At 44.8% G+C, this 72089-nt stretch overlaps 1 protein-coding gene across 1 annotated transcript; it reads left to right on the forward strand.

The window, feature by feature from the left end:
• Positions 1-5710: 5710 nt before the first annotated feature.
• LOC123989571 (ceramide glucosyltransferase-like) lies at positions 5711-53368 on the forward strand. Its single transcript, XM_046290687.1, has 9 exons — positions 5711-5900; positions 11375-11516; positions 20287-20389; positions 38735-38836; positions 42531-42643; positions 47183-47361; positions 48822-48908; positions 49494-49680; positions 50227-53368. Exons 1-9 carry the CDS (start codon positions 5803-5805, stop codon positions 50395-50397), a joined length of 1182 nt encoding a protein of 393 aa, XP_046146643.1. The 5' UTR covers positions 5711-5802; the 3' UTR covers positions 50398-53368.
• The last annotated feature ends 18721 nt before the right edge of the window (positions 53369-72089 follow it).

A 72089-nucleotide genomic window follows, 5' to 3' on the forward strand; every position in this document is an offset into this window, starting at 1 on the left:
GTACTTAATTGTTACCCAGAAGTGATTTGATTTTGAGATAAAAAATGTCTGCATTGGATCTTTTGAAAAGACCAATCTGGGATCGTTACATAGACTTTTAAATGAATGACATATAGACATTGTTGTGTGAATTTCCCCTTTAATGATTTTATTAGTGGTTTCCCAGTTGTTTGTCATCACCAGATGAAGATAGGGTAATGTCATTTTAAGTCCTCTTTAAGGTCATCTATATGTTTTTGCTAGGTAAAGCTCCGCCTTATCTCAGCTCACTGGTCATGATAACAACACCCACCCGTAGCACACGTTCCAGCAGGTATATCTCACTGATCATCCCTAAAGCCAACACCTCATTTGGCTGCCTTTCCTTCCAGTTCTCTGCTGCCTGTGACTGGAATTAATTGCAAAAATCGCTGAAGTTGGAGACTTTTATCTCCTTCACTAACTTCAAACACAAGCATTTCGCTACACTCGCATTAACATCTGCTTACCATGTGTATGTGACAAATACAATTGGATTTGATTTGATTTGAACATCAGCTATCTGACCAGCTAACCGATCGCTGCAGCTGTACACAGCCCATCTGTAAATAGCCCATCCAATCTACCTCATCCCCATATTGTTTTTATTTACTTTCCTGCTCTTTACCACACCAGTATCACTACTTACACAGCATCTGCTCATCTATCACTCCAGTGTTAATCTGCTAAATTGTAATTACTTTGCTACTATGGCCTATTTATTGCCTTACTTCCTCACGCCATTTGCACACACTGTATACAGATTTTGTTTTCTATTGTGTTATTGACTGTACGATTGTTTATTCCATGTGTAACTCTGTGTCGCACTGCTTTGCTTTATCTTGGCCAGGTCGTAGTTGTAAATGAGAACTTGTTCTCAACTGGCCTACCTGGTTAAATACATATTTTTTTTCTTATTTTTTTTTTTACTCTGCCTGCTTAAACAGTACATATTGGCTACCATCACTCAATGTCTATAGTATTCTCTCTGGTATGCAATCTGGATTCCGCTCAGGTTATGGATGTGTTACTGCAACCTTAAAGGTCCTCAATGATGTCACCATTGCCCTTGATTCTAAGCAGTGTTGTGCTGCTATTTTTATCGACTTGGCCAAAGCTGTTGATACTGTAGACCATTCCATTCTTGTGGGCCGACTAAGCAGTATTGGTGTCTCTGAGGGGTCTTTGGCCTTGTTTGCTAACTACCTCTCTCAAAGAGTGCAGTGTATAAAGTCAGAATTTGCTGTCTCAGCCACTGCCTGTCAACAAGGGAGTACCCCAAGGCTCGATCCTAGGCCCCACGCTCTTCTCAATTTACATCAACAACATATCTCAGGCAGTAGGAAACTCTCTCATCCATTTATATGCAGATCACACCGTCTTATACTCAGCTGGCCTCTCCCTGGATTTTGTGTTAAATGCTCTACAACAAAGCTTTCTTAGTGTCCAACAAGCTTTCTCTGCCCTTAACCTTGTTCTGAACACCTCCAAAACAAAGGTCATGTGGTTTGGTAAGAAGAATGCCCCTCTCCCCACAGGTGTGATTACTACCTCTGAGGGTTTAGAGCTTGAGGTAGTCACCTCATACAAGTACTTGGGAGTATGGCTAGACAGTACACTGTCCTTCTCTCAGCACATATCAAAGCTGCAGGCTGAAGTTAAATCTAGACTTGGTTTCCTCTATCGTAATTGCTCCTCTTTCACCCCAGCTGCCAAACTAACCCTGATTCGACGCCAGGACAGCGGAGTCAATCACCACCTTCCGGAGACACCTGAAACCCCACCTCTTTAAGGAATACCTAGGATAGGATAAAGTAATCCTTCTCACCCCCCCCCCCTTAAAAGATTTAGATGCACTATTGTAAAGTGGCTGTTCCACTGGATGTCATAAGGTAAATGCACCAATTTGTAAGTCGCTCTGGACAAGAGCGTCTGCTAAATGACCAAAATGTAAATGTAAAATGATTCAGATGACCATCCTACCCATGCTGGATTTCGGAGACATTATTGATAGATCAGCAGGTAAGGGTGCTCTCGAGCATTCGGCCATAAGATTTGCCACCAATGCTCCTTATAGGACACATCTCTGTAAACTGATCATCTCTGTATTCCTGTTGCAAGACCCACTGGTTGATGCTTATTTATAAAACCCTCTTAGGCCTCACTCCCCCCTATCTGAGATATCTACTGCAGCACTCATCCTCCACATACAACACCCGTTCTGCCAGTCACATTCTGTTAAAGGTCCTTAAAGCACACACATCTCTGGGTCGCTCGTCTTTTCAGTTCGCTGTAGCTAGCGACTGGAACGAGCTGCAACAAACACTCAAACTGGACAGTTTTATCACAATCTCTTAATTCAAAGACTCAATCATGGACACTCTTACCGACAGTTGTGGCTGCTTAGTGTGGTGTATTGTTGTCTCTACCTTCTTGCCCTTTGTGCTGTCTGTGCCCAATAATGTTTGTACCATGTTTTTGCGCTGCTACCATGTTGTGTTACTACCATGTTGCCATGTTGTGTTACTACCATGTTGCCATGCTGTGTTGTCATGTGCTGCTGCCTTGTTATGTTGTCTTTAGGTCTCTCTTTATGTAGTGTTGAGTCTCTCTTGTCGTGATGTGTGTTTTGTCCTATATTTTATAGTTATTTTTTAATACCAGGCCTCCGTCCCCGCAGGGGGCCTTTTGAAGGCCTACCATTGTAAATAATAATTTGTTCTTAACTGACTTGCCTAGTTAAATGAAGGTTAAATTAAAAAAAAAAAAAAAAGTTTTTCTTACTAGTTGAATAGACACAATAGAAAGGTCTGACTTACCTTTTCTATTTGGGGAGGTCATAGGTCATTCACACTGAGTTACCTTTTCTATTTGGGAGGTCATAGGTTATTCACACTGAGTTACCTTTTCTATTTGGGGAGGTCATAGGTCATTCACACTGAGTTACCTTTTCTATTTGGGGAGGTCATAGGTCATTCACACTGAGTGTTTTTCTCCACTTCTGTTTTTTTAATGCAGGCTACCCTCACTCAAAACTGGAGACTCTTTCCCTGTCCTTGTAAACGCCTCAACTACTGCAACACCTTCAATCCACCACAAGATGGACGGACGCCTTTACTATCACAAACCAGTTACTTCCCCCAAAGGCTAGGTTACTACTTCGCTAAAAACAATAGTACATCCATAAATGGTCTGTTCCATGACAACAGCATTTCATTGGAATAGGGTGAGTCAATCCCCATTGAAAACAATATGCTGTGAAACAGTAAGACACTGTTGAATGAGCCTTAATACATTTAGAATGATTTTATGGAGAAGGGTGAGATTATTGTACAGGACAAAGTCTGAGTGTTACTACAGTAATAAGTATTCTTGCGTCAGAGGTTGTTAAAGAGCACCAGAAAGGTAAAAGTTTATTGTAGTAAACAAACCAACATGCTGTTTGGATGAAGGCTCCTGAGTGGCGCAGAGATCTAAGTCACTGCATCTCAGTACAAGAGGTGTCACTACAGACCCTGGTTCGATTCCAGAATGTATCACAACCGGGCTGTGATTGGAAGTCCTGTAGGGCGGTGCACAATTGGCCCAGTGTTGTTAGGGTTTGCCCCGGGGGTAGGCCATCATTGTAAAAAATAATTAGTTCTTAACTGACTTGCCTAGATAAATAAATGTATGCTCTATGGATTCATTTTGATAGAATATCACCTGTCTGTTATTTGGTAATGTTGAAATATTTTGTACTGTTCAATTTTATGTCTTAACGTGCTTTGTTGGTGCGTGGCCAGTTTGTGTGTTAATTCATTCATGAACGTCTCATGTGGCACAAAGAAAAGTTTTCAATTTGTTGTTTTGGGGAATTAATTTGAAAATGATATATTTATGACCTACTGTGTACTGAATGGGTACACTTGCTAACAACACAATCACATCTCCTGTCTATAACATCACACCCAATCCTTTCTGGGGTGGCAGCGTAGCCTAGTGGTTAGAGTGTTGGTCTAGTAACCGGAAGGTTACCCCTGAGCTCACAAGGTACAAATCTGTCGTTCTGCCCCTGAACAAGGCAGTTGACCCACTGTTCCCAGGCCGTCATTGAAAATAAGAATGTGTTCTTAACTGACTTGCCTGGTAAAATAAAATAAAACAATTCTATAAGAATTAATGATGGTACTCTTGTTCCCATGGATATGTGTCATTATGGTGTCATGTGACTGAAGTTTCTCCTCCGGTTGTATGTTTCCACCGATATTTAATATGCCAACATCTCTTACCTGCTCAGTATTGCCTCACTGACAATGGAAATCTGCTGCTTTTCTTATCATGGTCCTTCATCTTTAAACACAATGTTTCTCCACACAGATATTGTATATGGAATATGGTATAAAAATACCTCTCTGTTTTTAGAATATTGGTTCCGAAATAATATCCTATTGGTGAGCCAACTGGTAAATGCAGAGGGTCTTCTACTTCTAGTTATAAGGAATTCTAATCACTTTACAAGGTCCCTGTAACACCTAAAGATGTTGCCATCGTTTTAGACGCCATTCCCTCAGGTGTTGCTCTGTTATTCAGGAACGTGTCAAGACCTGACCCTCAGAGCCTACCTTCTATTGACCCTCATCAGTAGGAAAGACCTGACCCTCAGAGCCTACCTTCTATTGACCCTGTTGACTCATCAGTAGGAAAGACCTGACCCTCAGAGCCTACCTTCTATTGACCCTGGAAAGACCTGACCCTCAGAGCCTACCTTCTATTGACCCTGTTGACTCATCAGTAGGAAAGACCTGACCCTCAGAGCCTACCTTCTATTGACCTTCTCACCAGTAGGATTGACTCTGTTGTCTCATCAGTAGGAAAGACCTGACCCTCAGAGCCTACCTTCTATTGACCCTGTTGACTCATCAGTAGGAAAGACCTGACCCTCAGAGCCTGACCCTCAGAGCCTACCTTCTATTGACCCTGTTGACTCATCAGTAGGACAGACCTGACCCTCAGAGCCTACCTTCTATTGACCCTGTTGACTCATCAGTAGGAAAGACCTGACCCTCAGAGCCTACCTTCTGTTGACCCTGTTGACTCATCAGTAGGAAAGACCTGACCCTCAGAGCCTACCTTCTATTGACCCTGTTGACTCATCAGTAGGAAAGTCCTGACCCTCAGAGCCTACCTTCTATTGACCCTGTTGACTCATCAGTAGGAAAGACCTGACCCTCAGAGCCTACCTTCTATTGACCCTGTTGACTCATCAGTAGGAAAGACCTGGAGAGGAGAGACGTACTGCTTGGATTCTTTACATACAATAGAAATAAGTGGAAGCATTTGCCATTAATTTCATTATTCTTTTGGCCAAATTTCATATACACAAATGTCAATTTACAAACCGAAAACCACATTTTCGTACCCTACAAAAATAAATTGAACTGTATTTTAATACGGTTAAATGTTCTACTAACAAAAAAGCGGTTAGAATTGTAAGTGTCCCTTAAGGTCCGTGTTGTAATTGTAATGTGATATTGTACCCCCCTTGCTCGATTGTCCGTTGTCTGCAATATAGCGCAATATGATCTGTAGTAGTGGACGAGAGAGACGTGGTTCTCTGTTCTAAGAAGTCGAGGTCTTTTTTTGAGTCAGAAGACTACTGTTGTCATGGGCGGAAGTGCCGTACCCCGCCCAGTTCGTACCGTATGCGACGTTTTGGAGCAGAGTCTGTACCTCCGTGATTCGCTCACCAGTCTGCGTGGGTATTTACACCGGTGGTGTAGCTACAACAACAAGGGCGCAAACATGGACCTTGTGGATCTTGCCATGCAAGGGCTCTCCGTCTTTGGATTCATTCTATTTCTCCTACTCTGGTTTATGCATTTCATGTCCATCATCTATGTGTAAGTACTGCCTGGTTAGTACTTCTGTAGCTCAGTTGGTAGAGCATGGCGCTTGTAACGCCAGGGTAGTGGGTTCGATCCCCGGGACCACCCATACGTAGAATGTATGCACACATGACTGTAAGTCGCTTTGGATAAAAGCGTCTGCTAAATGGCATATATTATTATTATTATTATTACCGGAGCCCGATTTAACCCATCGAGTTGATCCGTAACTAAACACGAGTGTGGGCAGAGATGAGCTCTGAGTCACATCACATTCAGTTTTTAATCAAAAACTAACGATTTCAGCACTCAAAGAATAGCCTGCAATTTTACATAGGATATTTATTATTATTATGCGTAATTACGGCCTATCGTTTGGGTGCTGAAATCGGTAGTAGTTAACCTCCGGTCCGTCCAAACCAGGCGCCGTTCAACCGTAAACCGCTGAGTTCAGTCGGCTGGGGAAGTGGCTCAACACAAGGGAAGCAAGTTGTCAAATAGTAGCAGCTTGCTGTCTATCTAACTAGTTATCTATGCCGATATACTGATTTAGTTTTAGTACTCCTAACCTCGCATATAACTAACTAGTCACCGGGAACCACATGGCGAGAGAAACACTAAAGTCAGCTGACTAGTTACCTAACTAAGGTTAAGTGGGCACTGTAAAGTTGGTTAACTAAAAACGTAACTAGTTAACTATTTTGTAAGATACTACCAAAGATACTGGTAACTAATGCAACTTGTTGTTGTTTAAACCGGTGTTTCTCAGCGCTTCCTTGTGTTTCTGATGTGGTGTGATCTCCAGTAACTAGATGGTTCCTTTACCTAGTGGCTTGGTATCTAGTAGTACCGGCTCTTGGGGATAAGGACACCCGTTACCTCTTGTCATTTTCTTTACGGTGAGAAAGCACCCTAACCCCTGTTTGATGGCGAGTTAGTCGATTCAACTCTACGAGGTGGAGCCATCCTTTTTTTTTTAGGTCAGCCCCGTTTCTGTCTCAGGCACAAACCTCTCTAGACAGAGTTCAGACACTAAATCAGATTTGCCGACAGGAAGGAAATAAACAATCAACGTGCTGCTCATGTGCACATTACACGAACCATAGTAAAATGAAATACTAACTACTAGTTTTGAGTCTAGACAGATGTAGATAGAAATGAAATACTAACTACTAGTTTTGAGTCTAGACAGATGTAGATAGAAATTAAATACTAACTACTAGTTTTGAGTCTAGACAGATGTAGATAGAAATGAAATACTAGCTACTAGTTTTGAGTCTAGACAGATGCAGGCTGTTACTCATATGTACATATGATTTGTAAATTCTTTACTCAGACATGGTGAAGCCCCAAAATTGCCCTCGCAAGAAGCCTGTGTTTCAGACATAAGGAAGTGAATGGCTGCAAACTTTCTACTATTAAACTCAGACAAAACGGAGATGCTTGTTCTAGGTCCCAAGAAACAAAGAGATATTCTGTTGAATCTGACAATTAATCTTAATGGTTGTACAGTCGTCTCAAATAAAACTGTGAAGGACCTCGGCGTTACTCTGGACCCTGATCTCTCTTTTGACGAACACATCAAGATTGTTTCAAGGACAGCTTTTTTCCATCTACGAAACATTGCAAAAATCAGAAACTTTCTGTCCAAAAATGATGCAGAAAAATGTATCCATGCTTTTGTTACTTCTAGGGTAGACTACGGCAATGCTTTACTTTCCGGCTACCCGGATAAAGCACATTTAGCAGTTAGTGCTAAATACGGCTGCTAGAATCCTGACTAGAACCAAACAATTTGATCATATTACTCCAGTGCTAGCCTCTCTACACTGGCTTCCTGTCAAGGCAAGGGCTGATTCCAAGGTTTTACTGCTAACCTACAAAGCATTACATGGGCTTGCTCCTACCTATCTCTCTGATTTGGTCCTGCCGTACATACCTACACGTATGCTACGGTCACAAGACGCAGGCCTCCTAATTGTCCATAGAATTTCTAAGCAAACAGCCGGAGGCAGGGCTTTCTCCTATAGAGCTCCATTTTTATGGAATGGTCTGCCTACCCATGTGAGAGACGCAGACTTGGTCTCAACCTTTAAGTCTTTACTGAAGACTAATCTCTTCAGTGGGTCATATGATCGAGTCTAGTCTGGCCCAGGAGTGTGAAGGTGAATGGAAAGGCTCTGGAGCAACGAACCACCCTTGCTGTCTGGCCGGTTCCCCTCTCTCCACTGGGATTCTCTGCCTGAGTCACTGGCTGACTGGTGCTCTTCCATGCCGTCCCTAGGAGGGGTGTGTCACTTGAGTGGGTTGAGTCGCTGATGTGTTCTTCCTGTCTGGGTTGGAGCCCCCCCCCCTTGGGTTGTGCAGTGGCGGAGATCTTCGTGGGCTACACTCGGCCTTGTCTCATGTTGGTGGTTGAAGATGACCCTCTTGTGGTGTGGGGGCTATGCTTTGGCAAAGTGGGTGGGGTTATATCCTGCCTGTTTGGCCCTGTCCGTGGGTATCATCGGATGGGGCCACAGTGTCTCATGACCCCTCCTGTCTCAGCCGCCAGTATTTATGCTGCAGTGGCTATGGAAGTCTGTTATATCTGGAGTATTTCTCCTGTCTTATCCTGTGTGAATTTTAATATGCTCTCTCTAATTCTCTCTTTCTCTGAGGACCTGAGCCCTAGGACCATGCCTCATGACCACCTGGCATGATGACTCCTTGCTGTCCCCCAGTCCACCTGGCCGTTCTGCTGCTCCAGTTTCAACTGTTCTGCCTGTGGCTAGAACCCTGACACCGGACAGTCCCAGACCTGCTGTTTTCAACTCTCTAGAGACAGCAGGAGCGGTGGAGATACTCTCAATGATCAGCTATGAAAAGGCAACTGACATTTACTCCTGAGGTGCTGACTTGTTGCACCCTCAACAACTGCTGTGATTATTATTATTTGAGCCGGCTGGTCATCTATGAACATTTGAACATCTTGGCCATGTTCTGTTATAATCTCCACCCGGCACAGCCAGAAGAGGACTGGCCCCCCTCAGAGCCTGGTTCCTCTCTAGGTTTCTTCCTAGGTTTTGGCCTTTCTAGGGAGTTTTTCCTAGCCACCGTGCTTCTACACCTGCATTGCTTGCTGTTTGGGGTTTTAGGCTGGGTTTCTGTACAGCACTTTGAGACATCAGCTGATGTACGAAGGGCTATATAAATAAATTTGATTTGATTTGATTTGATTTGAAATGCTGAATATAACAGGTGTAGTAGACCTTACAGTGAAATGCTGAATACAACAGGTGTAGTAGACCTTACAGTGAAATGCTGAATACAACAGGTGTAGTAGACCTTACAGTGAAATGATGAATACAACAGGTGTAGGTAAACCTTACAGTGAAGTGCTTACTTAAAGGCTCTAACCAAAAGTGCAAAAAAAAAGGTATTAGGTGAACAATAGATGGGTAAAGAAATAAAACAACAGTATAAAGTAGAGAGGTTATATACAGTAGAGAGGCTATATACAGTAGAGAGGCTATATACAGTAGAGAGGCTATATACAGTAGAGAGGCTATATAGAGTAGAGAGGCTATATACAGTAGCGAGGCTATAAACAGTAGAGAGGCTATATACAGTAGAGAGGCTATATACAGTAGAGAGGCTATATACAGTAGAGAGGCTATATAGAGTAGAGAGGTTATATACAGTAGCGAGGCTATAAACAGTAGAGAGGCTATATACAGTAGAGAGGCTATATACAGTAGAGAGGCTATATACAGTAGAGGGGCTATATACAGTAGAGGGGCTATATACAGTAGAGGGGCTATATACAGTAGAGGGGCTATATATACAGTAGAGGGGCAATATATACAGTAGAGGGGCAATATATACAGTAGAGGGGCAATATATACAGTAGAGGGGCAATATGTACAGTAGAGGCTATATACAGTAGAGAGGCTATATACAGTAGAGAGGCTATATACAGTAGAGGGGCTATATACAGTAGAGGGGCTATATACAGTAGAGAGGCAATATATACAGTAGAGGCTATATACAGTAGAGGGGCTATATACAGTAGAGAGGCTATATACAGTAGAGAGGCTATATACAGTAGAGGGGCTATATACAGTAGAGGGGCTATATACAGTAGAGAGGCTATATACAGTAGATATACAGTAGAGGGCTATATACAGTAGAGGGGCTATATACAGTAGAGGGCAGTAGAGGGGCTATATATACAGTAGAGAGGCTATATACAGTAGAGGGGTTATATACAGTAGAGAGGCTATATACAGTAGAGAGGCTATATACAGTAGAGGGGTTATATAGAGAGGTATATAGTAGAGAGGCTATATACAGTAGAGAGGCTATATACAGTAGAGGGCTATATACAGAGAGGGGCTATATATATACAGTAGAGAGGCAATTATATACAGTAGTGAGGCTATATACAGTAGAGAGGCTATATACAGTAGAGAGGCTATATACAGTAGAGAGGCTATATACAGTAGAGAGGCTATATACAGTAGAGAGGCTATATACAGTAGAGAGGCTATATACAGTAGAGAGGCTATACACAGTAGAGAGTATTTATTAGTGGATGTGCGTACTGGTTAAATTGAACAAAAAGGTTGTTTTCGTAGATCGACCTGAAAGACCACTGATTATTGCAACAACAACAAACAGGTTCAACTATTTTGATAAAATAAAGATATTATCACCCTGATTTCATAAACACTGAATTCATTAGAGTATTGCTGTGTGTGAAGTGTATTTTTACCTTTTTTTAATTGTACAACAAAGCTTATTTAGAGAACATAAAAAAATATATATATATTGATAGATATTATATATCTATCTCGTGAATCGCCATTAAGTTTGAAAACAAATCTAAATAAGATTTTTGTGGCCATTTGGCCCGGCCCTATTCGTGTGGTTGAGTCCGTTCTGTGGTAACATGGACTCTTAACAGCGTGATTAAACTTCGTTGCCTCTTGCTGAAACAAGCAACAAACAAGTCTTTGGTTGCCTAGGCCTTACAATGCAGCAGCACACGCAGAAGTACAAGTAACAGTTGTGCCTCTCTGTCTCTCCTGTAGCCGACTCTGTCTCAATAAGAAGAGCCCTGACAATAACGTTGTAATTGTGCCTCTCTGTCTCTCCTGTAGCCGACTCTGTCTCAATAAGAAGAGCCCTGACAATAACGTTGTAATTGTGCTTGTCTGTCTCTCCTGTAGCCGACTCTGTCTCAATAAGAAGAGCCCTGACAATAACGTTGTAATTGTGCTTGTCTGTCTCTCCTGTAGCCGACTCTGTCTCAATAAGAAGAGCCCTGACAATAACGTTGTAATTGTGCTTGTCTGTCTCTCCTGTAGCCGACTCTGTCTCAATAAGAAGAGCCCTGACAATAACGTTGTAATTGTGCTTGTCTGTCTCTCCTGTAGCCGACTCTGTCTCAATAAGAAGAGCCCTGACAATAACGTTGTAATTGTGCTTGTCTGTCTCTCCTGTAGCCGACTCTGCTTCAATAAGAAGAGCCCTGACAAGCAGCCCTACAGTAAGCTGGCGGGGGTCTCTCTACTGAAGCCTCTGAAAGGAGTAGACCCCAACCTCATCAATAACCTGGAGACCTTCTTTGAACTCGACTACCCCACGGTACTACCTGTTCTATATGCTACATGTCTATACCCTATCCCTCCACGGTACTACCTGTTCTATATGCTACATGTCTATACCCTATCCCTCCACGGTACTACCTGTTCTATATGCTACATGTCTATACCCTATCCCTCCACGGTACTACCTGTTCTATATGCTACATGTCTATACCCTATCCCCTATCCCTCCACGGTACTACCTGTTCTATATGCTACATGTCTATACCCTATCCCTCCACGGTACTACCTGTTCTATATGCTACATGTCTATACCCTATCCCTCCACGGTACTACCTGTTCTATATGCTACATGTCTATACCCTATACCCTATCCCTCCACGGGACTACCTGTTCTATATGCTACATGTCTATACCCTATCCCTCCACGGTACTACCTGTTCTATATGCTACATGTCTATACCCTATACCCTATCCCTCCACGGTACTACCTGTTCTATATGCTACATGTCTATACCCTATACCCTATCCCTCCACGGTACTACCTGTTCTATATCCTACATGTCTACACCCTATCCCTCCACAGTACTACCTGTTCTATATCCTACATGTCTATACCCTATCCCTCCACGGTACTACCTGTTTTATATGCTACATGTCTACACCCTATCCCTCCACGGTACTACCTGTTCTATATGCTACATGTCTATACCCTATCCCCTATCCCTCCACGGTACTACCTGTTCTATATGCTACATGTCTATACCCTATCCCTCCACGGTACTACCTGTTCTATATCCTACATGTCTATACCCTATCCCTCCATGGTACTACCTGTTCTATATGCTACATGTCTATACCCTATCCCTCCACGGTACTACCTGTTCTATATGCTACATGTCTGTACCCTATCCCTCCACGGTACTACCTGTTCTATATGCTACATGTCTATACCCTATCCCTCCACGGTACTACCTGTTCTATATGCTACATGTCTATACCCTATCCCGCCACGGTACTACCTGTTCTATATTGTACGTGTCTATACCCTACCCCAAGGTACAAGTACTACGTGCTGCTTCCTGTAGCAACAACTTGTTCAATATACTTGTGAAAACATTACACAAAGTATCCTTGATGTTGGCGCAGGTTACCAACCAAACCAGATGATTGACACAACGTTAGCCTTTCACAACTATTACTTGATGTTGATTTGCGTCAACATTATACCACGGTACATACATCACTTCAACATGACGTGAGGAGGGATGGGTTAAGGCTAGTCTGTTATGAAACAAAAACAATGAAGTAGCCGTGATGACGAGTGGGATGCAGCCCCTGTTGAGCAGCGTTGATAGGCTGGAGCAGTGTGCAGAGCACTACACTATCATTTCATTGCCTGGGGCAGCAGGTAGCCTAGTGGTTAGAGAGGGAGGCAGGTAGCCTAGTGGTTAGAGGGGCAGCAGGTAGCCTAGTGGTTAGAGAGGGAGGCAGGTAGCCTAGTGGTTAGAGAGGGAGGCAGGTAGCCTAGTGGTTAGAGAGGGAGGCAGGTAGCCTAGTGGTTAGAGGGGCAGCAGGTAGCCTAGTGGTTAGAGAGGGAGGCAGGTAGCCTAGTGGTTAGAGAGGGAGGCAGGTAGCCTAGTGGTTAGAGAGGGAGGCAGGTAGCCTAGTGGTTAGAGGGGAGGCAGGTAGCCTAGTGGTTAGAGGGAGGCAGGTAGCCTAGTGGTTAGAGGGGAGGCAGGTAGCCTAGTGGTTAGAGGGGGAGGCAGGTAGCCTAGCGGTTAGAGGGGGCGGCAGGTAGCCTAGCGGTTAGAGGAGGGAGGCAGGTAGCCTAGCAGTTAGAGGGGAGGGTTGCCTAGGCAGGTTGCCTAGCGGTTAGAGGGGGCAGGCAGGTAGCCTGCGGTTAGAGGGGGCAGGCAGGTAGCCTAGCGGTTAGAGGGGCAGGCAGGTAGCCTAGCGGTTAGGGCAGGTAGCCTAGCGCAGGTAGCCTAGCGGTTAGAGGGGAGGCAGGTAGCCTAGTGGTTAGAGGGGGAGGCAGGTAGCCTAGCGGTTAGAGGGGGCAGCCTAGCGGTTAGGGGGAGGCAGGTAGCCTAGCGGTTAGAGGGGAGGCAGGTAGCCTAGCGGTTAGAGGGGGAGGCAGGTAGCCTAGCGGTTAGAGGGGGAGGCAGGTAGCCTAGCGGTTAGAGGGGAGGCAGGTAGCCTAGCGGTTAGAGGGGGCAGGCAGGTAGCCTAGCGGTTAGAGGGGGCAGGCAGGTAGCCTAGCGGTTAGAGGGGGCAGGCAGGTAGCCTAGCGGTTAGAGGGGGCAGGCAGGTAGCCTAGCGGTTAGAGGGGGAGGCAGGTAGCCTAGCGGTTAGAGGGGGAGGCAGGTAGCCTAGCGGTTAGAGGGGGCAGCAGGTAGCCTAGCGGTTAGAGCGTTGGGCCAGTAACCGAAAGGTGTCAGAGCTGACAAGGTAAAAATCTGTTGTTCTGCCCCTGAACAAGGCAGTTTAACCCACTGTTCCCTGCTAGGCAGTTTAACCCACTGTTCCCTGCTAGGCAGTTTAACCCACTGTTCCCTGCTAGGCAGTTTAACCCACTGTTCCCTGCTAGGCAGTTTAACCCACTGTTCCATGCTAGGCAGTTTAACCCACTGTTCCCTGCTAGGCAGTTTAACCCACTGTTCCCTGCTAGGCAGTTTAACCCACTGTTCCCTGCTAGGCCGTCACTGTAAATAAGAATTTGTTCTTAAAACATCTTATGGACTGGCCCTTTTTTTCAATTTCCTCCTAAAATGACATACCCAAATCTAACTGCCTGTAGCTCAGGACCTGAAGCAAGGATATGCATATTCTTGGTACCATTTGAAAGGAAACACTTTGAAGTTTGTGGAAATGTGAAAGGAATGTTGGAGAATATAACACATTCGATTTGGTAAAAGATAATACAAAGAAAAAATATATACATTCCGTCATCTTTGAAATGCAAGAGAAAGGCCATTATGTATTATTCCAGCCCAGGTGCAATTTAGATATTGGCCACTAGATGGCAACAGTGTATGTGCTAAGTTTTATCCTAATCCACATTGCATTTCTGTTCAAAATGTTGTATCAAGACTGCCAAAATGTGCCTAATTTCTTTATTAATTACTTTTCAAGTTCAAAACTGTGCACTCTCTTCAAACAGTAGCACGGTATTATTTCACTGTAATAGCTACTGTAAATTGGGCAATGCAGTTAGATTAACAAGAATGTAAGCTTTCTTTCAATATCAGACATGTCTATGTACTTGGAAATGTTACTTACAACTACATGCTAAAGCATTAGCTTCCGTTAGCTCAACCTCATGCTAAAGCATTAGCTTCCGTTAGCTCAACCGTCGTGCAGGGGACCCACCAATCCTGCAGTTGGTGAAGTTTTAACTGATTTGCCTAGTTAAATAAAATAAAAAATAACCAAGAGCACAGGCCTGTCTGTGTAAGCTTTTCAATTGCAAGTTTGCTCCGAGTGACAGAGGAGCTTCACTACAGCCAAAGAATACATCTCGTCTCAAACGGTGACAAAATAAATTATATTACTGGAGCCATCTTTTTTTCTTCTTTCAATCCTGTGTGAAATTACATTTGATTTAATTTAACAAACCATGTCACGGGACGTTTTTTTAAAACTAATCCTGGGTCGCTAATTATTGGTTTGATAACCAACAACGTTGTTCAGTCACTTAGCTAGCTAACAACCTGTCAGCCTGACAGTAGGTTTAGGCTAATTTGATTGGGACAGGAAGAAAGGAACGTGTTCTGCTACTCATGAGATGTGTTTCAAAAGGTAGGTTTCATTCATGGAAACCTGTCTCAAATCTATTTATTTCTGGTTTTAAATAATGTTTGATGCTTAATGTTTAAAAAAAAAGTTTGAAGCAGTGTGGGTACATTGCCTTTTTTAAAGTTTGAAACAGTATGGGTACATTGCCTTTTTTAAAAGTTTGAAGCAGTGTGGGTACATTGCCTTTTTTAAAAGTTTGAAGCAGTATGGGTACATTGCCTTTTTTAAAGTTTGAAGCAGTATGGGTACATTGCCTTTTTTAAAGTTTGAAGCAGTATGGGTACATTGCCTTTTTTTACAGTTTGAAGTTTGAAGTTTGAAGCAGTATGGGTACATTGCCTTTTTAAAAGTTTGAAGCAGTATGTGGTTTGAAGCAGTGTGGGTACATTGCCTTTTTTTACAGTTTGAAGCAGTGTGGGTACATTGCCTTTTTTTACAGTTTGAAGCAGTATGGGTTTGAAGCAGTATGGGTACATTGCCTTTTTTAAAAGTTTGAAGCAGTGTGGGTACATTGCCTTTTTTAAAAGTTTGAAGCAGTATGGGTACATTGCCTTTTTTAAAAGTTTGAAGCAGTATGGGTACATTGCCTTTTTTAAAAGTTTGAAGCAGTATGGGTACATTGCCTTTTTTAAAGTTTGAAGCAGTATGGGTACATTGCCTTTTTTAAAGTTTGAAGCAGTGTGGGTACATTGCCTTTTTTTACAGTTTGAAGCAGTGTGGGTACATTGCCTTTTGTAAAGTTTGAAGCAGTGTGGGTACATTGCCTTTTTTACAGTTTGAAGCAGTGTGGGTACATTGCCTTTTTTTACAGTTTGAAGCAGTATGGGTACATTGCCTTGAGAAAGTATTCAGACTTATTCGACATTTTGTGTTATATCCTGAATTTAAAATGGATTGTATGTTTTGTTTTATTTTCTCACTCATCTACACACAATATTGGAGAGTGACAGGTGAAAACATGTTTTTATATATTTTTTTTATATCTGATTTCAATAAGTATTCACACCCCTGAGTCAATACTTTGTAGAAGCACGTTTGGCAGCGATTACAGCTGTAAGTCTATAAAAGCTTTCCACACCTTTCCACACCTGATGCAACATTTGCCCATTTATTCATTTCAAAATGATTCAAGTGCTGTTAAATTGGTTTCCGAGACAACAATTTTCAGGCCATAGATTTTCAAGTATTTTTATGTCTAAAGTGTTACTCGGCTACTCAGGAACATTATAAATAATCTCGGTAAGCGACTCCAGTGTGGATTTGGCCTTGTGTTTTAGGTTATTGTCCTGTTGAAAGGTGAATTAGTCTCACCGTGTCTGGTGGAAAGCAGACTGAACCAGGTTTTCCTCTAGGATTTTGCCTGTGCTTAGCACCATTCTCTAAAAAAAAAAATATCCTGGAAAAACTCCCCAGTCCTTAACAATTACAAGCATACTCATAACATGATGCAGCCACCACTAAGCTTGAAAATATGGAGAGTGGTACTCCATAATGTATTGGATTGGATTTGCCCCAAACATCACACTTTGTATTCAGGACAAAAATATAATAGCCTCGCCACATTTTTTGCAGTTTTACTGTAGTGCCTTGGTGTCACGCCCCGACCTTCGAGAGAGCCTTTTATTTCTCTATGTTTGGTTAGTCACTGCTGGACTGAGGGACCTTACAATTACAGATAATGTGTATGTGCGGGGTACAGAGATGAGGTAGTCATTAAACAATCCTGTAACTTATTATGTGACTTTGTTAAGCATCATTTTTACTGCTGAACTTATTTATGACATAACAAAAGGGTTGAGAACTTACTGACTCAAGACATCTCAGCTTTTAATTTTTTTAAATTCCACTAATTCCACTTTGACATTATGGGGTATTGTGTGTAGTGTGACACATCTAAATGTAATACATTTTACATTCAGGCTGTAACACAATAGCATGTGGGAAAGGTCAAGGGTCAATACTTTCTGAAGGCAGTGTGTGTGTGTGTGCGTGTTTAACTGAAGAGTAAAGGTTTCATGCAGTGTTTTCCCCTGACTGACACATTGACATGCAGGTCTTTATTCTAGCCACACAAGATGGGGGTAGTAACATGTCAGCTGTCAGTATGAGGCCCGTTAACCAGACCAGGGTAATAACATGGCAGTATGAGGCCCGTTAACTAGACCAGGGTAATAACATGGCAGTATGAGGCCCGTTAACCAGACCAGGGTAATAACATGTCAGCTGTCAGTATGAGGCCCGTTAACCAGACCAGGGTAATAACATGGCAGCTGTCAGTATGAGGCCCGTTAACCAGACCAGGGTAATAACATGTCAGCTGTCAGTATGAGGCCCGTTAACCAGACCAGGGTAATAACATGGCAGTATGAGGCCCGTTAACCAGACCAGGGTAATAACATGGCAGCTGTCAGTATGAGGCCCATTAACCAGACCAGGGTAATAACATGGCAGTATGAGGCCCGTTAACCAGACCAGGGTAATAACATGGCAGCTGTCAGTATGAGGCCCGTTAACCAGACCAGGGTAATAACATGTCAGTATGAGGCCCGTTAACCAGACCAGGGTAATAACATGGCAGCTGTTAGTATGAGGCCCGTTAACCAGACCAGGGTAATAACATGGCAGCTGTCAGTATGAGGCCCGTTAACCAGACCAGGGTAATAACATGGCAGCTGTCAGTATGAGGCCCGTTAACCAGACCAGGGTAATAACATGGCAGCTGTCAGTATGAGGCCTGTTAACCAGACCAGGGTAATAACATGGCAGCTGTCAGTATGAGGCCCGTTAACCAGACCAGGGTAATAACATGGCAGCTGTCAGTATGAGGCCCGTTAACCAGACCAGGGTAATAACATGGCAGCTGTCATTATGAGGCCCATTAACCAGACCAGGGTAATAACATGGCAGCTGTCAGTATGAGGCCCGTTAACCAGACCAGGGTAATAACATGGCAGTATGAGGCCCGTTAACCAGACCAGGGTAATAACATGGCAGCTGTCAGTATGAGGCCCGTTAACCAGACCAGGGTAATAACATGGCAGTATGAGGCCCGTTAACCAGACCAGGGTAACAACATGGCAGTATGAGGCCCATTAACCAGACCAGGGTAACAACATGGCAGCTGTCAGTATGAGGCCCGTTAACCAGACCAGGGTAATAACATGGCAGCTGTCAGTATGAGGCCCGTTAACCAGACCAGGGTAATAACATGGCAGCTGTCAGTATGAGGCCCATTAACCAGACCAGGGTAATAACATGGCAGCTGTCAGTATGAGGCCCGTTAACCAGACCAGGGTAATTACATGGCAGTATGAGGCCCGTTAACCAGACCAGGGTAATAACATGGCAGCTGTCAGTATGAGGCCCGTTAACCAGACCAGGGTAATAACATGGCAGTATGAGGCCCGTTAACCAGACCAGGGTAACAACATGGCAGTATGAGGCCCGTTAACCAGACCAGGGTAACAACATGACAGCTGTCAGTATGAGGCCCGTTAACCAGACCAGGGTAATAACATGGCAGCTGTCAGTATGAGGCCCGTTAACCAGACCAGGGTAATAACATGGCAGCTGTCAGTATGAGGCCCGTTAACCAGACCAGGGTAATAACATGTCAGTATGAGGCCCGTTAACCAGACCAGGGTAATAACATGGCAGCTGTCAGTATGAGGCCTGTTAACCAGACCAGGGTAATAACATGGCAGCTGTCAGTATGAGGCCCGTTAACCAGACCAGGGTAATAACATGGCAGCTGTCAGTATGAGGCCCGTTAACCAGACCAGGGTAATAACATGGCAGTATGAGGCCTGTTAACCAGACCAGGGAAACAACATGGCAGCTGTCAGTATGAGGCCCGTTAACCAGACCAGGGTAATAACATGGCAGTATGAGGTCCGTTAACCAGACCAGGGTAATAACATGGCAGTATGAGGCTCGTTAACTAGACCAGGGTAATAACATGTCAGTATGAGGCCCGTTAACCAGACCAGGGTAATAACATGGCAGTATGAGGCCCGTTAACCAGACCAGGGTAATAACATGGCAGTATGAGGCCCGTTAACCAGACCAGGGTAATAACATGGCAGCTGTCAGTATGAGGCTCAAACCCTTGGCTGTAGTGCTACCTCAGGACTGATGCAGTGCCTTAGTCCGCTGCTTCACTCTGTGATTTCAACGACTCAGACCGGTGTCCCGCGGCGGCTCAGACCGGTGTCCCGTGGCGGCTCAGACCGGTGTCCCGAGGCGGCTCAGACCGGTGTCCCGAGGCTGCTCAGACCGGTGTCCCGCGGCGGCTCAGACCGGTGTCCCGCGGCGGCTCAGACCGGTGTCCCGAGTCGGCTCAGACCGGTGTCCCGCGGCGGCTCAGACCGGTGTCCCGCGGCAAACTCCTCCTGTGTGATTTGTGCTCCGTAAGCCTCCGTTCGAGTCCTTGGCCCAGATCCCTCTTAAGATGTCTCTGTTAAGGTGTCCGTGACTTATTGTCTCTACAGTATTGGACTGATGTTTCTCTCTGTGTTTCTCTTATTTGACATTTAAAAAAAAAAATATTTTGTGGTATCCAATTGGTGGTAGTTACAGTCTTGTCTCATCAATACAACTCCCGTACGGGCTCGGGAGAGGCGAAGGTCGAAAGCTATGTGTCCTCCGAAACACAAGCCAACCAAGCCGCACTGCTTCTTGACACAATGCCCATTCAACCCGGACCAATGTGTCAGCGTGCACTGCGCCTGGCCCGCCACAGGAGTCGCTAGTGCACGATGGGACAGGGAACATCCCTGCCGTCCAAACTCTCCCCTAACCCGGTTACCGCTTGGCCAATTGCGCGTCGCCCCATGGACCTCCCGTTCGCAGCCGGCTGTGACAGAGCCTGGGCTCGAACCCAGAATCTCTGGTGTCACAGCTAGCACTGCGATGCAGTGCCTTAGACCACTGCGCCACCCGGGAGGCCCTGTCTGTGTTTCTCTCTACAGTATTTGACTAATGTTTCTCCCTGTCTGTGTTTCTCTCCCCAGTATGAGATCCTGTTATGTGTGCAGGACTATGACGACCCAGCCGTTGATGTGTGTAAAAAGCTCCTGGGCAAATATCCCAACGTAGATGCTAGGTTGTTTATAGGTAAGAGCTTGATGCATTATTAGAACAAACTGTTCATTAATATTTCTGATATTTCTACAATCTGTCTAATAAATATGTTTGTGTGTAGTATTGAAGTGGGGAACTCACTGGTGTTAACAGTTGTATACACTGCATCCAAGGCATACTAGTATATACATAGATATACCCATTCAACCTCAGCAGCAATGCTGGCAGCACTCATACATCTATTTCTCAAAGACAACCTCTGGATATGACGCTGAGCACGTGCACTTTGGTCGAGCATGGCGAGGCCTGTTCTGAGTGGAACCTGTCCAGTTAAACCGCTGTATGGTCTTGGCCACCGTGATGCAGCTCAGTTTCAGGATCTTGGCAATCTTCTTATAGCCCAGGCCATCTTTATGTAGAGCAACAATCATTTTTTTTAGATCCTCAAGAGAGTTCTTTGCCATGAGGTGCCATGTTGAACTTCCAGTGACCAGTCAGTATGAGGGAGTGTGAGAGCGATGACACCAAATTTAACACACCTGCTCCCCATTCACACCTGAGACCTTGTAACACTAACGAGTGTTATTGGGCCCAATTTGGACATTTTCACTTAGGGGTGTACTCACTTTTGTTGCCAGCGGTTTAGACATTAATGTCTGTGTGTTGAGTTATTTTGAGGGGACAGCAAATTTACACTGTTATACAAGCTGTACACTCACTACTTTACATTGTAGCAAAGTGTGATTTCTTTAGTGTTGTCACATGAAAAGATATACTCAAATATTTACAAAAATGTGAGGGGTGTACTCACTTTTGTGATATACCTATACAGTATATGTGTCAAATGTGTGTTATTGGACTATAGAGGCAAATGTCACCCTATTCCATAAATAAGCTGTGTGTGTGTGTGTGTGTGTGTGTGTGTGTGTGTGTGTGTGTGTGTGTGTGTGTGTGTGTGTGTGTGTGTGTGTGTGTGTGTGTGTGTGTGTGTGTGTGTGTGTGTGTGTGTGTGTGTGTGTGTGTGTGTGTGTGTGTGTGTGTGTGTGTGTGTGTGTGTAGTATGTCACCCTATTCCATAAATAAGCTCTGTGTGGGGGGATCCACACTGTGCTGTCTGACAGACAGGGATCCACACTGTGCTGTCTGAACGACAGACAGGGATCCACACTGTGCTGTATGAACAGCAGACAGGGATCCACACTGTGCTGTATGAACAGCAGACAGGGATCCACACTGTGCTGTCTGACAGACAGGGATCCACACTGTGCTGTCTGAACGACAGACAGGGATCCACACTGTGCTGTCTGAACGACAGACAGGGATCCACACTGTGCTGTCTGAACGACAGACAGGGATCCACACTGTGCTGTATGAACAGCAGACAGGGATCCACACTGTGCTGTCTGACAGACAGGGATCCACACTGTGCTGTCTGACAGACAGGGATCCACACTGTGCTGTCTGACAGACAGGGATCCACACTGTGCTGTCTGACAGACAGGGATCCACACTGTGCTGTATGAACAGCAGACAGGGATCCACACGGTGCTGTATGACAGACAGGGATCCACACTGTGCTGTATGACAGACAGGGATCCACACTGTGCTGTATGAACAGCAGACAGGGATCCACACTGTGCTGTCTGACAGACAGGGATCCACACTGTGCTGTCTGACAGACAGGGATCCACACTGTGCTGTATGAACAGCAGACAGGGATCCACACGGTGCTGTATGAACAGCAGACAGGGATCCACACTGTGCTGTCTGACAGACAGGGATCCACACTGTGCTGTATGAACAGCAGACAGGGATCCACACAGTGCTGTCTGACAGACAGGGATCCACACTGTGCTGTAATACAGACAGGGATCCACACTGTGCTGTAATACAGACAGGGATCCACACTGTGCTGTATGAACAGCAGACAGGGATCCACACTGTGCTGTAATACAGACAGGGATCCACACTGTGCTGTAATACAGACAGGGATCCACACTGTGCTGTCTGACAGACAGGGATCCACACTGTGCTGTCTGACAGACAGGGATCCACACTGTGCTGTCTGACAGACAGGGATCCACACTGTGCTGTATGAAAGGCAGGAATATTTCAGTCGGTGGCCCCCCCAAAAAGATTCTGCAGCGTGATACAATAGACTACATTTGAGTAGTGATCTGCAGTACAGCGCCCGTAACCACTGCGGCACCCGGGAGGCCCTCCAATAGACTACATTTGAGTAGTGATCTGCAGTACAGCGCCCTTAACCACTGCGGCACCCGGGAGGCCCTCCAATAGACTACATTTGAGTAGTGATCTGCAGTACAGCGCCCGTAACCACTGCGGCACCCGGGAGGCCCTCCAATAGACTACATTTGAGTAGTGATCTTATGAAGTCAGTATAAAGTAATTCACAGTGCTTTATTAAGAGGTGCAATAGACTACTGAGATGTTATTCAATGAAGACGCCGGTACATCTAACCGTGCCCTCTGGAAGGGAGGATATGGAGCCTTATTCACTGATTGTGAATGAATTTTGGGGTGACAATTTAGACTTTTATTTACACCAATACTATATGAAGGCCTTATTGAATTGGTGCTAATTCATCACCTGAGGAAGTGGAAACTCATTAGTTCATTCTAAATATATAACCCCCCTGCTAGTTGCCATGTTTTAATCCAACAGTAAATGTAATGTCCTAATGAAACTGCACACAGGGACATAAAAATAGTATCCATGTGTTTGTCTGACTGGTAAGTAGATAAACAACCAAAATCTCACAGTATCCCTTTAAAGCACCACCGATTGGCACTTATTATAATTATTATAATTATTATTATTATTATTATTATAAAAACTAGATTCTAGTCTGGGAGGTGTGTCTCCTGACCGATTCGCCGTTTGGTTTATGATGTTTGTCCCCTATGAGACACTGTACACATGGAAGCCTACACTACACTAACAAAAATATGTGGACACCTGCTTGTTGAATATCTCATTCCAAAATCATAGGCATTAAAATGGAGTTGGTCCCCTCCTTTGCTGCTATAACAGCCCCTACTCTTCTGGGAAGGTTTTCCACTAGATGTTGGAACATTGCTTCTATAACAGCCTCCACTCTTCTGGGAAGGCTTTCCACTAGATGTTGGAACATTGCTGCTATAACAGCCTCCACTCTTCTGGGAAGGCTTTCCACTAGATGTTGGAACATTGCTGCTATAACAGCCTCCACTCTTCTGGGAAGGCTTTCCACTAGATGTTGGAACATTGCTGCAAGGACTTGCTTCCATTCATCCACAAGAGCATTAGTGAGGTCGGGCACTGATGTTGGGTGATTAGGCCTGGCTGGCAGTCAGCGTTCCAATTCATCCCGAAGGTGTTAGATGAGGTTGAGGTCAGGGCTCTGTGCAGGACAGTCAAGTTGTTCCTCACTGATCTCGACAAACCATTTCTGTATGGACCTCGCTTTGTGCACGGGGGCATTGTCATGCTGAAACAGGAAAGGGCCTTCCCCAAACTGTTGCCAGAAAGTTGGAAGCACAGAATCATCTAGAATGTCACTGTAGCGTTAAGATTTCTCTTCACTGGAACTAGCCCGAACCATGAAAAACAGCCCCAGACCATTATTCCTCCTCCACCAAACTTTACAGTTGGCACTAGAGGTCGACCGATTCTGATTTTTCAGCGCCGATACCGATTATTGGAGGACCAAAAAAAGGCCGATATATAAGCCAATTTTTTACATTTTATTTGTGATAATGACAATTACAACAATACTGAAAGAACACTTATTTGAACATAATATAATACATCAATAAAATCTAGCCTCAAATAAATAATGAAACGTGTTCAATTTGGTTTAAATTATGCAAAAACAAAGTGTTGGAGAAGTAAAAGTGCAATATGTGCCATGTAAAAAAGCTAACGTTTCAGTTCCTTGCTCAGAACATGAGAACATATGAAAGCTGGTGGTTCCTTTTAACAAGAGACTTCAATATTCCAAGGTAAGAGGTTTTAGGTTGAAGTTATTATATATATTATTATTATTACAGTTAATATAGGAATTATAGGACTATTTCTCTCTATACCATTTGTATTTCATATACATTTGACATATACATTTGACTATTGGATGTTCTTGACTCTGACAAATGACACAATTTCACCTGGTTAATATTGCCTGCTAACCTGGATTTCTTTTAGCTAAATATGCAGGTTTAAAAAATATATACTTCTGTGTATTGATTTTAAGAAAGGCATTGGTGTTTATGGTTAGGTACAGTCGTCCAATGATTGTGTTTTTTCACAAATGCGCTTTTGTTAAATCATCCCCCAGCGTTGCATCGATTATATGCAACGCAGGACACACTAGATAAACTAGTAATATCATCAACCCTGTGTAGTTATAACTAGTGATTATGATTGATTGATTGTTTTTTATAAGATACGTTTAATGCTAGCTAGCAACTTACCTTGGCTTACTGCATTCGCGTAACAGGCAGGCTTCTCGTGGAGTGCAATGAGAGGCTGGTGGTTAGAGCGTTGGACTAGTTAACTGTAAGGTCTCAAGATTGGGTCACCCGTGCTGACAAGGTGAAAATCTGTCGTTCTGCCCCTGAACAAGGCAGTTAACCCACCGTTCCTAGGCCGTCATTGAAAATAAGAATGTGTTCTTAACTGACTTGCCTAGTTAAGTAAAAAATGTAAATCCCTCCAGGGAACACTGCTCCAGAATCCAATGGTGGTGAGCTAAACACCACTCCAGCCGACGCTTGGCATTGCGCATGGTGATCTTAGGCTTGTGTGCCGCTGCTCGGCCATGGAAACCCATTTCATGAAGCTCCCAACGAATAGTTATTGTGCTGACGATACTTCCAGAGGCAGTTTGGAACTTGGTAGTGAGTGTTGCAGCCGAGGACAGACGATCGATACGCTTTTCAGCACTCGGCCGTCCTGTTGTGAGCTTTTGTGGCCTACCACTTCGCGACTGAGCCGTTGTTGCTCCTAGACGTTTTCCACTTGACAATAACAGCACTTACAGTTGACCCAGCTCTAGCAGGGCAGAAATTTGACGAACTGACTTGTTGGAAAGGTGGCATCCTATGACAGTGCCATGTTGAACGTCACTGAGCTCTTTGGCAGTAGAATGGACTTACCAATGTTTGTCTATGGAGATTGCATGGCTGTGTGCTGGATTTTTATACACCTGTCAGCAACAGGTGTGGCTGAAATAGCTCAATCCACTCATTTGAAATGGTGTCCACGTTTTTGTATGTGCACATTCGGAAAGTATTCAGACCCCTTGACTTTTTCCACATTTGTTATGTTACAGCCTTATTCTAAAATGGATAAAATAAATGTTTTTCCTCATCAATCTCCAATATAATACTCCATAATGACATCACAATACCCCATAATGACAAAGCAAAAACAGGATTTTGGACTCTGGGATGCTGGCCTTCAAGGCAGATTTCTCGCATGGAATAGCCTTAATTTCTCAGAACAAGAAGAGACTGAGTTTTAGAAGAAAGGTCTTTGTTTCTGGACATTTTGAGCCTGTAATTGAACCCACAAATGCTGATGCTCCAGACACTCAACTAGTCTAAAAAAGGCCAGTTGTATTTCTTCTTTAATCAGAACAAGTTTTCAGCTGTGCTAAAATAATTGTTAAAGGGTTTTCTAATGATCAATTAGCCTTTTAAAATGATAAACTTGGATTAGCTAAGACAACGTGCCATTGGAACACAGGAGTGATGGTTGCTGATAATGAGCATCTGTTCACCTATGTAGATATTCCATAAAAAATCTGCCGTTTCCAGCTACAATAGTCATTTACAACATTAACAATGCCTACACTGTATTTCTGATCAATTTGATGTTATTTTAATGGACAAAAAAGGACATTTGTAAGTGACCCCAAGCTTTTGAACGGTAGTGTAAGTATTAATACCCCATCATGACATCACAATACCCCATCATGACATCACAATACCCCATAATGACATCACAATACCCCATCATAACATCACGATCATGACAAAGCAAAAACGTTAAAAAAAAATAAATTGTGTGCTAATTTCTATCACATTTACATAACTATTCAGACTCTTTACTCAGTACTTCGTTGAAGCATCTTTGGCAAAGATTACAGGCTCGAGTCTTCTTGGGTATGACACTACAAGCTTGGCACTCCTGTATTTGGGTAGTTTCTCCCATTCTTCTCTGCAGATCCTCTCAAGCTCTGTCAGGTTGGATGGGGAGTGTCGCTGCACAGCTATTTTCAGGTCTCTCCAGAGATGTTCGATCGGGTTCAAGTCCGGGCTCTAGGACATTCAGAGACTTGTTCCAAAGCCACTCCTGCATTGTATTGGCTGTGTGCTTAGGGTCATTGTCCTGTTGGAAGGTGAACCTTCGCCCCCAGTCTGAGGTCCTGAGTGCTCCTGACTAGTCTCCCAGTCCCTGCCGCTGAAAAACATCCCCACAGCATGATGCTGCCACCACCATGCTTCACTGTAGGAATGGTGCCAGGTTTCCTCCAGACGTGACGCTTGGCATTCAGGCCAAAGAGTTCAATCTTGGTTTCATCAGACCAAAGAATCTTGTTTCTCATGGTCTGAGAGTCCTTTAGGTGCCAAGCGGTCCGTCATGTGCCATTTACTGAAGATGGGCTTCTGTCTGGCCACTCTACCATAAAGGCCTGATTTGGTGGAGGGCTGCGGAGATGGGAGAACCTTCCAGAAGGACAGCCATCTCCACAGAGGAACTTGGGAGCCCTGTCCGAGTGACCACCGGGTTATTGGTCACCTCCCTGACCAAGGCCCTTCTCCCTGGATTGGTCAGTTTGGTCGGGTGGCCAGCTCTAGGAAGTGTCTTGCTGGTTCCAAACTTCTTCCATTTAAGAATGATGGAGGCCACTGTTCTTTGGGACCTTCAATGCTGCAGAAATATGTTGGTGCTCTTCCCCAGATCCCGTCAGTTGAGGATGCCTGGTCATTCTTTAAAAGTAACTTCCTCTCCATTTTAGATAAGCATGCTCCGTTCAAAAAATGCAGAACTAAGAACAGATACAGCCCTTGGTTCACTCCAGACCTGACTGCCCTCGACCAGCACAAAAACATCCTGTGGCGGACTGCAATAGCATCGAATAGTCCCCGTGATATGCAACTGTTCAGGGAAGTCAGGAACCAATACACGCAGTCAGTCAGGGAAGCTAAGGCCAGCTTCTTCAGGCAGAAGTTTGCATCCTGTAGCTCCAACTCCAAAAAGTTCTGGGACACTGTGAAGTCCATGGAGAACAAGAGCACCTCCTCCCAGCTGCCCACTGCACTGAGGCTAGGTAACACGGTCACCACCGATAAATCCATGATTATCGAAAACTTCAATAAGCATTTCTCAACGGCTGGCCATGCCTTCCGCCTGGCTACTCCAACCTCGTCCAACAGCTCCGCCCCCCCGCAGCTCCTCGCCCAAGCCTCTCCAGGTTCTCCTTTACCCAAATCCAGATAGCAGATGTTCTGAAAGAGCTCCAAAACCTGGACCCGTACAAACCAGCTGGGCTTGACAATCTGGACCCTCTATTTCTGAAACTATCCGCCGCCATTGTCGCAACCCCTATTACCAGCCTGTTCAACCTCTCTTTCATATCGTCCGAGATCCCCAAGGATTGGAAAGCTGCCGCAGTCATCCCCCTCTTCAAAGGGGGAGACACCCTGGACCCAAACTGTTACAGACCTATAGCCATCCTGCCCTGCCTATCTAAGGTCTTCGAAAGCCAAGTCAACAAACAGGTCACTGACCATCTCGAATCCCACCGTACCTTCTCCGCTGTGCAATCTGGTTTCCGAGCCGGTCACGGGTGCACCTCAGCCACACTCAAGGTACTAAACGATATCATAACCGCCATCGATAAAAGACAGTACTGTGCAGCCGTCTTCATCGACCTTGCCAAGGCCTTCGACTCTGTCAATCACCAGATTCTTATCGGCAGACTCAGTAGCCTCGGTTTTTCAGATGACTGCCTTGCCTGGTTCACCAATTACTTTGCAGACAGAGTTCAGTGTGTCAAATTGGAGGGCATGCTGTCCGGTCCTCTGGCAGTCTCTATGGAGGTGCCACAGTGTTCAATTCTCGGGCCGAATCTTTTCTCTGTATATATCAATGATGTTGGTCTTGCTGCGGGCGATTCCCTGATCCACCTCTACGCAGACGACACCATTCTATATACTTTCGGCCCGTCATTGGACACTGTGCTATCTAACCTCCAAACGAGCTTCAATGCCATACAACACTCCTTCCGTGTCCTTCAACTGCTCTTAAACGCTAGTAAAACCAAATGCATGCTTTTCAACCGATCGCTGCCTGCACCCGCATGCCCGACTAGCATCACCACCCTGGATGGTTCCGACCTTGAATATGTGGACATCTATAAGTACCTAGGTGTCTGGCTAGACTGCAAACTCTCCTTCCAGACTCATATCAAACATCTCCAATCGAAAATCAAATCAAGAGTCGGCTTTCTATTCCGCAACAAGCCTCCTTCACTCACGCCACCAAGCTTACCCTAGTAAAACTGACTATCCTACCGATCCTCGACTTCGGCGATGTCATCTACAAAATGGCTTCCAACACTCTACTCAGCAAACTGGATGCAGTTTATCACAGTGCCATCCGTTTTGTCACTAAAGCACCTTATACCACCCACCACTGCGACTTGTATGCTCTAGTCGGCTGGCCCTCGCTACATATTCGTCGCCAGACCCATTGGCTCCAGGTCATCTACAAGTCCATGCTAGGTAAAGCTCCGCCTTATCTCAGTTCACTGGTCACGATGGCAACACCCATCCGTAGCACGCGCTCCAGCAGGTGTATCTCACTGATCATCCCTAAAGCCAACACCTCATTTGGCCGCCTTTCGTTCCAGTACTCTGCTGCCTGTGACTGGAACGAATTGCAAAAATCGCTGAAGTTGGAGACTTTTATCTCCCTCACCAACTTCAAACATCTGCTATCTGAGCAGCTAACCGATTGCTGCAGCTGTACATAGTCTATTGGTAAATAGCCCACCCATTTTCACCTACCTCATCCCCATACTGTTTTATTTATTTACTTTTCTGCTCTTTTGCACACCAATATCTCTACCTGTACATGACCATCTGATCATTTATCACTCCAGTGTTAATCTGCAAAATTGTTAAATATTCGCCTACCTCATGCCTTTTGCACACAATGTATATAGACTTGTTGTGTGTCGTTATGGGGGTAATGTGTGTAGTTATGGGGGTAATGTGTGTAGTTATGGGGTATTGTGTGTCGTTATGGGGGTGTTGTGTGTCGTTATGGGGGTGTTGTGTGTCGTTATGGGGGTGTTGTGTGTCGTTATGGGGGTGTTGTGTGTAGTTATGGGGTATTGTGTGTAGTTATGGGGGTATTGTGTGTAGTTATGGGGTAATGTGTGTAGTTATGGGGGTATTGTGTGTAGTTATGGGGGTATTGTGTGTCGTTATGGGGGTATTGTGTGTCGTTATGGGGGTATTGTGTGTCGTTATGGGGTATTGTGTGTCGTTATGGGGGTATTGTGTGTCGTTATGGGGTATTGTGTGTCGTTATTACATTACATTACATTTAAGTCATTTAGCAGACGCTCTTATCCAGAGCGACTTACATGGGGTGTTGTGTGTCGTTATGGGGGTATTGTGTGTCGTTATGGGGGTATTGTGTGTCGTTATGGGGGTATTGTGTGTCGTTATGGGGTATTGTGTGTCGTTATGGGGTATTGTGTGTCGTTATGGGGGTATTGTGTGTCGTTATGGGGTATTGTGTGTAGTTATGGGATATTGTGTGTAGTTATGGGATATTGTGTGTAGTTATGGGATATTGTGTGTCGTTATGGGATATTGTGTGTCGTTATGGGATATTGGGTCTGAATACTTTCTGAATGCCCTGTACATTAACTCTCTGTTTCATGTCCTTAAAATCCCCAGAATGAATCTAACATAACTCATAAACATAACTCAAGAAATCTGTACTAATTTTATGTTTTTTGTTTATTTTTTATCAGTTTGACATCTAACTAAGGTGTTTGATGCAGTATTTGTCACGTTAAAACACGACTAGGGTTGCAAAGGGTCAGGAAACTTTCCGGAACTTTTCCAGGGGAAGATACGCCCGGGAATTTAAGATTTTTTTGCTTAAATTCATCAAAAATGTTAGCTTATAACAGTGAACTTTTTTTTGTGGGATACAGTATAGGCAATTCTACGTCTCGTGGCATATTTTGGATGCTCACAGACAATGTGTGTTGGAAGAGATTTCTGAATGTTCTTCACCCAGCATACACCCCTCCGACCAGACATGCTTTATCTACTCATTTGCTAGATGCAGAGTTCAACAGAGTTCAAGTGAAGGTCAAGCAAATCCTAGAGAAAGCGGACTGCATTGCAATCATCTCTGATGGGTGGTCGAATGTTCGTGGGCAAGGAATAATTAACTACATCTCCACCTCTCAACCAGTATTCTACAAGAGCACAGACACAAGGAACAACAGGCACACCGGTATCTACATTACAGATGAGCTGAAGGCAGTCATCAATGCCCTTGGACCACAGAAGGGATTTACACTGGTGACAGACAATGCTGTGAACATGAAGGCTGCTTGGTCTAAAGTGGGAGGAGTCCTAACCTCACATCACACCCATTGGCTGTGCTGCTCATGCATTAAATCTGCTCTTCAAGGACATCATGGCACTGAAAACAATGGATACACTCTACAAGAGAGCCAAGGGAATAGTTAGGTAGGTGAAGGGCCATCAAGTTATAGCAGCAATCTACCTCACCAAGCAAAGTGGGAAGAATAAGAGCACCACATTGAAGCTGCCCAGCAACACCTGTTGGGGTGGTGTTGTCATCCTGTTTGACAGTCTCCTGGAGGGGAAGGGCTACGTCCCTTCCGTCTTCAAGAGAGCGAGAGTTGCACCCCTACTCTACAACATCCGCAGAGTACGACCCTGCCTCACACAGGAAGCGGCGCAGGTCCTAATCCAGGCACTTGTCATCTCCCGTCTGGATTACTGCAACTCGCTGTTGGCTGGGCTCCCTGCCTGTGCCATTAAACCCCTTCAACTCATCCAGAACGCCGCAGCCCGTCTGGTGTTCAACCTTCCCAAGTTCTCTCACGTCACCCCGCTCCTCCGTTCTCTCCACTGGCTTCCAGTTGAAGCTCGCATCCGCTACAAGACCATGGTGCTTGCCTACGGAGCTGTGAGGGGAACGGCACCTCAGTACCTCCAGGCTCTGATCAGGCCCTACACCCAAACAAGGGCACTGCGTTCATCCACCTCTGGCCTGCTCGCCTCCCTACCACTGAGGAAGTACAGCTCCCGCTCAGCCCAGTCAAAACTGTTCGCTGCCCTGGCCCCCCAATGGTGGAACAAACTCCCTCACGACGCCAGGACAGCGGAGTCAATCACCACCTTCCGGAGACACCTGAAACCCCACCTCTTTAAGGAATACCTAGGATAGGATAAGTAATCCCTCTCACCCCCCCTTAAGTTTTAGATGCACTATTGTAAAGTGACTGTTCCACTGGATGTCATAAGGTGAATGCACCAATTTGTAAGTCGCTCTGGATAAGAGCGTCTGCTAAATGACTTAAATGTAAATGTAAATGGGAAGGAGTCTCTCTAAGAAATGGCAATTTCACAGTCTGCCAATATGGACAGCCCCATCAAGAGGATCCTCCTGGATTATGCATTTTGGGAGAGAGTGGTAAGCAGCCTGAAACCTATAGTAGTAGCCATTGCACGGATTGAGGGAGACAATGCCATCCTGTCTGATGTTCAGACTCTGCTTGCAGATGTAAGAGAAGAAATCCGTACTGCCCTGCCCACTTCACTGTTGCTCCATGCAGAGGAAACTGCAGTTCTGAAATACATCAATAAGCGTGAAGACTTCTGCCTGAAGCCCAAACACGTGGATCTGAGGCTCTTTCCCATGTTGCCTCCATCATCTTCCAAATCCCACCAACATCAACTGCGCAAGTGGTCCTTGTTTGAGAACACACACACCAAAGCACGCAACAGGCTGACCAATACAAGGATTGAAAAATTGTCTATCCGGGTGAATTTGAGGCTTTTTGAGCCTGACAACGAGCCATCCTCAACAAGGTTGGAAAGTGACGGTGAAGATGAGGCCTCAGAGTCTGATGTTCAAGAGGTGAACATTGAAGAGGACCAAGGAGACGACGTGGAAGCCTGAGAGGAAGCCAATCAAAGCTTTAGTTTCTAGACTATCTTTTCACAGATGTTGAAAATGTTTTTGGGAGATGCGATGGATCATTGGGGTCATTCAATATTCCCTTTCTATTGTTGTTCAGTGAAATCATCCCATGTGGAGAGTCATTTAATTAAAGTTCAGTTCATAACTAAATAGTTTTTAAAATTTCTATTGGAAGGATTTAATAATTTGCAATGGTGTCTACTTATGGTAAGGTTAAAGTTTTCTGGTTCGGTCTCCATATGATATGGACAATATATCCAATACAAAAAAAAAATCTAACTTTTAAATAGTATTAATATTAATTTGCATATATTCCCGTTAATTCCCAAGGAAAGTTTCCACCTCTGAATATTCCCCAAAATGTGCAACCCTAGAGACGCCGTGTTGTCTTGTGTAAACAGTCAGAGCTCCTGAGCAGTTCTTTCTCACCGTCTGTGGTATTGGGTAGAGAGCAATACAGCAGCTGTTCACTCCATGTTAGTGAGCAAATGGACAAATAAAACCCCAACCTTCATTTACCCGTTGTGATGCAGACGGATGTTCAAATCTCTGTTTTCTACCAGACTGACTTCATGACCAAAAATATCCTATTTACACTTTGTAGTCTATTTTGACACTAGAATAAATGGTTCTGACTCATGTTGATGCCAGACAGGGTGTTGTCAAAGGGATTTGTTGCTTTTTAAATGGTTGCAAAATGTGACTATATTATACTCTCTGTTAGACTGAAGGGCTTGGTGTGGCCATTATACTCTCTGTCCATCTGTTAGACTGAAGGGCTTGGTGTGGCCATTATACTCTCTGTTAGAGACTGAAGGGCTTGGTGTGGCCATTATACTCTCTGTTAGACTGAAGGGCTTGGTGTGGCCATTATACTCTCTGTTAGAGACTGAAGGGCTTGGTGTGGCCATTATACTCTCTGTTAGAGACTGAAGGGCTTGGTGTGGCCATTATACTCTCTGTTAGAGACTGAAGGGCTTGGTGTGGCCATTATACTCTCTGTTAGAGACTGAAGGGCTTGGTGTGGCCATTATACTCTCTGTTAGAGACTGAAGGGCTTGGTGTGGCCATTATACTCTCTGTCCATCTGTTAGACTGAAGGGCTTGGTGTGGCCATTATACTCTCTGTTAGAGACTGAAGGGCTTGGTGTGGCCATTATACTCTCTGTTAGACTGACGGGCTTGGTGTGGCCATTAAACTCTGTTAGACTGACGGGCTTGGTGTGGCCATTAAACTCTCTGTTAGACTGACGGGCTTGGTGTGGCCATTAAACTCTCTGTTAGAGACTGAAGGGCTTGGTGTGGCCATTATACTCTCTGTCCATCTGTTAGACTGAAGGGCTTGGTGTGGCCATTATACTCTCTGTTAGAGACTGAAGGGCTTGGTGTGGCCATTAAACTCTGTTAGAGACTGAAGGGCTTGGTGTGGCCATTATACTCTCTGTTAGACTGAATGGCTTGGTGTGGCCATTATACTCTCTGTTAGAGACTGAAGGGCTTGGTGTGGCCATTAAACTCTGTTAGACTGAAGGGCTTGGTGTGGCCATTATACTCTCTGTTAGAGACTGAAGGGCTTGGTGTGGCCATTATACTCTCTGTTAGACTGAAGGGCTTGGTGTGGCCATTATACTCTCTGTTAGAGACTGAAGGGCTTGGTGTGGCCATTATACTCTCTGTTAGACTGAAGGGCTTGGTGTGGTCATTATACTCTCTGTTAGAGACTGAAGGGCTTGGTGTGGCCATTATACTCTCTGTTAGAGACTGAAGGGCTTGGTGTGGCCATTATACTCTCTGTTAGACTGAAGGGCTTGGTGTGGCCATTATACTCTCTGTTAGACTGAAGGGCTTGGTGTGGCCATTATACTCTCTGTTAGAGACTGAAGGGCTTGGTGTGGCCATTATACTCTCTGTTAGACTGAAGGGCTTGGTGTGGTCATTATACTCTCTGTTAGAGACTGAAGGGCTTGGTGTGGCCATTATACTCTCTGTTAGAGACTGAAGGGCTTGGTGTGGCCATTATACTCTCTGTTAGACTGAAGGGCTTGGTGTGGCCATTATACTCTCTGTTAGAGACTGAAGGGCTTGGTGTGGCCGTTATACTCTCTGCCCATCTGTTAGACTGAAGGGCTTGGTGTGGTCATTATACTCTCTGTTAGACTGAAGGGCTTGGTGTGGCCATTATACTCTCTGTTAGACTGAAGGGCTTGGTGTGGCCATTATACTCTCTGTTAGACTGAAGGGCTTGGTGTGGCCATTATACTCTCTGTTAGACTGAAGGGCTTGGTGTGGCCATTATACTCTCTGTTAGAGACTGAAGGGCTTGGTGTGGCCATTATACTCTCTGCCCATCTGTTAGACTGAAGGGCTTGGTGTGGTCATTATACTCTCTGTTAGACTGAAGGGCTTGGTGTGGCCATTATACTCTCTGTTAGAGACTGAAGGGCTTGGTGTGGCCATTATACTCTCTGTTAGAGACTGAAGGGCTTGGTGTGGCCATTATACTCTCTGTTAGACTGAAGGGCTTGGTGTGGCCATTATACTCTCTGTTAGACTGAAGGGCTTGGTGTGGCCATTATACTCTCTGTTAGACTGAAGGGCTTGGTGTGGCCATTATACTCTCTGTTAGAGACTGAAGGGCTTGGTGTGGCCATTAAACTCTCTGTTAGAGACTGAAGGGCTTGGTGTGGCCATTATACTCTCTGTCCATCTGTTAGACTGAAGGGCTTGGTGTGGCCATTATACTCTCTGTTAGAGACTGAAGGGCTTGGTGTGGCCATTAAACTCTGTTAGAGACTGAAGGGCTTGGTGTGGCCATTATACTCTCTGTTAGACTGAAGGGCTTGGTGTGGCCATTATACTCTCTGTTAGACTGAAGGGCTTGGTGTGGCCATTATACTCTCTGTCCATCTGTTAGACTGAATGGCTTGGTGTGGCCATTATACTCTCTGTTAGAGACTGAAGGGCTTGGTGTGGCCATTAAACTCTCTGTTAGAGACTGAAGGGCTTGGTGTGGCCATTATACTCTCTGTCCATCTGTTAGACTGAAGGGCTTGGTGTGGCCATTATACTCTCTGTTAGAGACTGAATGGCTTGGTGTGGCCATTAAACTCTCTGTTAGAGACTGAAGGGCTTGGTGTGGCCATTATACTCTCTGTTAGACTGAAGGGCTTGGTGTGGCCATTATACTCTCTGTTAGACTGAAGGGCTTGGTGTGGCCATTATACTCTCTGTTAGACTGAAGGGCTTGGTGTGGCCATTATACTCTCTGTTAGACTGAATGGCTTGGTGTGGCCATTATACTCTCTGTTAGAGACTGAAGGGCTTGGTGTGGCCATTATACTCTCTGTTAGACTGAAGGGCTTGGTGTGGCCATTATACTCTCTGTTAGACTGAAGGGCTTGGTGTGGCCATTATACTCTCTGTTAGAGACTGAAGGGCTTGGTGTGGCCATTATACTCTCTGTTAGAGACTGAAGGGCTTGGTGTGGCCATTATACTCTCTGTTAGAGACTGAAGGGCTTGGTGTGGCCATTATACTCTCTGTTAGAGACTGAAGGGCTTGGTGTGGCCATTATACTCTCTGTTAGAGACTGAAGGGCTTGGTGTGGCCATTATACTCTCTGCCCATCTGTTAGACTGAAGGGCTTGGTGTGGCCATTATACTCTCTGTCCATCTGTTAGACTGAAGGGCTTGGTGTGGCCATTATACTCTCTGTTAGACTGAAGGGCTTGGTGTGGCCGTTATACTCTCTGTCCATCTGTTAGACTGAAGGGCTTGGTGTGGCCATTATACTCTCTGTTAGAGACTGAAGGGCTTGGTGTGGCCGTTATACTCGCTGTCCATCTGTTAGACTGAAGGGCTTGGTGTGGCCATTATACTCTCTGTTAGAGACTGAAGGGCTTGGTGTGGCCGTTATACTCTCTGCCCATCTGTTAGACTGAAGGGCTTGGTGTGGCCATTATACTCTCTGTTAGAGACTGAAGGGCTTGGTGTGGCCATTATACTCTCTGTTAGACTGAAGGGCTTGGTGTGGCCATTATACTCTCTGTTAGAGACTGAAGGGCTTGGTGTGGCCATTATACTCTCTGTTAGACTGAAGGGCTTGGTGTGGCCATTATACTCTCTGTCCATCTGTTAGACTGAAGGGCTTGGTGTGGCCATTATACTCTCTGCCCATCTGTTAGACTGAAGGGCTTGGTGTGGCCATTATACTCTCTGCCCATCTGTTAGACTGAAGGGCTTGGTGTGGCCATTATACTCTCTGCCCATCTGTTAGAGACTGAAGGGCTTGGTGTGGCCATTATACTCTCTGTTAGACTGAAGGGCTTGGTGTGGCCATTATACTCTCTGTTAGAGACTGAAGGGCTTGGTGTGGCCATTATACTCTCTGTTAGAGACTGAAGGGCTTGGTGTGGCCATTATACTCTCTGTTAGACTGAAGGGCTTGGTGTGGCCATTATACTCTCTGTTAGAGACTGAAGGGCTTGGTGTGGCCATTATACTCTCTGTTAGACTGAAGGGCTTGGTGTGGCCATTATACTCTCTGTTAGAGACTGAAGGGCTTGGTGTGGCCATTATACTCTCTGTTAGACTGAAGGGCTTGGTGTGGCCATTATACTCTCTGTTAGACTGAAGGGCTTGGTGTGGCCATTATACTCTCTGTTAGAGACTGAAGGGCTTGGTGTGGCCATTATACTCTCTGTCCATCTGTTAGACTGAAGGGCTTGGTGTGGCCATTAAACTCTCTGCCCATCTGTTAGACTGAAGGGCTTGGTGTGGCCATTATACTCTCTGTTAGAGACTGAAGGGCTTGGTGTGGCCATTATACTCTCTGTTAGAGACTGAAGGGCTTGGTGTGGCCATTATACTCTCTGTTAGAGACTGAAGGGCTTGGTGTGGCCATTATACTCTCTGTTAGAGACTGAAGGGCTTGGTGTGGCCATTATACTCTCTGTTAGAGACTGAAGGGCTTGGTGTGGCCATTATACTCTCTGTCCATCTGTTAGACTGAAGGGCTTGGTGTGGCCATTATACTCTCTGTTAGAGACTGAAGGGCTTGGTGTGGCCATTATACTCTCTGTTAGAGACTGAAGGGCTTGGTGTGGCCATTATACTCTCTGCCCATCTGTTAGACTGAAGGGCTTGGTGTGGCCATTATACTCTCTGCCCATCTGTTAGACTGAAGGGCTTGGTGTGGCCATTATACTCTCTGCCCATCTGTTAGACTGAAGGGCTTGGTGTGGCCATTATACTCTCTGCCCATCTGTTAGACTGAAGGGCTTGGTGTGGCCATTATACTCTCTGCCCATCTGTTAGACTGAAGGGCTTGGTGTGGCCATTATACTCTCTGTTAGACTGAAGGGCTTGGTGTGGCCATTATACTCTCTGTTAGACTGAAGGGCTTGGTGTGGCCATTATACTCTCTGTTAGACTGAAGGGCTTGGTGTGGCCATTATACTCTCTGTTAGAGACTGAAGGGCTTGGTGTGGCCATTATACTCTCTGTTAGACTGAAGGGCTTGGTGTGGCCATTATACTCTCTGCCCATCGGTTAGAGACCTAACGGCTTGATGTGGCCATTTAATTTAACAGACGACCCTGAACGGCTTGGTGTGGCCATTTAGTTTAACAGACGACCCTGAACGGCTTGGTGTGGCCATTTAATTTAACAGACGACCCTGAACGGCTTGGTGTGGCCATTTAGTTTAACAGACGACCCTGAACGGCTTGGTGTGGCCATTTAATTTAACAGACGACCCTGAACGGCTTGGTGTGGCCATTTAGTTTAACAGACGACGCTGAACGGCTTGGTGTGGCCATTTAGTTTAACAGACGACCCTGAACGGCTTGATGTGGCCATTTAGTTTAACAGACGACCCTGAACGGCTTGGTGTGGCCATTTAGTTTAACAGACGACCCTGAACGGCTTGGTGTGGCCATTTAGTTTAACAGACGACCCTGAACGGCTTGGTGTGGACATTTAGTTTAACAGACGACCCTGAACGGCTTGGTGTGGCCATTTAGTTTAACAGAAGTTCGATCAGTCTGTCGTTATGGCTGGGACACCTCAGGCCAGACAGCTGACATTGTTTGTTTCCATTCCAGGGGGGAAGAAGGTTGGCATCAACCCAAAGATTAATAACCTCATGCCAGGTTATGAGGGGGCAAAGCATGGCCTGGTGTGGATTTGCGACAGCGGAATACGAGGTAAGAAACAAACACTCTGTCCCAAATGGTGCCCTATTCCCTACACAGTGCACTACCCTGGTCAAAAGTAGTGCACTGCATAGGGAATAGGGTGCCATTTGGGACGCATTCTTACACCAATTTCATGATTCTTATCCCTAGGGCTGATGTGTGTCTTATCCCTAGGGCTGATGTGTATCTTATCCCTAGGGCTGATGTGTGTCTTATCCCTAGGGCTGATGTGTGTCTTATCCCTAGGGCTGATGTGTATCTTATCCCTAGGGCTGATGTGTGTCTTATCCCTAGGGCTGATGTGTGTCTTATCCCTAGGGCTGATGTGTGTCTTATCCCTAGGGCTGATGTGTTTCTTATCCCTAGGGCTGATGTGTGTCTTATCCCTAGGGCTGATGTGTGTCTTATCCCTAGGGCTGATGTGTGTCTTATCCCTAGGGCTGATGTGTTTCTTATCCCTAGGGCTGATGTGTGTCTTATCCCTAGGGCTGATGTGTGTCTTATCCCTAGGGCTGATGTGTGTCTTATCCCTAGGGCTGATGTGTTTCTTATTGCTAGGGCTGATGTGTGTCTTATCCCTAGGGCTGATGTGTTTCTTATTGCTAGGGCTGATGTGTGTCTTATCCCTAGGGCTGATGTGTTTCTTATTGCTAGGGCTGATGTGTGTCTTATCCCTAGGGCTGATGTGTGTCTTATCACTAGGGCTGATGTGTGTCTTATCCCTAGGGCTGATGTGTGTCTTATCCCTAGGGCTGATGTGTGTCTTATCCCTAGGGCTGATGTGTTTCTTATCCCTAGGGCTGATGTGTGTCTTATCCCTAGGGCTGATGTGTTTCTTATTGCTAGGGCTGATGTGTGTCTTATCCCTAGGGCTGATGTGTGTCTTATCCCTAGGGCTGATGTGTTTCTTATTGCTAGGGCTGATGTGTGTCTTATCCCTAGGGCTGATGTGTGTCTTATCACTAGGGCTGATGTGTGTCTTATCCCTAGGGCTGATGTGTGTCTTATCCCTAGGGCTGATGTGTGTCTTATCACTAGGGCTGATGTGTTTCTTATTGCTAGGGCTGATGTGTGTCTTATCCCTAGGGCTGATGTGTGTCTTATCCCTAGGGCTGATGTGTTTCTTATTGCTAGGGCTGATGTGTGTCTTATCCCTAGGGCTGATGTGTGTCTTATCACTAGGGCTGATGTGTGTCTTATCCCTAGGGCTGATGTGTGTCTTATCCCTAGGGCTGATGTGTGTCTTATCACTAGGGCTGATGTGTGTCTTATCCCTAGGGCTGATGTGTGTCTTATCCCTAGGTCTGATGTGTGTCTTATCCCTAGGGCTGATGTGTGTCTTATCCCTAGGGCTGATGTGTGTCTTATCACTAGGGCTGATGTGTGTCTTATCCCTAGGGCTGATGTGCTGATGTGTGTCTTATCCCTAGGGCTGATGTGTTTCTTATCACTAGGGCTGATGTGTTTCTTATCCCTAGGGCTGATGTGCTGATGTGTGTCTTATCCCTAGGGCTGATGTGTTTCTTATCGCTAGGGCTGATGTGTGTCTTATCGCTAGGGCTGATGTGTGTCTTATCGCTAGGGCTGATGTGTGTCTTATCACTAGGGCTGATGTGTGTCTTATCCCTAGGGCTGATGTGTCTTATCCCTAGGGCTGATGTGTGTCTTATCCCTAGGGCTGATGTGTTTCTTATCCCTACGGCTGATGTGTGTCTTATCGCTAGGGCTGATGTGTGTCTTATCCCTAGGGCTGATGTGTGTCTTATCCCTAGGGCTGATGTGTGTCTTATCCCTAGGGCTGATGTGTGTCTTATCCCTAGGGCTGATGTGTGTCTTATCCCTAGGGCTGATGTGTGTCTTATCCCTAGGGCTGATGTGTGTCTTATCCCTAGGGCTGATGTGTTTCTTATCCCTAGGGCTGATGTGTGTCTTATCACTAGGTATTTCCCAATAGATAATGGAGGTTCCATTCAGCTCTAGTTTTGAACCTTGAACCTACAGTTGAAGTGGGAAGTTTACATACACCTGAGCCAAATACATGTAAACTCAGTTTTTCACAATTCCTGACATTTTAATCCTAGTATAAATTCCCTGTCTTAGGTCAGTTAGGATCACCACTTTATTTTATAAATGTGAAATGTCAGAATAATAGTAGAGTGAATGATTTATTTCAGCTTTTATTTCTTTCATCACATTCCCAGTGGGTCAGAAGTTTACATACACAAAATTAGTATTTGTTAGCATTGCCTTTAAATTGTTTAACTTGGGTCAAATGTTTCAGGTAGCCTTCCACAAGCTTCCCACAATAAGTTGGGTGAATTTTGGCCCATTCCTCCTGACAGAGCCGGTGTAACTGAGTCAGGTTTGAAGGCCTCCTCGCTCCACATGCTTTTTCAGTTCTGCTCACACATTTTCTATAGGATTGAGGTCAGGGCTTTGTGATGGCCACTCCAATACCTTGACTTTGTTGTCCTTAAGCCATTTTGACACAACTTTGGAAGTATGCTTGGGGTCATTGTCCATTTGGAAGACTCATTTGCGACCATCTTGAGATGTTGCTTCAATATATCCACATCATTTGCCATCTACTCTGTGAAGTGCACCAGTTCCTCCTGCAGCAAAGCACCCCCACAACATGATGCTTCCACCCCTGTGCTTCTCAGTTGGGATGGTGTTCTTCGGCTTGCAAGCCTCCCCCTTTTTCCTTCAAACATAACGATGATCATTATGGCCAAACAGTTCTATTTTTGTTTCATCAGACCAGAGGACATTTCTCCAAAAAGTACGACCTTTGTCCCCATGAGCAGTTGTAAAACGTAGTCTGGCGTTTTATGGCGGTTTTGGAGTGGTTGCTTCTTCCTTTGCTGAGCAGCCTTTCAGATTATGTCGATATAGGACGCGTTTACTGTGGATATAGATACTTTTGTACCTGTTTCCTCCAGCATCTTCACAAGGTCCTTTGCTGTTGTTCTGGGATTGATTTGCACTTTTCGCACCAAAGTACGTTCATCTCTAGGCAACAGAACGCGTCTCCTTCCTGAGCGGTATGACGGCTGCGTGGTCCCATGGTGTTTATTCTTGCATACTATTGTTTGTACAGATGAACGTGGTACCTTCAGGCATTTGTAAATTACTCCCAAGGATGAACCAGACTTGTGAAGGTCTACAATTATTTTTCTGAGGTCTTGGCTGATTTATTTTGATTTTGAAGGTAGGCCTTGAAAACATCCACAGGTACACCTCCAATTGACTCAAATTATTTCAATTAGCCTATTGGAAGCTTCCAAAGCCATGACATCATTTTCTGGAATTTTCCAAGCTGTTTAAAGGCACAGTCAACTTCTGACGCACTGGAATTGTGATACAGTGAATTATAAGTGAAATAATCTGTCTGTAAACAATTCTTGGAAAAATGATTTGTCATGCACAAAGTAGATGTTCTAACCGAGTTGCCACAACTATAGTTTGTTAACAATACATTTAACAATACATTTAGAGTTTTAATGACTCCAACCTAAGTGTATGTAAACTTCTGACTTCAACTGTAGATCATAAGGCTTTGATTGCTCTTCTTACAAACATGTTACTATTTGATTCAATGTTGGATGAAATCCTTTGCCCATGATAAGTTATTTTATCCCATTTCCTGATTTGTTGACTCAACTATTGATTGATTGGCCAATCCTGTCCTCTTACTTGCCAGTGAAACCGGACACCCTGACAGATATGGCCTATCAGATGACGGAGAAGGTGGGGTTAGTCCATGGCCTTCCCTACGTGGCCGACAGACAGGGCTTCGCTGCTACACTAGAACAGGTGAGTGTCCTTACAGACAGGGCTTCCTGCTACACTAGAACAGGTGAGTGTCCTAACAGACCGGGCTTCCTGCTACACTAGAACAGGTGAGTGTCCTAACAGACTGGGCTTCCTGCTACACTAGAACAGGTGAGTGTCCTTACAGACAGGGCTTCCTGCTACACTAGAACAGGTGAGTGTCCTAACAGACATGGCTTCCTGCTACACTAGAACAGGTGAGTGTCCTAACAGACAGGGCTTCCTGCTACACTAGAACAGGTGCGTGTCCTTACAGACAGGGCTTCCTGCTACACTAGAACAGGTGAGTGTCCTTACAGACAGGGCTTCCTGCTACACTGGAACAGGTGAGTGTCCTTAGAGACAGGGCTTCCTGCTACACTAGAACAGGTGAGTGTCCTAACAGACAGGGCTTCCTGCTACACTTGGTCTGCCATGTAGCATGCTTCTGTCTATAATAAGAGCTGCTCAGTATGTGTTGATTGTCCTTTATACCGTGGTGGTGCTGAAATATATAACATTAGCCATCGAGAATTATACGTTTTTCTACTTTTCTCCACAACATTGATTGGCTGAATGTAGCAGCCGCTATCGACAGATCAGTTGGATAAAGTTGTGATGGGCGACTTTCTGCAACACGCCACGGTCAGTGTGAACCAGAGTGACTTGACAACACTGGCCGAACAGGAAGTAGCTACAAACAGAACAGAGTTATATGGTTCCAGTCTGTAGCTACAAACAGAACAGAGTTAAGTCGCTCTGGATAAGAGCGTCTGCTAAATGACTTAAATGTAAATGTAAATATGGTTCCAGTCTGTAGCTACAAACAGAACAGAGTTATACATGGTTCCAGTCTGTAGCTACAAACAGAACAGAGTTATATATGGTTCTGTAGCTAGAAACAGAACAGAGTTATATATGGTTCCAGTCTGTAGCTACAAACAGAACAGAGTTATATATGGTTCCAGTCTGTAGCTACAAACAGAACAGAGTTATATATGGTTCTGTAGCTAGAAACAGAACAGAGTTATATATGGTTCCAGTCTGTAGCTACAAACAGAACAGAGTTATATATGGTTCCAGTCTGTGTGAACCAGAGTGACTTGACACAACACTGGCCGAACAAGATGTAGCTACAAACAAAATGGATTTAAATGGTGGCGGTCCTCTTTCCTGTAGCGGTCCTCGTGAGAGCCAGTTTCATCATAGCGATTGATTGTTTTTGCGACTGCACTAAAAGAAACGTTCAAAGTTCTTTACATTTTCTGGATCGACTGACATTCATGCCTTAAAGTAATGATGGACTGTCATTTCTATTAGCTTATTTGAGCTGTTCTTGTCATAATATGGACTTGGCCTTTTACCAAATACAACTATCTTCTGTATACCATCCCTACCCTATCACAACACAACTGATTGGTTGAAATGCATTAAGGAAATACCATAAATTAACATTTAACAAGGCACACCTGTTTATTGAAATGCATTCCAGGTGACTGACTACCTTATGAAGCTGGTTGAGAAAGTGCCAAGAGTGTACAAAGCTGTCATCAAGGCAAAGGGTGGCTACTTTGAAGAATCTCAAATACAACATTGATTTGTTTAACACACGATTCCATATGTGTTGTTTCATAGTTTTGACGTCGTCACTATTATTCTACAATGTATAAAATAGTAAAACATAAAAACCCTTGTGTCCAAACTTTGGACTGGTATTGTATATGTATATAAAGTTCTAGGACAGGGTTCCCCAACTGGCGGGATTTGTATTTTTATCTGTGTTTTCTGAGCAAAACAAATATTTACTTGTTTTTTGGTGAGATGGACATAAGTCTCTAAAAACTCCAGTGATTTTGAAATTGTTTTCCAAAGTAGTTCCACGCATTATAGAGAGATATATAAACTGGGCAAAAAAATAAACTGTCAACTTTGTTTATTTTCAGAAAACTTAACATGTGTAAATATTTGTATGAACATAAGATTCAATAACTGAGACATAAACTGAACCAATTCCACAGACATGTGACTAACAGAAATTAAATAATATGTGCCTGAACAAAGAGGGGGTCAAAATCAAAAGTAACAGTCAGTATCTGGTGTGGCCACCAGCTGCATTAAGCACTGCAGTGCATCTCCTCCTCATGGACTGCACCAGATTTGCCAGTTCTTGCTGTGAGATGTTACCCTACTCTTCCACCAAGACACCTGCAAGTTCCCAGACATTTCTGGGGGGAATGGCCCTAGCCCTCACCCTCCGATCCAACAGGTCCCAGACGTGCTCAATGGGATTGAGATCCGGGCTCTTCGCTGGCCATGACAGAACACTGACATTCCTGTGTTGCAGGAATTCACGCACAGAACAAGCAGTATGGCTGGTGGCATTGTCATGCTGGAGGGTCATGTCAGGATGAGCCTGCAGGAAGGGTACCACATGAGGGAGGAGGATGTCTTCCCTGTAAGATTGCCTGCAATGACAACAAGCTCAGTCCGATGAAGCTGTGACACACCGCCCCAGACCATGACAGACCCTCCATCTTCAAATTGATCCCGCTCCAGATTACAGGCCTCGGTGTTAGGCTCATTCCTTCGACGATAAACGCGAATCCGACCATCAGCCATGGTGAGACAAAACCGTGACTCAGCGGTGGGTTTGTGCCCATAGGCGACGTTGTTTTCTGTAATATCTGGTGTGAACCTGCCTGGTGTCTTTACGATCATTAACTGAAGACTGATAGTTTTCTTCAAAGATTCTCTGTTATTAGTTACTATGCAACTGATTAGTCACATAACTAATTAACTAGGAAGTCGGGGCACCAAGGAAAAATATTCAGATTACAAAGTTATAATTTCCTAAAATAACTTTTCTGATGTTTTCTCTGATCTATTAGTCTTCGAATTAATGAATTATTTGCTTTACCTCACGTTAGTCTCATTCCAAACGTCGTAAATTGTTGGTTATCTGCACGAACCCAGTCTTCACTATGTCATCCATACATCAATTGTCTTAAATCATTTATTTATTGCTAACTAAGTAATTCACAGAGATGCATAAACAAACAAGGTAAATGTGGTGATAGGAGAATGTGCCCCCTAGTGGGCTAAACCGGCATGGCGGCTTGTTAGACAAAAGGGAAGTGGGGGTCGACTAAGAAGTCACTACAGAGTTAATAATTATAACAATTAAAATGCTAATCCTTTGCACATGAACGCTCACTCATTCGGGAACCATTGCAATCAATATATATATTTACGCTCAGTGTGTCATCTTGATCGCTGGTGAAAAGTTCATTTATTTTGCAGAATTGTCCGTCTCTCCCCTCTCTCTCTCGGTTGTGGTTAGAGGGGATTGTTCAGAGTGACATTTGTTATAGAATGGGTGTTTCGGCGGTTGTCGTTCTTCGCATTCAATGATACCGAATTCCTAGCTGCAGACTAGTAATTAGTATCAAAGACTTGTTCTCATTCTGTCGGTATCGCTAGTCTAAGAATTTAACCACGTGGTATGGTTAAAAATATTCAGCAATGGTCTACACCTTTAGCCATCTCCGAGTGGAGGAAAAACATGGTCTCCTGATAATTTCTCAAAGTTGGGTTTTATTCGGAATGGCAGCAAAGGGCTGTCCCAGGATGTCTGACCCTAACTGGGCTCAGGGGCGGTCCAGGATGTCTGACCCTAACTGGGCTCAGGGGCGGTCTTCTGATTTTAGTTCAAATCCAATTCCCTTTTTGAGTTTTCCTTCATTAAACAGTCCAAAATCACATTGAAAAATTGTGTAAACAGTATCATACTCACTCATTCATCTTATACAACAATTAGATGTAAACCTCATATCTGGGGCTATTATATAAACGGCGTTATGGTAATGTGGCCACACCGTCTCCCATGAGCTTCCCTAAATTGTGACAAACGGACCAGTTCGTAGCTGGATTCTTCACCCATCTTTTATACTTTCTCCGGAACATGACATTTGTTCGTACCTCAAGTTCTGTGAGTTCTCTATAACTGTGTGTCCTGAGGTCCTTCTCAGGAATTTATGACCTCTCTCTTGACCACAGCAGCCTAGTTGAAGGAGGCAAGGGGGAGGCAGGGAGAGGGGGATGGGCTTACTATACCCAAAGAGGCCAACGTCATGACACTGGTGAGAACCTGCCTTACAACAGGCCTACAAGCCCTCAGTCCAGCCTCTCTCAGCCTATTGCAGACAGTCTGAGAACTCATGGAGGGAATGTATGTTCCTGGTGGAACTCGGGACGTTGTTGTTTCCATCCTGAAAAAGGGACGTTTTCTTTTTTTGCCGAGTTTGTGATTGTATACAAATGTAATGTGATTATGTTTTAGTTAAATATTATATCTGTTTGGCCACATTGCAGACAATTTGCAGTCTACCAATTATTTGTAATTATGATCCAGCCACCTGACCATCCACTCAATGAATCGGCCTGCGGCTGAATCGAATTGATTATCCCTGGTCTAGGGGTCTTAGGCCTGTCTCAATGATCTGTAATCTGTCCTACCAGTAATCTACCTCCATTTCCTAACAGGTGTATTTTGGCACGTCCCACCCGCGCTCCTACATCTCAGCAAATGTGACGGGTATTAAGTGTGTGACTGGAATGTCCTGTCTGATGAGAAAAGATATCCTGGACCAGGCTGGAGGGCTGATCGCCTTCGCTCAATACATCGCTGAGGACTACTTCATGGCGAAGGCTATCGCTGACAGGTGCAGTCATTACTTTATCTTCCTTGTTACCGCTGGGAGGAGTTGACTGTGTTAATGCTAGGAGGAGTTGACTGTGTTAATGCTAGGAGGAGTTGACTGTGTTAATGCTAGGAGGAGTTGACTGTGTTAATGCTAGGAGGAGTTGACTGTGTTAATGCTAGGAGGAGTTGACTGTGTTAATGCTAGGAGGAGTTGACTGTGTTAATGCTAGGAGGAGTTGACTGTGTTAATGCTAGGAGGAGTTGACTGTGTTAATGCTAGGAGGAGTTGACTGTGTTAATGCTAGGAGGAGTTGACTGTGTTAATGCTAGGAGGAGTACTGTGTTAATGCTAGGAGGAGTTGACTGTGTTAATGCTAGGAGGAGTTGACTGTGTTAATGCTAGGAGGAGTTGACTGTGTTAATGCTAGGAGGAGTTGACTGTGTTAATGCTAGGAGGAGTTGACTGTGTTAATGCTGGGAGGAGTTGACTGTGTTAATGCTGGGAGGAGTTGACTGTGTTAATGCTGGGAGGAGTTGACTGTGTTAAATGGCACCTTATTCTATTTGTTTTCTATTTAATTTCTATTGTTTACATCTTTGCCTTCTAGTCCTCCCCCAACACGCTGGGAGGAGTTGACTGTGTTCCCCCACACGGTGGGAGGAGTTGACTGTGTTAATGCTGGGAGGAGTTGACACGTCACATGGCACCTTATTCTATTTGTTTTCTATTTAATTTCTATTGTTTACATCTTTGCCTTCTAGTCCTCCCCCAACACGCTGGCCCGTCTCTCGTCCTCCCCCAACACGGTGGCCCGTCTCTCGTCCTCCCCCAACACGGTGGCCCGTCTCTCGTCCTCCCCCAACACGGTGGCCCGTCTCTCGTCCTCCCCCAACACGCTGGCCCGTCTCTCGTCCTCCCCCAACACGCTGGCCCGTCTCTCGTCCTCCCCAACACGCTGGCCCGTCTCTCGTCCTCCCCCAACACGCTGACCCGTCTCTCGTCCTCCCCCAACACGCTGGCCCGTCTCTCGTCCTCCCCCAACACGCTGGCCCGTCTCTCGTCCTCCCCCAACACGCTGGCCCGTCTTTAGTCCTCCCCCAACACGGTGGCCTGTTTTATTGATTATCGTGCCACCAAACATCAGTAATTGATCATGCTGTGGTATGGTTTATTGATACGCTTCCATTGGAATGAGACCCTGGTCTCAATTGGGCTACCCTGAAAAAAATAGTGTATGGCTGTGGTCCAGGTCCTACTATAGGTGTTAAACGGGAAGTCCATGATGAAGGCTCCTCACCCTGAATATAGGCCAGGACAAACTGTAATCCACGGTCAGTTTTCTGTAAACCAACACTAGAAACGCAAGCTAATTTAACCCAAACCACTTCTAGCTAACAATCAATGGGAGTGATTGCAACTTGAACTTCCCTTTTTAACTGAAGGCTCATTGTTTCCTTTGTCCCTCCCTTGTCTCACAGGGGATGGAAGTTCTCCATGGCAACACAGGTAGCCATGCAGAACTCTGGGTCCTATTCTATTGCTCAGTTCCAGTCCCGCATGATCAGGTAAGCCATTGGGGCTTTTTTGTCCTCGTATCTCATAGTGGAAGACCCAGAGCTATAAAGTGTCTCACACACCCATTGTTCTAGAGCAGGGGTGTCAAACTGAGTTCCCCGCAGGGCCACGGGTCTGTGGGAACCGAGTTCCCCGCAGGGCCACGGGTCTGTGGGAACCGAGTTCCCCGCAGGGCCACGGGTCTGTGGGAACCGAGTTCCCCGCAGGGCCACGGGTCTGTGGGAACCGAGTTCCCCGCAGGGCCACGGGTCTGTGGGAACCGAGTTCCCCGCAGGGCCACGGGTCTGTGGGAACCGAGTTCCCCGCAGGGCCACGGGTCTGTGGGAACCGAGTTCCCCGCAGGGCCACGGGTCTGTGTGATTTTGCTCTTCTTTGGACCTGATGAATCCGTGAAGACCACAGCAGACACAGCCCTCCAGGAACTGAGTTCAACACATGGTTCTAGTTTATATCAGCATGTTTATTTAGCTGTTGTATTAGTCTCTTAGTAGTCCATTTGAAGTCCACTGACTGGCCTGCTACATTTGGAGGAAAATTCTTCAGTTTCTACTATGCTGTCTGATCCTCCCTCTCAGATGGGCCAAGCTTCGTATCAACATGCTCCCCGCCACCGTCTGTGAGCCCATCTCGGAGTGTTTCGTAGCCAGCCTGATCATTGGCTGGGCCGCGCATCATGTCTTCCACTGGGATATTATGGTCTTCTTCATGTGCCACTGTCTGGCGTGGTTCATCTCTGACTACATCCAGCTCCGAGGAGTTCAGGTACACACACACACACACACACACACACACACACACACACACACACACACTGTCAAGTATGGTTCATCCTGACTACATCTAGCTTCGAGGAGTCCACAGGCTGGTTTAGGTAGTGGATGGAGTACTCTCTAGGAATAGAGACTATACTGGCTCGCAATAGCGGCTTTCACATTGTCCATTGTCACACTTAATCTGTGCTAGCTAGAGCCAGAGAGGTTTAATCAAATTGATATATAGAGCCCTTCGTACATCAGCTGATATCTCAAAGTGCTGTACAGAAACCCAGCCTAAAACCCCCAAACAGCAAGCAATGCAGGTGTAGAAGCACGGTGGCTAGGAAAAACTCCCTAAAAAGGCCAGAACCTAGGAAGAAACCTAGAGAGGGACCAGGCTATGTGTTTAATCTGTGCAGCCCAGTGCTAGCTAGAGCCAGAGATGTTCAAAAGTCAAGAGACTCGAGTAGCGACGACTTCCTGTACCTTGAGACAGACACATGGAGAATAAAGCTGTAGCCGTAAATCAATATTCCTTGATTTCATCTCACAGGGCGGTGCGCCGGCCTTCTCCAAACTGGACTATGCTGTAGCCTGGTTCATCAGAGAGTCCATGACCATCCAGATCTTTCTATCGGCCCTGTGGGACCCCACCATCAGCTGGCGAACGGGGCGCTACAGGTTACGATGCGGAGGTACGGCCGATGAGATCCTGGACGTATAGCTACCTGCACGAGTCCCACCTACAGGGACAACACCCTGCATCCAATCACCCCCAGAGACAATACCAGACACAGACTGAACCGATTTCCCAGATGGCACCCTATTCCCTACATAGTGCACTTTCTGACCCGGGCCCACACTTGCCCGTACATTCTGCTCTGCTCAACAGTAGTGGACTATTTAAGGAATAGGGTACAGTTAGGGACGCGTACAAAGAGATGGTGACATCGAGAAGAAGAAAGAAGCAGCTATGGAAGCATTCAAAGTGTTGGCTGTTTTTAACCTGTGTGTTAAAATGTTTTAATTATTTTATGTTACTGGTGCTCTTCCTTCCTGTTTTTCATTTTAAAACTCTTGCTTGGACTATTCTCCAATAGGGAGAACGGGCCCATGGCAGGAGAGAAGGGTTGTGTCCCAAATGCACCCTGTTCCCTATATAGTGCACTACTTTTAACCAGAGCCCTATGGGCCCTATAAAGGGAATATGTTGCCATTTGTAAATAGTGTAACTCTCTTCAGCCAGTCTTTGGGGATAAGACACTTCCTATAGTAAGCTTCACTGGGCTATCATTAATATGTTGGTACAATATCGCTAGGTCTCCAGCAGCACTAACTCTAGAATAAAATCCTTCTCCGCTCACTGTTAGTTTTTTTAAAATATGAGAACTACTGAAAGCTGCATTGCCTTTGCTCTGGTTTTGTTTGTTTGTTGCCTGGTCAGATGTATTTTCTCGCCATGTGCTGGTACACTGATCTGTAGTTACCTGAGCCAACAAGATCACAGCTGTACTTCCTCATCAGGAGTCTCCTGCTCAGCTCCTTCAGAGTTACTTCCTGGTTGTGCAAGCTTTTATTACAGCCCTGCACTAACACACTTTGGTCTGGACCATGATTAGCTGATTGGGTGTGTTAGTGCAGGGCTGGAACAAAAGCCTGACCCTACAGTATGACGCTCTGTTCTACCTTCACTCCCGTGAAGCAATCCTCATCGTCCCGTGAAGCAATCCTCATCTTCACTCCCGTGAAGCAATCCTCATCTTCACTCCCGTGAAGCAATCCTCATCTTCACTCCCGTGAAGCAATCCTCATCGTCCCGTGAAGCAATCCTCATCGTCCCGTGAAGCAATCCTCATCGTCCCGTGAAGCAATCCTCATCTTCACTCCCGTGAAGCAATCCTCATCTTCACTCCCGTGAAGCAATCCTCATCTTCACTCCCGTGAAGCAATCCTCATCGTCCCGTGAAGCAATCCTCATCGTCCCGTGAAGCAATCCTCATCGTCCCGTGAAGCAATCCTCATCGTCCCGTGAAGCAATCCTCATCTTCACTCCCGTGAAGCAATCCTCATCTTCACTCCCGTGAAGCAATCCTCATCTTCACTCCCGTGAAGCAATCCTCATCTTCACTCCCGTGAAGCAATCCTCATCTTCACTCCCGTGAAGCGATCCTCATCTTCACTCCCGTGAAGCGATCCTCATCTTCACTCCCCCGTGAAGCGATCCTCATCGTCCCATGAAGCGATCCTCATCGTCCCGTGAAGCACTCCTCATCGTCCCGTGAAGCACTCCTCATCGTCCCGTGAAGTTCCTCTGACTGTCTGGTCTGTCAGTGAAGTTCCTCTGACTGCCTGGTCTGTCAGTGATTAGGCTGAAACCTTTTTTTGGGATTTAAACGTGTATTTTGGTGGGAAGAAACATATGGAAAACATTTCTATCTCCCCCCTATTAATTTCATTGGTGTCACATTGTGTAGTGTGGAAGTTCTGTAGCTGTAGTCCACAACGGCATCCTATTCCCTATCTTTTACTTCTTTTGACCTAGTCCCATATAGCTCTGTAGTGCACTATGTAGGTTGAACAGGGTTCCATTTGTGACACAGCCTAGGTCTTTTGTCGTGTGACTGTATACGTAGTGTGGCTACTGTGCTACCAGGCTTAGACTCTGATGGTAAACCCATACAACAGAATACCTTGTAGACTCTGGGGTTAGATGGTAAACCTACACATACAACAGAATACCTTGTAAAGTGAATACTTTTTAAATCGATATTATATGTCCTCAGGACAATTTATATATCTCTCTCTCTCTCTCTGTCTCTCTCTCTGTCTCTCTGTCTCTGTCTCTCTCTCTCTCTCTCTGTCTGTGTCTGTCTGTCTGTCTCTCTCTGTCTCTCTGTCTCTCTGTCTCTCTGTCTCTCTCTCCCTCCCCAGGCTGTCTGGACATAGAGCAGTATTGTGAAGTCAGATAGTCAGCTGCTGTTCATTATTCCAGGAGATGAATCAGTAGAGTGGAGCGTTAACATATGAGCTCAGAAAGTCCCTGGATGTGTCCCAAATTGGACCAGAGCCCTGGTCAAACGTAATGCACTAAATAGGGGATAGGGTGCAGTTTGGGACACAGACCCATTCATTTACAATGGTGAGCCAGATAGCCCCAATCAGGTCTAGGGGGGAGAGAGGGCATGTGTTCCAGTGTTGATGAGGAATGTACAGACGGGTCTAATGAGAAGGGTCTGGGTGTCTCCCTATGGGTCCTAGTCAAAAAAGAGGCCACATGACCTCAGAACAGCCTTCATTCGCCGCGACATTGACTCTACAAGGTGTCTAAAGTGTTCCACAGGGATGCTGGCCCATGTTGACTCCACAAGGTGTCTAAAGCGTTCCACAGGGATGCTGGCCCATGTTGACTCCACAAGGTGTCTAAAGCGTTCCACAGGGATGCTGGCCAATGTTGACTCTACAAGTTGTTCGAAAGCATTCCACAGGGATGCTGGTACATGTTGACTCTACAAGTTGTTCGAAAGCATTCCACAGGGATGCTGGTACATGTTAACTCGACAAGATGTCTAAAGCGTTCTACAGGGATGCTGGCCCAGGGATGCTGGCCCCATGTTAACTCGACAAGATGTCTAAAGCGTTCCACAGGGATGCTGGCCCATGTTGACTCCAATGCTTCCCACAGTTGTGGCGAGTTGGCTGGATGTCCTGTGGTTGGTGGACCATTCTTGATCCACACGGGAAACTGTTTAGAGTGGAAAAACCCAGCAGCGTTGCAGTTCTTGACTCAAACCGGTGCGTCTGCCACCTACTACCAAACCCTGTTCAAAAGGACTTAAATATTTAGTCTGGCCCATTCACAATCCATGTCTCAATTGTCTCAAGGCTTAAACATCCTTCTTTAACCTTGTCTCCTCCCCTTCATCTACACTGATTGAAGTGGATTTAACAAGTGACATCAATAATGGATCAGGTGAATCCAGGTGAAAACTATGGTCAGTCAATGTCATGGACAGAGCAGGTGTTCTTAATGTTTTGTACTCTGTGTATAGGGAATAGGGTGCCATTTTAGATACGACTTTCCCCCATGACCTTATAGATTTAAGCCCAGGGAAAGTCTCAGGCCGGACACAGAACCATATAAACACCAGGGAAAGTCTCAGTCATGACCAGGCTAGGGAGATAGTGGTCTGACGGGGTGCAACACCAGGGTTTAAGCCCAGGGAAAGTCTCAGAAGGACACCAGGGTTTAAGCCCAGGGAAAGTCTCAGGCCGGACACCAGGGTTTAAGCCCAGGGAAAGTCTCAGGCCGGACACCAGGGAAAGTCTCAGGCCGGACACCAGGGAAAGTCTCAGGCCGGACACCAGGGAAAGTCTCAGGCCGGACACCAGGGAAAGTCTCAGGCCGGACACCAGGGAAAGTCTCAGGCCGGACACCAGGGATAGTCTCAGGCCGGACACCAGGGATAGTCTCAGGCCGGACACCAGGGAAAGTCTCAGGCCGGACACCAGGGTTTAAGCCCAGGGAAAGTCTCAGGCTGGACACCAGGGTTTAAGCCCAGGGAAAGTCTCAGGCCAGACACCAGGGTTTAAGCCCAGGGAAAGTCTCAGGCCAGACACCAGGGAAAGTCTCAGGCCAGACACCAGGGTTTAAGCCCAGGGAAAGTCTCAGGCCAGACACCAGGGTTTAAGCCCAGGGAAAGTCTCAGGCCAGACACCAGGGTTTAAGCCCAGGGAAAGTCTCAGGCCGGACACCAGGGATAGTCTCAGGCCAGACACCAGGGTTTAAGCCCAAAGTCTCAGGCCAGACACCAGGGTTTAAGCCCAGGGATATTCTCAGGCCGGACACCAGGGTTTAAGCCCAGGGAAACCAGTCTCAGGCCGGACACCAGGGAAAGTCTCAGGCCAGACACCAGGGTTTAAGCTCAGGGAAAGTCTCAGGCAAGACACCAGGGTTTAAGCCCAGGGAAAGTCTCAGGCTAGACACCAGGGTTTAAGCCCAGGGAAAGTCTCAGGCCAGACCAGGGATACAGAAGCCATTGAGATTCCAGAGCCCCATCAATAACACAGGGTTTAAGCCCAGGGAAAGTCTCAGGCCAGACCAGGGATGCAGAAGCCATTGAGATTCCAGAGCCCCATCAATAACACAGGGTGGAGGCCAAATGGCATGCTATTCCCTATGAAGTGCACTAGTTTTGACTGGACCCTGGTCTCGTGATGGGCCCGGGTCAAAACTAGTACACCATGTAAGGAATAGGGTGCCATTTGGGAAGTAAAGATTGTCCTTGGTGACAAAGACAGAAGTAACAGCAATAAGGAATACAGCATAGATTTAAGATGCATTATCTTCCCGTCTCGTATTGAAACATTTCAGATGTTATTGAAAGATGTATATAAATAAATACAACTTGTTTATAAAAATAAATACAACTTGTGTAGTTCAATAAGACGTGGAAAACAATATTGAATGGAATAATGCCTGTAAATAATTGTTAGAATACTACTTGTTTAGGTTTTTAGTTAGAGCTGATTATGCCATAATGGATGACCGTAGCAACACGCACCGTGGAGGTTTGAACAATGTTTGCTACTAGAATTTAAGGTGCCATTTTGGGATGATAGCCTAGGTGAGCATTATATATATATGATCTGGCAGCCATCTTGCTTCATGGTTGTGAGTGATTATCAGAGCTGACTGGTCTGGTCTCCTCTTTCAACTGTTCTCTTCATGGTTGTGAGTGATTGTCAGACTGCTGGTCTCTCTCCTCTTTCAACTGTTCTCTTCATGGTTGTGAGTGATTATCAGACTGCTGGTCTCCCTCTTTCAACTGTTCTCTTCATGGTTGTGAGTGATTGTCAGACTGCTGGTCTCCCTCCTCTTTCAAATGTTCTCTTCATGGTTGTGAGTGATTGTCAGACTGCTGGTCTCCCTCCTCTTTCAAATGTTCTCTTCATGGTTGTGAGTGATTGTCAGACTGCTGGTCTCCTCCTCTTTCAAATGTTCTCTTCATGGTTGTGAGTGATTGTCAGACTGCTGGTCTCCCTCCTCTTTCAACTGTTCTCTTCATGGAGTATCTTCTGGTCAATCTGTTCACCTCATTGATTGACAAGTCTACAATGCACTGTACATTTCCTAGTTTAGACTTATTTTGTGTGTGTGTGTGTGTGTCCATGCTATTGATGGACTTTGTGAACATTGCAAATAAAATAAAAATATTGTATTATTGTGGGGGACTGGACTAGGTTGATTGTTTCTGTCTGCTTCAGAGTCTCTATGAATAATACACACACTACCACAGTCAAGAGTTTAGACACACACCTACTCATTCAAGGGTTTTTAATTAAAAAAAAACTATTTTCTACATTGTAGAATAATAGTGAAGACATCAAAACTATGAAATAACACATATGGCACGAGGGAGTCACCTGGAATTCATTTAGATTAACAGGTGTGCCTTGTTAAAGGTTAATTTTGAATATATTTCCTTGTTAATGTGTTTGAACCAATCAGGTGTGTTGTGACAAGGTAGGGGTGGTATACAGAAGATAGCCCTATTTGGTAAAAGACCAAGTCCATGTTATGGCAAGAACAGCTCAAATAAGTAAAGAGAAACGACAGTCCCTTTAAGACGTGAAAGTCAGTCAAACTGGGAAAATTTCAACTTTGAAAGTGTTTCTTCGAGTGAAGTCTTCTGTACTCATGGTACCTAACGTGCTGACCACACCGTGTGCGAACGTCGCAAATATAAACGTACATCTACATGTTATGCAAACATTGCACCCACACTGCTCGCGAGAGTCTGCGTGGCCAGGCACTAAAATATAACTTGGTTCTATTTGTGATGCTCAACGCGCTGCAAGTCCGGCCTCTCCAATCTCCTCATTGGTTTATAGGAGTATATACCCACGTCCCATCTCCTCATTGGTTTATAGGAGTATATACCCATGTCCCATCTCCTCATTGGTTTATAGGAGTATATACCCACGTCCCATCTCCTCATTGGTTTATAGGAGCATATACCCACGTCCCATCTCCTCATTGGTTTATAGGAGCATATACCCACGTCCCATCTCCTCATTGGTTTATAGGAGCATATACCCACGTCCCATCTCCTCATTGGTTTATAGGAGCATATACCCACGTCCCATCTCCTCATTGGTTTATAGGAGAATATACCCACGTCCCATCTCCTCATTGGTTTATAGGAGAATATACCCACGTCCCATCTCCTCATTGGTTTATAGGAGAATATACCCACGTGCCATCTCCTCATTGGTTTATAGGAGCAAATACCCATGTGGATGATTGAAAGATGAACTTAGGTCCACGCTCCAGTCGGTTGTGGTAATGCTGTAAAGTTGGTTGCCAACCGTCATATAAAGTCCAAACAACAACACAAGAAGCCTGAAGGAAGGAGATGACAAGAAACACATTCGGTTGACCGTTTTATCTGTGGATTAATTGTTGGAGTAGAGGACCTTGTGCATTTCAGGTAAAATATCAACCCAATGTTTTATATCCCAGGACAAATTAGCTAGCAACAACAAGCTAAATTGCCATACATGTTTAATGCTTTTTGACCTGTCCCCAAATTAATATAATTTGTTAAGATATTTGTTTTGATATTTCAACCTGCGTGTCCTGATTTGCTTCTGGTATGGGTGAACAAAATCAACTTGTGTGCAGTTTGTTCAGCATGTGACAATTAGGTGACCTGATTTTTGTCTCATTGATACGATGTTCAGCATCATCATAACATCTAGCTCATGGTATAACTTGCTGTGATGTGTAGCAGGACATGGGGATAACCACCTAGTGACTGGTGATCAGGTGAAGTCATGAATCTGACTGGCAGGTTGGAGTATCAGGCCATGTTGTTGACGTTCTGGCAGTTCTAGTGGACCACAGTATCAAAGTGTTTTCTGTGTCTCAAATTGCACCCTATTCCCAATATAGTGCACTACTTTAGACCTAGGCCAGCCTATAGGGGTCAACGATAGACTTGCATTGTGACCAAGGGGTGTACCTGTATATCAAGCTGCCTCACACTTAAGGAAACAGGACATTCTGGCTTGGACAAGGCTACTTGCCACTGGGCTCTGGTCAACGGTAGTGCACTATATAGGGAATAGGGTGCTACTGGGCTCTGGTCAACAGTAGTGCACTATATAGGGAATAGGGTGCTACTGGGCTCTGGTCAACAGTAGTGTACTATATAGGGAATAGGGTGCCACTGGGCTCTGGTCAACAGTAGTGTACTATATAGGGAATAGGGTGCCTCAGGGCTCTGGTCAACAGTAGTGTACTATATAGGGAATAGGGTGCCTCAGAGCTCTGGTCAACAGTAGTGTACTATATAGGGAATAGGGTGCCACTGGGCTCTGGTCAACCTAGGAAGAGACCTAGAGAGGAACCAGGCTCTGAGGGGTGGCCAGTCCTCTTCTGGCTGGGGCCGGGTGGAGATTATAACAGAACATGGCCAAGATGTTCAAATGTTCATAGATGACCAGCATGGTCAAATAATAATTTTCACAGTGGTTGTCGAGGATGCAACAGGTCAGCACCTCAGGAGTAAATGTCAGTTGGCTTTTCATAGCCGATCATTCAGAGTATCTCTACCGCTCCTGCTGTCTCTAGAGAGTTGAAAACAGCAGGTCTGGGTTCCATAGCCGATCATTGAGAGTATCTCTACCTCTCCTGCTGTCTCTAGAGAGTTGAAAACAGCAGGTCTGGGTTACATAGCCGATCATTCAGAGTATCTCTACCTCTCCTGCTGTCTCTAGAGAGTTGAAAACAGCAGGTCTGGGTTCCATAGCCGATCATTGAGAGTATCTCTACCTCTCCTGCTGTCTCTAGAGAGTTGAAAACAGCAGGTCTGGGTTCCATAGCCGATCATTGAGATTATCTCTACCTCTCCTGCTGTCTCTAGAGAGTTGAAAACAGCAGGTCTGGGTTCCATATCCGATCATTGAGAGTATCTCTACCTCTCCTGCTGTCTCTAGAGAGTTGAAAACAGCAGGTCTGGGTTCCATAGCCGATCATTGAGAGTATCTCTACCTCTCCTGCTGTCTCTAGAGAGTTGAAAACAGCAGGTCTGAGCGGGTGCAAAACGTCCAGAACAGCAGGTAGTCTCAGGGTCAGGCAGGGGTCAGTAAACCAGTGAGGTGGGGCAAGGTACAGAACAGCAGGTAGTCTCAGGGTCAGGCAGGGGTCAGTAAACCAGTGAGGTGGGGCAAGGTACAGAACAGCAGGTAGTCTCAGGGTCAGGCAGGGGTCAGTAAACCAGTGAGGTGGGGCAAGGTAACAGGTAGTCTCAGGGTCAGGCAGGGGTCAGTAAACCAGTGAGGTGGGGCAAGGTACAGAACAGCAGGTAGTCTCAGGGTCAGGCAGGGGTCAGTAAACCAGTGAGGTGGGGCAAGGTACAGAACAGCAGGTAGTCTCAGGGTCAGGCAGGGGTCAGTAAACCAGTGAGGTGGGGCAAGGTACAGAACAGCAGGTAGTCTCAGGGTCAGGCAGGGGTCAGTAAACCAGTGAGGTGGGGCAAGGTACAGAACAGCAGGTAGTCTCAGGGTCAGGCAGGGGTCAGTAAACCAGTGAGGTGGGGCAAGGTACAGAACAGCAGGTAGTCTCAGGGTCAGGCAGGGGTCAGTAAACCAGTGAGGTGGGGCAAGGTACAGAACAGCAGGTAGTCTCAGGGTCAGGCAGGGGTCAGTAAACCAGTGAGGTGGGGCAAGGTACAGAACAGCAGGTAGTCTCAGGGTCAGGCAGGGGTCAGTAAACCAGTGAGGTGGGGCAAGGTACAGAACAGCAGGCAGGCTCAGGGTCAAAACCGGGAAGGACTAGAAAAACAAAAGCTGGTAGGTTTCACAAACAAAACGAACTGGCAACAGACAAACAGAGAACACAGGTATTAATACACCGGGGATAATGGGGAAGATGGGCGACACCTGGAGGGGGGCGGAGACAAGCACAAAGACAGGTGAAACAGATCAGGGTGCGACACCCACATTGCGTACTGCTGGCTAACATACTATAACTTTTCCCTGTATAATGTCCTATGAGTCCCTGCATGTTGCATTACAGGGACCTGCTCTGGATCCATCAGGCTGCCCATATAGCTTGAAAAATACTTATTCATGTTACCGTACTACAACGTATTGATAACTTTACATGTGTAAGAAAAAGGAACGTATATTTTAGGAAGGGTCAAGAAGTTCTAGGTGTGTAGAAAGTTACTTAGTGAGGAAAGTTAATATTCTGTTCAAATACAGTATGTTCCTGTTGAATCTGAATGGTCCTAAGGAGGGAGGCAAAGGGCAACAATCTGGTTTCAGTTCCTGATAAGGCAGACCAGTTTCTGAGGAACCGGGAGCATGAGGGATGTGGAACTCCACTCCAGATAAGGTCAACAGACGGAGTATGTTGTTTCTCCCGACTGTATGACCCAGTGGTTGAATTATTTTGAGCTTTTTCTAGTTGTTGTTTTTTACTCTGTTTGTTCTAACCGGACTCATTCCACCCGTGGAGCCCCACCCTGCCTATTGGAAACCATTTCTCCATCCCGTTCCCCCTAGTTACGTTAATTAAGGCGAGAGACTGACTATAATTGATGTAGAAATGATTTTTCCTGTCAATTACTTAGTTCCTTTATCCACCATCTTGTCCTTCGGCAGATCTCCCAGAAGGCTTGTGCAATCCCTCGCTTCATGTTTACTCAGAATGTGTTCCCCTTGCTTCCCTTGTTCTCCGTCTTCTTTCGTGACCTGCGCCCCGCCACCATAGTAAAGATGGTTATGACTAACCCTTTGTTCGATTTGTGACTATAACTCCATGTGTGTGTCGGGTGTCGCATGTTACTCAAATACGATAGCCAGTCACAGCACTGCTTTTTGTTACAATGCCAGTGATTGGCTAGCTAAATGACAGTCAGGACCAATGGGACGATTACACCCCCAGGTAGCTAGCCAGTAGCCACACTGCAACACGGAGGATTTCCCCTCAAGGCGTTTCTTATTTTAGGTAAGAAAGCTAGATAGCTAATTCAGGCTAATGCTATTTCAACGTGTATTTTTGATTAACAAATTTATGTAAAGATTTGATATCTGTAACTAATTTATCTAATGTCACACATTACATTCATCCTAGCTACTGTACTATCAACTGGCTTGTTATATTAGGAAGCTGTAGATGCGATTGGAAAACAAATCTATGTATATTATCTATAAAGAGGATAAGGACATTAGGTAGCTAGCTTTAACACAATAGCATCATAGTCAGGGTTGTCTGGTCTGTAGCTGCGGTCGTTGCCGATGAAGTAGGACAATCTTCATTTTTTTCATGAGCATGGACTTATTTCTATTACAGCATATTGGGATGACTGTCATTCATTTTCCATTCACCCAATGTAACATCTACTGTATAGTCACAATGGTCACGATGGCAACACCCACCCGTAGCACGCGCTCCAGCAGGTGTATCTCATTGATCATCCCTAAAGCCAACACCTCATTCGGCCGCCTTTCGTTCCAGTTCTCTGCTGCCTGTGACTGGAACGAATTGCAAAAATCGCTGAAGTTGGAGACTTTTATCTCCCTCACCAACTTCAAACATCAGCTATCTGAGCAGCTAACCGATCGCTGCAGCTGTACATAGTCTATCGGTAAATAGCCCACCCATTTTTATCTACCTCATCCCCATACTGTTTTTATTTATTTACTTTTCTGCTCTTTTGCACACCAATATCTCTACCTGTACATGACCATCTGATCATTTATCACTCCAGTGTTAATCTGCAAAATTGTAATTATTCGCCTACCTCATGCCTTTTGCACACAATGTATATAGACTCCTTTTTTTCTACTGTGTTATTGACTTGTTAATTGTTTACTCCATGTGTAACTCTGTGTTGTCTGTTCACACTGCTATGCTTTATCTTGGCCAGGTCGCAGTTGCAAATGAGAACTTGTTCTCAACTAGCCTACCTGGTTAAATAAAGGTGAAATAAAAAATAAAATAAAGGTTTAGGCTACTACATGATACTCAGATTACCCCTGTACCCATCATCAGGTTGCTACAACCTAGCTTTATGAATGAACGTTTACAACGCATGTGCACACAGGTGGAGAGAAGTTTGAGTAATCAAGGTGACAGACCCGTTTAATATAGAGATCCTTGATGATCACGGGTTCTGTTTTATTTGAGTGTTGTTTCCTCACGTCACCACTGGAGGGCACCCTAACCTTGTTCTCTAGTTTCCAGGTCCCCCTGATTATGTCTTATTGGTTTCACCTGTGTTTAATTACCTTCTCTGTTCACCTGGTTGCCTGGTTATTCAGGATCCTCCATTGGCCTGTACCGTTGCTTTGGTCTCGTGTTTTATTAGTGTGCTCTTATCTTGTTTCTTTTAAGACTCTTAAGTAAAAATTCTGGATTTACCCCTACCTCTCCTTGCTGTGTTTCTCTGCGCCTGGGTTCGAGTTCGTACAAGTTTTATTGTCACAAAAACTTGTTCCAGAGCACTCAGGACCTCAGACTGAGGTGAAGGTTCACTTTCCAACAGGTCAGCGACCTTAAGCACACAGCCAAGACAGCGAAGGAGTGGCTTCAGGACAATTCTCGGAATGTCCTTGAGTGGCCAAGTGAGAGCCTGGACTTGAACCCGATTTAACATCTCTGGAGAGACCTGAAAATATCTGTGCAGTGACGCTCCCCATCCAACCTGACAGAGCTTGAGAGGATCTGCAGAGAACAATGGGAGAAACTCCTCAATTACAGGTGTGCCAAGCTTGTAGCACTATACCCAAGAAGACTTGAGGCTGTAGTCGCTGCCAAAGGTGCTTCAACAAAGTACGGAGTAAAGGGTCTGAATGCTGATATAAATGTGATATTTCTGATTTTTATTGTGTAATTAATTCGCAAATATTTTTAAAAACCAGTTTTGCTTTGTCATTATGGGGTATTGTGTATAAATTCAGTTGAAAAACAACAGTTTAATCAATTTTAGAATAAGACTAACATACCAAAATGTAGAAAAAGTCATGGGGTCTGAATACTTTCCGAATGCCCTGTACAAACTGATATTAATGCAAGAACTGACTCATACTGATGGAAAATATAAACGCAACATGCAACAATTTTAACGATTTTACTGAGTTACATTTCATATGAGGAAATCAGTCAATTGAGAAAAATGAATTAGGCCCTAATATATGGATTTTACATAACTGGGCAGGAGTGCAGCCGTAGGTGGGCCTGGGAGGGCATAGGTCCACCCACTTGGGAGCAAGGCCCACCCACTGGGGATCCAGGCCCAGCCAATCAGAGTGAGTTTTTCCTCAGCTCGATGACCCAGTTCTAAAGGAGTAGAACAGCCTGATGACCCGGTTCTAAAGGAGAACAGCCTGATGACCTGGTTCTAAAGGAGTAGAACAGCCTGATGACCTGGTTCTAAAGGAGTAGAACAGCCTGATGACCCGTTTCTAAAGGAGAACAGCCTGATGACCCAGTTCTAAAGGACAACAGCCTGATGACCTGGTTCTAAAGGAGTAGAACAGCCTGATGACCCGGTTCTAAAGGAGTAGAACAGCCCGATGACCCGGTTCTAAAGGAGTAGAACAGCCCGATGACCCGGTTCTAAAGGAGTAGAAAAGCCCGATGACCCGGTTCTAAAGGAGTAGAAAAGCCCGATGACCCGGTTCTAAAGGAGTAGAAAAGCCCGATGACCCGGTTCTAAAGGAGTAGAACAGCCTGATGACCCAGTTCTAAAGGAGTAGAACAGACTGATCCGGTTCTAAAGGAGTAGAACAGCCTGATGACCCAGTTCTAAAGGAGTAGAACAGCCCGATGACCCGGTTCTAAAGGAGTAGAACAGCCCGATGACCCAGTTCTAAAGGAGAACAGCCCAATAACCTGGTTCTAAAGGAGTAGAACAGCCCGACGACCCAGAAAACTTGAACAACTTTACTATCAGGAAAATTACAGTTGGAGAAACACACTTCGAATCAGAGGGTTTCGAAATACACATAAATACAATGGATTGTGTGAAAGACATTTTTTGCAATATCTTTGAGGACTCACCGGAGGATGTTAACTAAAGGATGCTCCCAGGGTGGGAGACAGATGGGTGGGCAGTGCTTAACTAAAGGATGCTCCCAGGGTGGGAGACAGATGGGTGGGCAGTGCTTAGCTAAAGGATGCTCCCAGGGTGGGAGACAGATGGGTGGGCAGTGCTGACCATAATACATTCAACAAAGAAAAGAGAGGTCTCTATTCTATTGTCCAAAACAGAAGTATACTGTACATTTTCAAGTGGAAAAAGTGTTTAAAACATATTATGGCTGCAGGGGCAGTATTGAGTAGATTGGATGAAAGGTGCCCAGAGTAAACTGCCTGCTTCTCAGTCCCTGTTGCTAATATAAGCATGTAATTAGTAGATTTGGATAGAAAACACTCTGCAGTTTCTGAAACTGTTTGAATGATGTCTGTGAGTATAACATAACTCATATGGCAGGCAAAAACCTGAGAAGAAATCCAAACAGGAAGTGAGAAATCTGAGGTTGGTCGATTTTCAAGCCAGCCCCTATTGAATTCACAGTGGGATATGGATGAAGTTGCACTTCCTAGGGCTTCCACTAGATGTCAACCGTCTTTAGAAACTTGAATGAGGCTTCTACTGTGTTGTGGGGCTGAATGGGAGCTGAATGACCCAGGTTTCTGGCAGAGAGCCAAGGGCTGGTCATGTGCAAATCACATGATAGCGACCTGCGTTCCATGGCTTTTCTACATACAATAGAATTCTGCGGTTGGAACGTTATTGAAGATTTATGATAAAAACATCCTAAAGATTGATTCTATACTTCGTTTGAAATGTTTCTAGGACCTGTAATATAACTTCTTGAAGTTTTTGTCTGGACGTTATGCGGGACCTGCACGAGCGTTTGGGTTTGTATACCTGAGCCCTAACAAAAGTAGCTACTTGGACATAAATAATGGACATTATCAAAGAAATCAAGCATTTATTGAGAAACTACGGTTTCCTGGGAGTGCATTCTGATGAAGATCATCAAAGGTCAGGGAATATTTATAATGTTATTTCTGATTTCTGTTGACTCCAAAATGGCGTATTTTTCTTTTCTTTTTCTGAGTGCTGTCTCAGATTATTGCATGGTTTGCTTTTTCCATTAAGTTTTTAAAAAATCTGACACAGCGGTTGCATTAAGGAGAGGTATATCTATAATTCCATGTGTATAACTTGTATTTTCATCATATTTATGATGAGTATTTCTGTTGAATTGATGTGGCTATGCAAAATCACTGGATGTTTTTGGAACTAGTGAAAGTAATGCGCCAATGTAAACTCAGATTTGTTGATATAAATATGAACTTTATCAAACAAAACATACATGTAGTGTGTAACATGAGTGTCATCTGATGAAGATCATCAAAGGTTAGTGATTCATTTCATCTCTATTTGTGCTTTTTGTGACTCCTCTTTGGCTGGAAAAATGGCTGTGTTTTTCTGTGGCTGGGTGGTGACCTAACATAATCGTTTGTGGTGCTTTCGCTGTAAAGCCTATTTGAAATCGGACACTGTGGTGGGATTAACAACAAGATTACCTTTAAAACGGTTATAAGATACATGTATGTTTGAGGAATTTTAATTATAAGATTTCTGTTGTTTTGAAATTGGCACCCTGCACTTTCACTGGCTGTTGTCATATCCATCCTGTTAATGGGATTGCAGCCATAAGAGGTTTTTAAGGACAATGAGGGATGAATCTTGATTTTATTGGTGAAGGTTTCAGAACAAAATATAATATTGGGTAATATTTATGCTCCGAATGTGGAAGACCCCAGACTGCTTATAAATATATTACTGGATATTGGTGACTTTCCCCTGGTACCAGGGCATTACCATAATCAGGTCCCTGATGCATTTTTAGACAAATCCAAAACAGGTCTAACCAGGAGCTCTTAAAACTCAAGAAGAAATGAAAACACTGTGTAAAGATGCTGGTCTTTATTATATATGGAGATCAATCCAACTGCTCGGGATTCTTTTCAAATGGTTTATTCACGCATCGACTACTTTCTGATCTCTCATAAAGTGGCTGCTTGCAGTGTGGGCACGATAGCTATGACAGACCCATTGATCTGACCGTTTGAATAGGAAAATGTCAATGTTTTGGCGAATGAACACCAGCCTCTTACAGTGCGAAACAGGTACATGTCTGGGAAATGTTTTTTTAAAGCTTCCATACGCAGAGTAATGATTCAACGATAAGCTACGATTAAGAAGTTCGACGAACAGAACATGGATCAACTTGAAACAAACGCTGGACAGGTCAAATTGGTTCAATACTTTATTAAATTTTAAAAAAGCCGAATATTCCTGAACTTGAAGCAGAGATGGTATGAATCAGGTGAAAAGGCAGATAATCAACTGAAATTTGGAGAAGCAGATCGACAAGTAGGTGGAATCAGAAACAAGACCGAGCAAGCTGATTACCAATCATAAACAAACAAACAATATATTTCGAGATTTTATACTTCAGACATTCCTTTAGATATACAGAAAGCAGAGTAATTCTTTCAGAATTTGCGACTTCCAAAACTAACAGTCAGTAACTGTCCATACCTGTCAATACCTGTCAATACTTCTGATTTATTTATTATCCATAGACAAAATGATTACTGAGTTTATTTAGGTCAGTAAAAGGTCCAGGAGGAAACGAGCGAGATTACAGGAAACGACTGAGAAGGGCGGATTAAAGCTCCCTAACATGCCATTTATATCAAGAAGCCTCTGTAGCTGTTCAAATAGGCTCTCTCTTCACTGAGAACTCTAATAGGCTCTCTCTTTACTGAGAACTCTAATAGGCTCTCTCTTTACTGAGAACTCTAATAGGCTCTCTCTTCACTGAGAACTCTAATAGGCTCTCTCTTCACTGAGAACTCTAATAGGCTCTCTCTTCACTGAGAACTCTAATAGGCTCTCTCTTTACTGAGAACTCATAGGCTCTCTCTGCTGAGAACTCTAATAGGCTCTCTCTTTGCTGAGAACTCTAATAGGCTCTCTCTTTGCTGAGAACTCTAATAGGCTCTCTCTTTGCTGAGAACTCTAATAGGCTCTCTCTTCACTGAGAACTCTAATCCAGGCCTGCTCTTCCACTGAGAACTCTAATCAAAACTGTTCGCTGCTCTGGCCCCCCAATGGTGGAACAAACTCCCTCACGACGGCTCTCCCCACCTCTTCACTGAGAACTTCTCACCCCCCCTTTAAGATTTAGATGCTATTGTAAAGTAACTTTCACTGAGAACTCTAATAGGCTCTGGATAAGAGCTTCACTGTAAATGAACTCTAATAGGCTCTCTCTTCACTGAGAACTCTAATAGGCTCTCTCTTCACTGAGAACTCTAATAGGCTCTCTCTTCACTGAGAACTCTAATAGGCTCTCTCTTCACTGAGAACTGTAATATGCTCTCTCTTTACTGAGAACTCTAATAGGCTCTCTCTTCACTGAGAACTCTAATAGGCTCTCTCTTCACTGAGAACTCTAATAGGCTCTCTCTTTACTGAGAACTCTAATAGGCTCTCTCTTTACTGAGAACTCTAATAGGCTCTCTCTTTATTGAGAACTCTAATAGGCTCTCTCTTTACTGAGAACTCTAATAGGCTCTATCTTTACTGAGAACTCTAATAGGCTCTCTCTTTACTGAGAACTCTAATAGGCTCTCTCTTTGCTGAGAACTCTAATAGGCTCTATCTTTACTGAGAACTCTAATAGGCTCTCTCTTTATTGGGAACTCTAATAGGCTCTCTCTTTATTGGGAACTCTAATAGGCTCTTTATTGGGAACTCTAATATGCTCTCTCTTTATTGAGAACTCTAATGGGCCAATTTGGGTGGACATGGAAGAGGAACTCAATTCCCCATTCGGAGCATCAGATTATTTGAGTCAACAAAATGTGGGACTGCAGAATGCAATAACGTCCCATACAAAGACCTATATGGAGTCAGATTTGCTTCATTATGGAACTACAATTAAACTAGGGGGACACATGGTTTCCTGGAAAGGCTGGTATAGAAAGGGGATAGAGAACATTGGTTGTCTCTATCAAGCAAACACCTCTTTTTGAAGAACTAAAGTCCAAGTATAATTTACAGAGAAACAAGACTTTTGGAGATTTCTCCAGTTCAGAGATGAGTATATTTTAAGGTAGGACAGAATAACGAGACATTTTCTGTACATTCTGATATAAGTGTTAAGATAGAAATCCTTTGCCAATTACCACATTCTGTAACGGCGTTCTTCGTTTGTAGAAAGAGAGTCGGACCGAAATGCAGCGTGGTGGTTACTCATGACTTTAATAGAAAAAGTGACACATGAAATAACGATACAAAACAACAAACGTAACGTAACCTAATTACAGCCTATCTGGTGAAACTACACAGAGACAGGAACAATCACCCACGAAATACAAAGCGAAACCAGGCTACCAGGAAACCAAGCCCATACAACAGCCCTACTCAGCCGCGATCCCAATAATACAAAAACCCCAATACGAAATACAACAACATAAACCCATGTCACACCCTGGCCTGACCAAATAATTAAAGAAAACACAAAATACTAAGACCAAGGCGTGACACATACCTGCAGAGTTTACATATAGCCAATTTATAGGTGGACTTGGGGGAACTTGTAAGGGCCTAAAAGCCGTATGGGGGAAACAGACCTGGAGGTAACATCTGGAGAGGAGGAGGAGAATATAAGAGTACAACAGATGCTCCTTCCTATGAGAGATGCCTGCTCCTTCCTATGAGAGATGCCTGCTCCTTCCTATGAGAGATGCCTGCTCCTTCCTATGAGAGATGCCTGCTCCTTCCTATGAGAGATGCCTGCTCCTTCCTATGAGAGATGCCTGCTCCTTCCTATGAGAGATGCCTGATCCTTCCTATGAGAGATGCCTAGTCCAAGCTGATTCAATTTAAAGTGTTCAATAGGATTTATTGAACTTCTCTGAGGTTGAACAGAATAGGTTTGATAGATTCCAGTCTATGCTGGATTCTATCAAAGTCAAGTACAGGTGACATGATTCATATGTTCTGTGACTGTCCAAACTTTACATACCTTTTTGGCAGAAGGTAATGGAAAATATTAGGGATAATCTGGGTACCACAATACCTGTGAAATCCGGCTTTCCTATTATTGAATATCACTAAGGATTTTGATAGACTGAGAAGCTCATGTTCAAACTGGCTAAAAGATGCTCTAACCGCAGCCAGCCATATTGAGACACTGGAGGGAGGAGGACCCTCCCTCATATAAGGAACGGTACATAGCTTTAGCAGAAACAGCATTATTATTATTGTTGTTACGGCAACCGCACCACCCACAACCGCAGGGATCTCCAGAGGGTGGTGCGGTCTGCCCCGTTACCCCATTTACCTGGGGCAAACTTCCCACCCTCCTGGACACCTACAGCACCTGATGCCACAGGAAGGCCAAAAAGATAATGAAGGACCGAGAGGCTGAAAAACAGCTTCTATCTCAAGGCCGTCAGACTGCTAAACCGCCATCACCAGCACATCAGGGGTGGCTGCCGATAGACTAGGAATCACTGGCCACTTTTAAATGGAACACTAGCCTCTGTAATAACGTCTCCATAGTCTAGCATTACTCATCTTACCCCCCCAGGATGGCATAGCAGTTCAGATATATATATATATACAACTTTTTTTCACGTACATTTTATTTTTATTTTCCATCAACTCATCTTCAAAACACTCTCCTGCAACCCGCCTCACCAATTTATATTTATAAAAAAAGTATTATTTACCTCAAATCTGTAATCCTCCAAGAAGCTAGCCAGAAACTCCAAGAAGCTAGCCAGAAGCTAGCCCAGAAGCTAATCCAGAAGCTCAATAGAAGCTAGTTCAGAAGCTTGTTCGCTTCTTTACTGGCAAATCATTAGTATTCAGCTAACCACGGTTTGTGGTCATCAGCTATCCTTTTTAGCTCAAATCTATCGCCAGTTTTGTACGGCACGGCTCGGAACGGAACATACCGGACCAATTTTTCTCTCCATGTCCCTGGATTTCAACTGCTCTCTGGACATTCATACCCGGATCTCACAGCTAGCTAGCTGCTATCGGCTTTCGTCGATTCCGGAGCAAACATAAATTATTCCGGAGCTAGCCAGCTCCGTCAATCACTCCTGAGTTCCATCAATCACTCCTGGGCTGCAGTCACCTATCCGGACCCGTTTTACTGCCTACGCGGAGCCCGAAGGAGTTATCCGGCTGGCTCCTCCGTCGCGACGTTACCTGAACGCTAATCTGCGGCCTGCTAACCGTTAGCTGTCTTACCGGCTGCTATCTGAATAGACAATCGGACAATTTATTTATTTGTATTATTATTATGTTTTCTTCTTGGGCCTCTTTAACTACATCTATTGTTTTTATTTTTGTTGTTGTTGTGTGATTTGGATTAATCCCCTCTACCACACGGAACCCCACTAATCTACTGACGGAACGCAAGAGGTGGCTAACAGACCTCCATCCTATGCTAGCTTGCTACCGATGGCCTGGCTAGCTGTCTAAATCGCCGTGACCCCCAACCAACCTCTCCACTCACTGGACCCTTTTGATCACTCGACTAAGCATGCCTCTCCTTAATGTCAATATGTCTTGTCCATTGCTGTTCTGGTTAGTGTTTATTGGCTTATTTCACTGTAGAGCCTCTAGTCCTGCTCACTATACCTTATCCAACCTATTACTTCCACCACCCACACATGCAATGACATCTCCTGGTTTCAATGATGTTTCTAGAGACAATATCTCTCTCTTAATCACTCAATACCTAGGTTTACCTCCACTGTATTCACATCCTACCATACCTTTGTCTGTACATTATACCTTGATGCTATTTTATCGTCCACAGAAACCTCCTTTTACTCTCTGTTCCAGACGTTCTAGACGACCAATTCTTATTGCTTTAAGCCGCACCCTTATTCTTCTCCTCCTCTGTTCCTCTGGTGATGGAGAGGTGAATCCAGGCCCTGCAGTGCCTAGCTCCACTCCTATTCCCCATGCGCTCTCTTTTGATGACTTCTGTAACCGTAATAGCCTTGGTTTCATGCATGTTAACATTAGAAGCCTCCTCCCTAAGTTTGTTCTATTCACTGCTTTAGCACACTCTGCCAACCCGGATGTTCTAGCTGTGTCTGAATCCTGGCTTAGGAAGACCACCAAAAATTCTGAAATTTTAATTCCAAACTACAACATTTTCAGACAAGATAGAACTGCCATAGGGGGCGGTGTTGCAATCTACTGCAAAGATAGCCTGCAGAGTTCTGTCCTACCTATTGTAGATATGTAGTGGTGTAATAATGTGTTGTATTGTAGATATGTAGTGGTAGTGTAGTGGTGTTATAATGTGTTGTATTGTAGATATGTAGTGGTAGAGTAGTGGTGTAATAATGTGTTGTATTGTAGATATGTAGTGGTGTTATAATGTGTTGTATTGTAGATATGTAGTGGTGTTATAATGTGTTGTATTGTAGATATGTAGATATGTAGTGGTAGTGTAGTGGTGTAATAATGTGTTGTATTGTAGATATGTAGTGGTAGTGTAGTGGTGTAATAATGTATTGTAGATATGTAGTGGTGTTATAATGTGTTGTATTGTAGATATGTAGTGGTAGAGTAGTGGTGTAATAATGTGTTGTATTGTAGATATGTAGTGGTAGAGTAGTGGTGTTATAATGTGTTGTATTGTAGATATGTAGTGGTAGAGTAGTGGTGTAATAATGTATTGTATTGTAGATATGTAGTGGTGTTATAATGTGTTGTATTGTAGATATGTAGTGGTGTTATAATGTGTTGTATTGTAGATATGTAGTGGTGTTATAATGTGTTGTATTGTAGATATGTAGTGGTAGTGTAGTGGTGTTATAATGTGTTGTATTGTAGATATGTAGTGGTAGAGTAGTGGTGTAATAATGTGTTGTATTGTAGATATGTAGTGGTAGTGTAGTGGTGTAATACTGTGCTGTATTGTAGATATGTAGTGGTGTTATAATGTGTTGTATTGTAGATATGTAGTGGTAGAGTAGTGGTGTTATAATGTGTTGTATTGTAGATATGTAGTGGTAGAGTAGTGGTGTTATAATGTGTTGTATTGTAGATATGTAGTGGTAGAGTAGTGGTGTAATAATGTGTTGTATTGTAGATATGTAGTGGTAGTGTAGTGGTGTTATAATGTGTTGTATTGTAGATATGACTCATCCAGAACGCCGCAGCCCGTCTGGTGTTCAACCTTCCCAAGTTCTCTCACGTCACCCCGCTCCTCCGCTCTCTCCACTGGCTTCCAGTTGAAGCTCGCATCCGCTACAAGACCATGGTGCTTGCCTAC

The sequence above is a fragment of the Oncorhynchus gorbuscha genome, linkage group LG11 (assembly GCF_021184085.1).
Source record: "Oncorhynchus gorbuscha isolate QuinsamMale2020 ecotype Even-year linkage group LG11, OgorEven_v1.0, whole genome shotgun sequence".
NCBI lineage: Eukaryota > Metazoa > Chordata > Actinopteri > Salmoniformes > Salmonidae > Oncorhynchus > Oncorhynchus gorbuscha.

Excerpts from the sequence above, each read along its gene's own strand:
- LOC123989571 (XM_046290687.1), top strand. The coding sequence starts at position 5,803 with ATGGACCTTGTGGATCTTGCCATGCAAGGGCTCTCCGTCTTTGGATTC. Across the intron at positions 11,517-20,286 it reads TTGAACTCGACTACCCCACG|TATGAGATCCTGTTATGTGT; the intron begins GTACTACCTGTT and ends TTCTCTCCCCAG. Across the intron at positions 48,909-49,493 it reads TTCCAGTCCCGCATGATCAG|ATGGGCCAAGCTTCGTATCA; the intron begins GTAAGCCATTGG and ends CCTCCCTCTCAG.